Source organism: Sceloporus occidentalis, unplaced genomic scaffold (genome assembly GCF_023333645.1).
Source record: "Sceloporus occidentalis isolate IW3139 unplaced genomic scaffold, rSceOcc1.0.p SCAF_1, whole genome shotgun sequence".
Lineage (NCBI taxonomy): Eukaryota > Metazoa > Chordata > Lepidosauria > Squamata > Phrynosomatidae > Sceloporus > Sceloporus occidentalis.
In genome coordinates, this window is record NW_028316981.1 from 119107868 (window position 1) to 119169608 (window position 61741).

At 41.7% G+C, this 61741-nt stretch overlaps 2 protein-coding genes and 1 long non-coding RNA gene across 6 annotated transcripts; all 3 read right to left on the reverse strand.

Moving 5' to 3' along the window:
- Positions 1 to 297: 297 nt before the first annotated feature.
- On the reverse strand, positions 298 to 15705 carry LOC149322025 (C-type lectin domain family 4 member E-like). 4 transcript variants are annotated; one of them, XM_089533209.1, is made up of 7 exons: positions 15191 to 15705; positions 15012 to 15085; positions 8786 to 8899; positions 4112 to 4240; positions 3323 to 3468; positions 1901 to 2010; positions 298 to 522 (listed from the first exon to the last, which is right to left on the reverse strand). In XM_089533209.1, exons 3-7 carry the CDS (start codon positions 8820 to 8822, stop codon positions 342 to 344), a joined length of 603 nt encoding a protein of 200 aa, XP_089389335.1. In that variant the 5' UTR covers positions 8823 to 8899; positions 15012 to 15085; positions 15191 to 15705; the 3' UTR covers positions 298 to 341. The 4 variants fall into 4 exon arrangements, with proteins under 4 accessions (XP_089389335.1, XP_089389325.1, XP_089389316.1 ...); XM_089533199.1 differs by lacking the exon at positions 15012 to 15085; XM_089533190.1 differs by lacking the exons at positions 15012 to 15085; positions 15191 to 15705 and having other exon boundaries at positions 8786 to 9248.
- Positions 15706 to 16106: 401 nt separating this feature from the next.
- Positions 16107 to 23883, reverse strand: LOC149322026 (uncharacterized). Its single transcript, XR_016281949.1, has 3 exons — positions 23777 to 23883; positions 22423 to 22532; positions 16107 to 16311 (listed from the first exon to the last, which is right to left on the reverse strand). It is a non-coding gene; the product is annotated as an uncharacterized LOC149322026 (long non-coding RNA).
- Positions 23884 to 40272: 16389 nt separating this feature from the next.
- Positions 40273 to 47670, reverse strand: TRAPPC5 (trafficking protein particle complex subunit 5). The gene is made up of 2 exons (XM_089533239.1): positions 47596 to 47670; positions 40273 to 44656 (listed from the first exon to the last, which is right to left on the reverse strand). Exon 2 carries the CDS (start codon positions 44650 to 44652, stop codon positions 44086 to 44088), a length of 567 nt encoding a protein of 188 aa, XP_089389365.1. The 5' UTR covers positions 44653 to 44656; positions 47596 to 47670; the 3' UTR covers positions 40273 to 44085.
- Between the last annotated feature and the right edge of the window lie 14071 nt (positions 47671 to 61741).

A 61741-nucleotide genomic window follows, 5' to 3' on the forward strand; every position in this document is an offset into this window, starting at 1 on the left:
CATGCACTGACTTCACAACCAACACCTTCAGTGCAAGGAGATGGCTAATGTGGCCAATAATGTTCTGCAAATTAAGGGGCTGCCTGGAATTGGAGAAATACCAGAATATGAAGTGTCCTTCTTCCTCAGTGACTGTATCTGCCCCTGCCTACCAGAAATAAAATAGCCATTCTTCAGTTTCTTCCATCAAAACATATCTCTCCCACCTGCAAAAAATGTCTTTAATGTTGAAATGGTTGATTGAAGATCTAGAACACAAACAAGAATGACCTGTTCAGTGGAGGAATAATTAAATTCTACTGATTCTGTTTATTTTTATATACACACAAGGGAAAGTAATTTCAATAAGGCAACTGTGGGGACTTCAGGACACAGGTAACATGGCTGTCCTTTTCACAAATGTATGGATACACATACTTGCAGTGAATGTTTTTCCACCTGTTATTTCTGCTTGAAATAACACAATGTTTTTCTTTCATATTGCTGTATGTGGTCTCAGTTGGTTCTGATGTCTTCCAGTTTCTGAAACAGAGAATCCACATTTTGCTGTGAGTAACATGCTAACTGGGGATGAGCCATATGTTGGGAGTCCATTTTGCTGCAGATTTGGAGCAGCAGGGAAAACACTGTCAATGAAATCCAGTGAAAAAAGAACACAAACAAGAAACCAGTTTTGTGAATGTAGCTTTGGATATCTATGCGCTTCATTCTTTTTTTCTAGTGTGGCTGAGGCTATAACCAGGAAATATTACATTTTAGAATATAATGAGAAAATTATTTAAAAATTCCTTGGCTAAATGGAAACCATGTTTATATACAAATTATAAATTCATTCATGTGTACCATGCTCAAATATAGGCTACTAACAACCTGATAGTCAAAGGCATTAACTAAAAGTAAAGTCAAGAAAGTCAAGACTTGGCTTCATGTTGTCCTCCTGTCTCTGGTTCAGCTGGTGGATATAAGAGAGGTAAGGTTTTCCCAGTTCTGGTGTCCAAATGCATCTCCTTGATGGAAGTGTAACAATGCTTAGCAATGGAGAATCAAGAATGCCTCAGAGCAGGTAATAGAAATAAGGTTAGTCAGTCTGTGTGACTCAAAGTGTCCCCCCTTTTTTAATCTACTGTATATACTCATGTATAAGTCTAGAAATTTAGGTCAAATTTGACACCAAAAAAAGCCCTCTGAGTTGTCTTATCCACAGGTCAATGTAAATACTATAACTCTTATTTAAAAGAAGGGACCATCCCCTGGTGAAAAGCGTAATCTGTCCTTGAACCCTCTCTCATCCACCCAGTCTTAAGAGTAAGCACAAAGAGTTATGCCTACTGGAATTGTGTAAGTTCTTTGATATTGTTTTGCCTTGCTTCATCCTTTAGATCCTTTGCTATATGCCCCCCAACTTTTACCCTTAACTTTTCCACAGGTCATAGCAAAATCCATAATTTTGGCCTCAAAACTTGCCCTTGACTTATACATGGGGTCGATTTATAGTCGAGTATATATGGTACCTAACCTGAGCCCTCTGATATGTAAACTGATATTCTTAGGGATGTCTTCTCTCCTTGCTAGTCCTTTCTCAGCTCTTTCCTAGAATGAAGCTAGATTAGATTTGATGAAGATTAGATAGCTAGATTAGAATGAAACTAGATTAGATTAGCACCCTGAGTAACGTTACTATAATAAAGCATTTACTTTGTTTCCCTATGCCATTGGTATCTTGGCTTCTTAATCAGGATCTCTAACTGCTGCACACATTCTCTATGATTACTGAGTACTGGTCTTGTCAAGCCCTTTGCAGTTTACTATTTAAATAAAAACTGGTGTGCTTAAGCCTTTTTCTGTGGCTTTCATCCATGTAATGAGAGTAATGGAGGAACCAGTGAAGAATGCAACTTACCGGTAAGATCCATTTGTCCCATCCACCCACTTCCACTGGTTTTGCACAGTATAATGCAAGCCAATCCAGAAGACATCTTGTTTGGAATGCATTTTATAAATGAGAAAGTCCTAGGGAAAAATGAAAACACATGTGTAAACCAAGCACCAGAACCATTTTATACCTCATACAGAATAAAATGATAGTGTAACCTTGGGCAAAGCTCCTTATACTAGACTGGCTCCTCAACTGGGGATACAGATATGCTGGATCTTTCTATTGTAGTAAATATCAGATTGAAACACTACCTACTATAGAGGCGGCTGTGAAAGTATGGAAGTTATTGTCACCCACCCCTACATTCTTTGGGTACATGCACATGAACTTTTTCTCATACACAGAAAACAACTACATCAGGGAGAAGTTTAATATAGTCTTCTCTTCTTGCGCACTATTCATTAGACCAGTGGTACTCAAACTTTTTACCCTTGGGTCCTTCCTTTACATCTCTATGCAGAAGTCACAGCCCCCCCCCCCCCCAATGTAGTATATGAATAAAAATATTTTGTTTATTTAGTGTGTGTATTTTCATTTACACATTGGCATATATTCATATTTTAATATTTTATAAAGCAATAACATCATTCAAATTAGAACAGTTTTGTTTAAGTAGATTCAATATTCAACTCAATGCATGTGTAAATTTTACACATAAAAAGATTTGGGAAGAGGAGGAGGAGGAATCAGAGCCTCCAAGCCTTGTACTCCCCTTGAGCAACTTTTATGTGCCCTCTAGGGGTCCTGCCCCAGTCTTGAAAGCTACTTTACTAAATAATAAATAAATAAAACTTTTATTTCTACCCCACTTTTTGTAAAAACAATCAAAGCGGCTTACAATATTAAAAGAATAAACCATATATACAAAAATACCCCCCCTTAAAAAGATTTTTTAAAAAAAGAATCTAATCTTTATAGGCTGCAGTAAGATATATATATATATATATATATATAAAAATTCTTGCACACTAGTTCATTAGACCAGTGATATTCAGACTTTTTACCCTTGGGCCCTTCCTTTACATCTTTATGCAGATGTCACAGCCCCCCTCCCCCATGTAGTATATGAATAAAAAGTCTCCTTGCCCCATGTTCTCTGATGGTGTTTAGAAATAAGACTGCTATCTAGCAATCAGATATAATATAGCTATAGCAGAATTTTACTACTTTATCTTGCTATCTCATTCTGCATAACATGCAAAAAGGCACATCCTCAGAAGTTTTGGGATCAAATCATAAGACAGATTTTATGGAAAGATTGCTCAACATCTACACTGAACACTCATTCTTGAGTTTATCTGAAAGACCATCAGGTAGAGATGCCCTCATATGACCCACTCTCAGCATCTCCATTTCTTATGGACACTTGACTCTCAGAACACTCACCTGCTCCTTTTCATCTTCAATCACAATCAGATCTGCTCCAAAGCTCTGACAGATATGTCTCCCCTCCTTCCATTTCTTTTGTTCTGTGGAATTGAAGTAACAACTCTTTTGGACCTTCAGCCATCCAGATGGACACTGTGAAAAGCCTGTAATGCATGGAGCGTTGAAAGAATGCAGGCCAGAATGAGTGGGTTCCAAATATCCCATTGGACCCAGCATATTGTTTTTACCTGGAATTAGATGCTACCACTAAAGGACTCTTAGAAAATAAGGAATGTCACAGAGAAAATTTTCATACTTGCAATCAGTTAATTCCCACATCTGACCTCTCTCAGCACACAGACTGATGACAGGGGACATCTTATGGAGTGACAAGCATTGTTTGTCTCTCCGTGGAAAATGGAGCATGAGAAGCCACTGGGAAAATAGAAGACAGACAAAGTATTCACCTGCCCCTCTGCCTATCCCAAATCTGCTCTACCGTCTATCTTGCTTTCCTTAGGGTTCAAAGGAAAAGAGTTGTCTTTCTCTCATATTCTGTAAAGTGACTGAACTAAAGGCAGTTCAGTGACAAGCCATTATTCATTCATACAAGCGATGTCATTTTGTCTTCCAGTTTCTGCAAAATTTCCCTTTTATTATATTTCAGAACCCTCAGTGCAAAATAGACATTGCATCCATTGTGGAGGGGGGGGAGAGGGAGGGAAGAAGAGAGAGATGTACTTCATGTCTTTCAAACTCACAGAAACGGTGTCTAGGGAAAGGTTTGATCTTGAGAACTGGACTTACATCTTAGGCTTGCCATCACAAGGGCCACCATCACCATTATCAGGGAGCAGAAGATTACAACACAGAAAATGATGAAGTGTTTCTTGCCAAAAGCTTTCCCCTCCTTTTCATCCATTAATATAATTGGTGCTGCAAAGAACAATAATTCACAGGAAAGACTGAGGTTTTATGGAGTGGGTTTACTGAGAATTTTAGACAACTAACAAGTCAGCCATTTATCTGTATAAGAGACAGAGCGGTAACCTCCAACCTAGATAGGTTGGAAATAAGGCACTGAGAGGGAGAGGGACACAACAGCAAGCTCCCCCTCTGTTGAGGCTGATTAGCTCCACAGGAGTGCATCCAGACTGCAAAAATAATCCAGTTTGGCACCGCTTTAACTGCCTTGGCTCAATGCTATGGAATTCTGGGATTTATAGTTTGTTGTGGTACCACAGCAAAGCATGGATGGCTTTGCTAACAGAAAAACTAGCAGAGTTTAATTATGAGGACAAAAAGAGTGTAGGGGTGCAACCAGGGCTGGACCTCAGGACCAAAGTCCAGATCTCATTTTCCAGGAGGACTCCAAATCAGCCAGGCAGCAGAAGCATGCCCCCTTTTATGCCTTTTAGCAGTGGTGTCACTGGGGTCGGTGCCACCTGGTGTGGTAACTCACTGTGTCACACACACCCCCAATTGACCTCCTATACCACACCACATTGAATCCTTAGGTCCCATTCCCACTGGGTTATAAAGCGAATTAAGAATCGAATTATAGGGACATCGTTACCATTTGAATTCGCGTTTGAGCCTAGTTAAAGGGAAATCATTCACATTTGAATTCACATCCAATCCAAATTTGGTCGATTTCTCTAGCAAAAACCCAAATCAGCGGTAGATAACCCAGGTTATCCTGACACCACTTTTCCAGCAGTTCTTTTTGCAGCTGCTGTGTCGGATCCAGGGCAAACTAATGGGAACGACAGAGTGTCTGAATCGGTATTTTAGGATGAGAGGAGCAATGTTCAAGGGGCTGTCCTGGGGGTGTCACCCACTTTGTTCTCTTTCCTGCATTACCGGTGCCATTTCCCCCCGTTCACATAGCCTTTCCCCCGGTGGAGTGGGAAGCAAGGTAAGGCGATTGTGTGTGTAGACAAATTTATTATTTTTTCAAAAAAATTAAGCTTTCAATCCCTTAGGCGCTCTGTCAGGTGTCCGAACATAGCAAATTGCTACATTGACCTCCAAACACAGTAAACACATTACGCCCCCCTGCAAAAAAAACCCTGCTCCATATAGATTGACGTGTGAGGAGACCCATTGAATACCATTATTTATTTCCTTTTTGCTTTTTGCATTTTTCTTTTTCTTTCTTTCTTTCTTTCTTTCTTTCTTTTTTTTTGGTCTGAGTGCCTAAGTGCTTGAGCAATCGATTGACTGCTAAAAACAAACAAACAGAAAAACAGGTTTCAAAGACACAAATGGAAACGGGGAACAAAAACAGCCCACATCAAAATGCATTGAAGAAATTGGTGTCACTGTGACATCTAATTGCCTAGGTGCTTGATTGACAGCTTTAAAAAGAAACAGTTCCAGAAAGGCAATGGGAACGGGGAACAAAAAAGTCCGCGTCAAAATACAATGGAGAAACATCAATGGGAACGAGAACATGGGTCAAGAAAAATCGAGTCCGTTTGCTCCCTTTTGTAATGGGAATGATGGATGTGATGCAGATATGACTCGGATACTCGATCCTAGCCAGACTCGCAGCGAGATTCTTTGATTTATATGCCCTGTGGGAATGGGACATTAGTAATGTTTTTTGTATTGATGTTACTCACAAATCATAGCTCCCATATATCATATACAGTGGGCCCTCTCCTTACATGGGGGATAAGTTCCAGACCCCTCCACGTAAGGGAAAATGTGTGTAAGCTCTAGCACCATAGGAAACAAAGGGGCGTGTGCACACGGTGGCGGTGCAGCGTGTGCGCGCGCCATTATTTAGATTGTCACCCGGCTTCCGTGTAAGCAGGAAGCCACGTATAGGGTGCCCACATCTGGCGCAGCTGTACTGTATATACCTGAATGTAATGGTAACACAATTTGCCCTTGTCTTATGCAGGGGATCTGTTCCGGACCCCCCCACATAAGACAAATTCTGCATATACTTGAGCCCTATTAAAACTAACGGGGCTTGGGCGTAGCATGGCAGCGCGCACACAAGCCATGAGCATGCACCATTTCATCGCTGTCATATGGCTTTCAGCATTAGCTGAAAGCCGCGTATAGGGTGCTCGCGTATGATGTGGGCACTCTGTAGTTGTGACATAAACAATTGAAATTATAATTTTAAATTATGCACAGTCTCAATGTGTTTCATGTGCTTAAAATGAAAATTTGGTAAAAGGTGATGTTAAAGAACATTTTAAAATTATTTTTTAATAAAAATTATTTTTTTGAAATTTGAAATTTTATTTTTTTTAAAGAAAACCTGGGGCCTCTCCTTTCTACTCCCACTGTGGGTTCCCTCTCTTACACCATCTCTTCAGCATTTCAAAGGGACACAGACAAACACCACAGCCTGTTTCAGCCAAAAGGCAGATGTTTGAGGAGAAGCGGCATCACGCCCCTCTTAGGGTGTCACCTGGTGTGGTCCACACACCCCACACCCCCTATTGACACCACTGTTTTTACTTCTTCAGTCTTGTGAAATTTTATCTGCTCCTTGGCCTCCGAGTGGGCAAACTGTCTTCTGTTTGTTTTTTTGTTCTAACAGATCAGCAGAGTAATAGCAGTTTTAATGGATAGCAGTGGGGCAGTTTGTTGTGTTGTGTTGGTTTCACAATCACAACCCAAGGAGTATACAGAGTCATTAAAGTGTGGGGGGCATACATCTGGGGTCTGAAATTTCCTAAGTACAGCAGCACTGGTGGATTTCTAACAGATCTGCCAAAGCACAAATGTTCTGACCACTGCAACCATTGTACATGAGAGAAATGAATGTTTTGGATTTACCACACAAATAAATATATATTCATATATAGATATATATGTATATGTATATAAAGCTAATAAAAATAAACTTGAGTGTAGAATTTAGATAGACCTTATAGTATAACAGACAGGAATGGTTTTTAAGAGCTCCTCCACTGTGCAACAGTTAACTGTCTGCTAACCCACCAAATCAAAGAAAGAGGGCTAGGAGTATGCTTGTGGGAGGATTTGCTGTGCTAGGGATTATGCTCATCCAGCTTCCGAAAAAGAACCTGTACATGTGTTTTTAAAGGTAGCGTATGATCCCAGCCTGAAAATTTTCTTGTATTTTTTTAAATATACCTAGTGATTCATTAGCAAGTTTGAATGATATACATAATGGTTGATTTTAAGCATCACCACTTTCCGCTTATGAGAAGCGTTACCTGCCCACCATGCATTCTGGAGCACAGCTTGGACCTATTTATTTGGTTTTTAAAAGTAATCATTATTGAGTGATGACATACATTTATGACTATCACTCCCAACTTCAACTAAAATACAGGATTACTATATAATCTAAATTATTTTTTAATAAATTCAATTAATTTTTGTTGGCATATCTCAGTTAACAAAGCCTCTGAAAAGTAAATCGCTTTTTACAAAGTTTTTTTTATGGCTAGCCAGCAACCCTTTTTCTCCTCATCCTCTGTCCAGCTACAAGTTTTTTTTTAGCATCATCAACATTGGGAGGAGGAGGATTGAGGGATGTAGGAACACTAGATTTCAGTGTTGATTTGCAGCAGTGTTTCTGCATTAATACAAACAAGGTTCATCTGGGAAAGAGTGGGATTCTACTTCAACTGATCATACCACAGTGCAATGCACCTGCCTACAACAGGCAAGGTAAGACACAGCTGATGTTAGAATCAGTTGCTGAACAGATGTGAAGAGCAAGAAAAGAGGAGAGCAGATGAGTCTGCCTCACCAGTAAACTGCAGGATGTTTAAAAAGCAAAGATCTGTACATTTGGCCACCAAAACTGAAAATCATAAGAAAAGAGGAGGCTTGTGAAAGACAGGAGAAAAAAATAATCTCTGGTGACATTTTGGATGAATTTTTCAATTGGTCTTTAGATGCTTCAACATGTTTTTCTTTACTCATGAAAGGTTGACGTGGCCTGATTTCACATGTGCCTATTGTTAGTTTTGAATAAAAAGTTTGAAGAAACATGTTGAACTGCTTTTTTTTGTTGTGTAGGCACCTATTCCTATTCTTTCCATGTTATTTCTGCCTCAGGTATCAACATATCTGTTAATTTGTTTTATTTGTTTTATTTATATACCGCTATTCCAAAGATCATAGCGGTGAACAGCAAGTAAGCTAATTAGCAAGTAAGCTAATTTGCCCCCAACAGTCTGAGAACTCATTTTAGCGACCTCGGAAGGATGCAAACCTGAGTCGAGCTTGGGCCCTTTTGCTGGTCTTGAACTCGCAACCTTGTGGTTTTGAGTGAATGGCTGCAGTACAGGCATTTAACCACTGCGCCACCAGGGCTCCACTGTTAAAGAAGTCATACCCAGGAACAAACTGCTTCATTAACTGGGGTGCATCTGTATCTCTTCACCTGTTACATACTTTAAATATTACATTCACATGCTTTCCAAATCACTTTGAATCTTATGAAGATCATTTGTAGAGATGCATTGAATCTTTCACCTGGCTCAGTTTTCAATCCCTCTTCCCTCTTCCTCATCTGCACACCTGAATGTGGGACGGACTCATATTCCAGTTCAGTAGCATTTTCATAGTCCTGGTCCAAAATCACAGATTCTAGAGACAGAAAAGGCATTCCTATGAGATTGTCTGTTCACTTGGAATGCTTACGTGTAACCCTCAGGTTTCAGTGGTCCTTCTGTACATTGCCCCTTTACTCTCTTGGAATATGACAGTCCAAATGAAGATAGGTTATTCAAAGGGTAGAAAAAAGCAAAATAGACATGCATGTTAGAAAGAAGGAAATGGCATCTTGATGTGACAACACTGAAACTGTGTCCCCCCCCGCTTCCTTTTCTTGAAATATTACCAAACAGCCTTGAAATATTTCTTGCTTCACTGGAAAATTGTGACTAATTGACCTAGTGGATTGGGGTAGCCAACCTCAGCTAGGGATAGCCTTCTGGAGAACATTGGCGGGATACAAACGGCCCTCAAGGGGCCGTTTTCCCGCCGCCGCCATTCGCTGCGTAGGGAAGCCCCAGCTGCCAGACCGCGAGGCTTCCCTGCGCAGCAAAAAAGGAGCGGCGAAATGCCGCTCCTTTTTGGAACGCGGAAGTGGCGCTGCGAGGGGTGGAGTGCGTCCTCGCGACGTCACTTCCGCCGCGACACGTCTGGACGCACAGCGTCCAGTACGTCAACATGGCGGCGCCCATGTGGATGGGCACCGCAAAAAAGTACGCGCTCCGCGCGTACTGGGAGGAAGGGCTGTCAGGAAGGTAAGAACCTTCCTAACCCTAATACGGCCCTTCCTAACCCTAGTACGCGCGGAGCGCGTACTTTATGGCGGTTTGTATCCCGCCTATGTTTCCCAACTCTGTTGTGAACCTAATGTGTAGCACCAGAATTAGAACAGCTCTTTCGTACTTTCTCCTGATCCCCCCTCCCAGACCTCCCATTACCTATTTTCCAATGTTCCGATGTGAAGTCCATTACCCAGTTATGAGATGATTTCTCTGATACAGTGTCATTCTGGTACTCATCATGGTGGTAGCTTTTATTCTGGGAGTCCTCAATCTGGTAATTGTCATCCATGGCTGGGTGAGGCTAAGTGAATAATTGCCTTTGGGACAGCTGCTATACTGGGACCGGATGTTTGTGCTCTCCCTTTATCATGATAGCTTCCTTTCTATCTAACAAACCACAAAAGAACCAGGCACATACATAATTCTTGATGCCTAGCTGTCCAGAAGAGGAGGGGGGAAAGCCTCCTTCTGAGAGAAAACCTGATGGGAAACATGGCTCCCAATGGAACTGTTCCACTGGTGAAGCTCCTCAGAATATCAATTTCATCTTCTGATGAGGGATTTTTTTTAACAGGAGGAGGAAAGGGTGAAATATCTTCTCTGTGTCTTCTCTTATTGCAGTGATTATGAAGATGCCTTTCTGCTGATACTTGTTTTAAAAAATCCCCTACTTATTACATGGGGTGGGCAGCTTCCATGGATTATGAAGGTTAAATTAACCCCCACCCCCCAAGAGATGGAATTCAGTGGTATATCAATAATATCAATAATAACAAAAACCTCTTTAGAACATGCAGGTCCACTTTAAAAGAAATTGTATGGGAAGCATGTGTCTTGTTTAGAAGCCAGTTAGAGGCTTCTGGGCATAGTGGTTAAATGAAAAACTAGGTGAGAGCTCCTCACATACCTTCTTTTAAAGAAGATTTTAAAAATAGGATTTTGTCACTGAAGTGCTGACACTCGTTCGTAAAATTCAGCTAAACACAGACTTTTTCCTCCTTGTGCTGGCAAATTCTAGTGGTGTGACAAAGGTGCCTCAAAATGGCCAGGTTGTATATGCAACCAGTAGACTGCTAATTATCCTGATTTAATACTGCAGGTAGTTTGCCCAGAGAATTTGGAATGTAACTTGTTCTGTTGTATTAATCTTCCTTCTATATGGATTTCCATTTCCCCATGCTCATGTTTCCAGAATTGCACTGCATAATTTAATGGGAGGGGAAAAGGAATGAAGTGAATGAGCAGTAAGCCAGAGACTAAAATCTCATTTCTAGATAAGTCACACTGAAAAGCTATTTCAGAACCTCACCAGGGACAGAAGATAGACTTAGCAGTGAAGAAATCCAGGGGCTTAATATATCTGGGATTGAGCATCAGTTTTTCCTCCAGTTACATAGGCTGGGGGAGGGGGGGGGAGCAAACTGCAGTGGGGGGGGGTAATGGAGTGGGATGGGACTGTGAACAGAAGACTCCACACTTGTAACAATTTGCTGCAAATGTTGCTACAAATGGCCCACTTGTTGTCAGCTATGTGTCTTGCCTTCATTTCAAAGGGTTGATGTTTAACATTGCGGAGCATTAATTCACCCAGACACTAAGGGCACATCAGCTTAGGCCAAACTACTGGGACAAAGCCAGGCTTGATCTACTCTGCCCTTCTTTTAATTTTGACCCAAAGTCCCCTTTTCATAAAGGTCTTCAGCCAGAGGTTATGCTGGCTGGATTCCACTCCACTTCTTCCTGGCAGAAAGTCCAAGTAGAGCCTCTGATCCCTGGCTCATTTATCATTTTTAGTACTGCTGAGGTATTGATTTTCTGCCAACCAGGTTGGAGCAGAAGTGAAAAGATGATTCCCCTCAATATTTCTTATTGCATGAGATTATCTAGCAACCTTCACCCCAAAAATCAAAGCCTATAGAAAGGCTTCAGGAGAGTCAAAGAGAGGTCTGCTTCTTTAGACAGGGGCTTGACCTTTCCTGAGACTTAAGCTCGTCTCAGAATACAACTCTTGAGGGATGGTGATAGGATGCTGTGAAGGTGACAACATGACACTGCCAAAATCTCTCAAAATCTTTCACTCCTTTTTATTGAGTACCACCGCTGCCACCACTTATATGAAGGTGAGTCTCACTCTCCCAACTATTTTTCTCAGATGGCAGCATAATGGGCCTTTTTATTCCACTGCTGCCACCAATTTGTGATGGCCACCTCCCTAGCTGCCCCCAAATTGCAAAATGAGACCCTAGAACTCAGATCCCTCAAACCCCTTCCCACTGCCCCTTTCAGGAGTGTATCTCAGCCACTTTGGCTGTTAATGTTAGGAAATGACATGTATGTGACCATAAGATGGAGCTGTAGCGGAACCTATTACAGTTCCAGTGACAGTTGACACTTGACACTTGCATTATGGAATGCTGATGCAGTCAACTCTCCTTCTGAGAGAGTGTCAGTTATGACAGTTGATGTTAGATTAACTGCCTCTCTGTTTTTGTTGTTATGGTTATTTAGTTGGTAAAGTAACTTATTTATTAACGCCCTCATGTAGAGTGAAAGCTTAAAGTGCTCTTGTCATTATTTCTCAAGCTGGGAGCTCAAGGCCATTTGCAGTGGTGAGGAAATATTTTCCTTCTTGGCCTGAATACCTTTGCAGACATCTCTTCAGATTCCTTCTCCCTGGCGTCCTGTCAACGTGGTTCAACTCTGCAGGTGGTCGTGGTGGACACAGCATGTCTTTCCACGCCCCAACAGTTAAGACCTCTCAGGGTCTAATAGCCTATTTATACTTCCTCCTGGGAGTAGCCCTCTCCTTTTGTTGGCTAAGCTCCCATTGGCTGTTGCCAGGCTTATTCTGATTGGATGTTGCCAATATCCCAATCTGCCTTTACTCAACTGATGCCTTCATCAGCTCATATTCCCTTGTGACTAGCTGGAAGTGATACAGTGGGCCCTCCACATTTGCTGGGGTTCGGGGCACAGGACCTCCATCAAAGTGGAAAAAACACAAATAAAAAACCACTATATTTTTTAACCTGAGTGCACCTCTCTGGGAATCTCTAGGTCCTCCAACACAACACTATGGTCAACATCCAGTGGAAGGTAATCCTAGAATCACACTGGAGGGCCAACAAAAGCCTACAGAAGTGGTTTTTCCCCCTAGGAATCTCTGGGTCTTCCAGTGTGACTTTTATGATCAACTTCTGGCAGAGTCACAGTGGAGGTTCTTGAGATTTCTAGAGAAAACATATTAGTCAAATCATTGAATAATCAAATCTTCAAAATTCAAAGCTGCAAATGTGGATAGCAGACTGTATTGTGTATGGTGCAGTAGTATATAGAGAAGCAGGTAGGACAGGTGGCCCAATGGGCTTCCCTGTCGATTCGTCCCCTATCTGCCATCCTCTAGAATCATATGCAGCCCTTTGAGCTGTGTCTGGAAATGGGCAAGTAGATTGTAAAGGTGTGACTTACATTCACCTTATAACAATCATAGTCAACAGTTTGGCTGCAGTGCTCTGAACTAGCGCCAATTTCTAAACATTTGTCAGAGGGGGATGTTATGTATTACACTCCTCCAAACAAAATATAACTAATACCTTTAATAGAGTGTGTTACATTAGTTGAAGTGAAATCTTCCTAAGGCACAGAAATCAGATCTGACATCTCTTGCCACAGTATGTTGCCTTTGCCTTAGTTTTGCAAAGTGTTCATGACCACCACTGAAATGTGGACATTTAAATCCAAAACTAAATTCAGCAGTACAAACTGCAAACCAGTCTTCAAGGGTATTCAGTCCCAGCCAACATATCATGTCCCCTTATTTCCCCTTCTTTATCTATTTGTTGTTATTGCCTATCAAAGTGGCTTTGTACCCCAATAAATGATAGACCTCCAGGAGCATCTGTAATTAGGAGCCCTGCTCAAGTCTTGCAAACTCAAGAATTGTGTCTTCCTTGTTGTGTCTTTCTCTTTTCCTACTCCCTTCTACTTTATGAGTCATATCCCCTCATGCCAGCTAGCACATACATTTTATGAGACAATGGCCCGTTACAGACCGCCAAGAAGCAGCGGTCTGCCGCCTCTGGTTGCAGCGTCCAGGAACCGCAGCAGCCAAATGGCACAGTTCCTGGACACTGCAGAGAAGGAGCGTGAAAATCGTGCTCCTTCCTGGGCCCTGGAAGAGACGCCGCCAGGCGCTAGTCGCACACTCGCGGCGTCACTTCCGGGGCGCGATGTGCAGATGCACAACGTCCGCTACATCAAGATGGCGGCAGCCGTGTGGAACGGGCGCCGCCATTTGTTACAGACTCAGTCCGTGGTAGGGTTAGGGGCATCTGGAAGAGACGCCCCTTTCTAACCCTAGCACGGACTGAGTCCGTCCTAGGGTGCCCGTGTGTAATGGGCCAATGTAACTCATTGGAGACAGCATAATTTATTATAGAATCCTCCTTAATCCATACAACACAGAGGACTACCTCTCTGTTGTATGTGTCCAATTTATTTCAAGTTTATTCAATCTCATCTGATCAATTATTTATGTTGAATGGTGAAGTAGAGAGAAAATAAAGAAAAAGGTTAAATAACATCAGCGTATTGATGACAATGAACTATGAGACTCCAAAGAAAGTCTCCCAGAGGACTCATGCAAATGTTAAAGGATGCCACAGGAGACAAGACTGAATTCTGAGTGAAGCCAACAGCCATGGTATTAAAAACAAGCCCCTAAGCATTATCTCCTGGAATCGCCTATCCAAGAAGGATCAGGACCACCATAAAATGATGACATATTCAGTAAGATGGTGCAGAAAGATGTCATACAATACTAAAAACCATGGAGAGGACCAACAGAACCAACAGGCCGGCACTCCCTTTCTACACATCCTAGTATGGATCATCCACAAATATTTCTACACTCAGTAGCAATTATGTGTATCACCAAATGCATTTCCCTTCTTGAGATTAACCAAGGCTTAAACTGAGCTCCTACTGTGGCTGAAGGAAAATCCCAAGTAACTGCCAGGAAATCAGTTAAATCCACCAGCCTCCTCAAATAGACCACTTTAACTGGTCTCCAAATTCAGACTTTGATCTAAAGCTTATCAAACAACGCTCTGTCCATGAATACTGTTGATGGAATGCTTCTTCTCATCCACATCACCATGCCATTCAGGTCTTCCACATTGCTCCTAGAGAGAGAGAAAGACATGTACATGCATGCAGACACATGCACCTAACACCTAACCAACCAAGGACACAGTCCAGGCTGGTGTGTTCCTGCAAATTCTGATCCCGGGTGTTTGTTATTTTCTCCATGCACTATGTAAATTACATGTAACAGAAATACCTGGCTGAGGGAAATGGCTTAACAAGTTAACACTATAACCCAAGCTGTGTAAGTTGAGGGATTTCCCAAAAGGGTAAACTACCTGAATGGTTGTGGGCGGAGTCAGCATCCCCGGCATGGGTTGGCCTACCTTGGGGTCCATGGCGAAAGACGGTCCTAGTCAAAGAGCACACGTGGGCTTGCAATTTGATGCTCGCAACAATCTAAACTTTAATGAGGTTTAAACAGCACCCCGCCCTTTTTGCCCAAATGCCAACTCACAGTCACCAAAGTCCGCCAGTTACTTCACTGGTCATCCATTTAGGAAGTTCCAAAGTCCGATCATTACTTCACTGGTTGTCCACTTGGTCACTCTCCGGAGTCCGGCTGACTTTTCTTTCTACAGAGTCTGTGGGCAAGGAGGTCAGAAGGCCCACTCAGCGTGCTCCCTCTTGCCTCATTCTCTTCTGCCCGGTGGCGACTCCGGTCAACAGCATCTCTCTCGGGTGTCCCACCAGGCCTCCCCTGGGTCTCCAGCACCCCGTGCTGCTCCACCTATCTCTGGGTTAAATGACTCTCCCCAGGGCATCCCTTCCCAGCGTGGGCAGGCCGGGTGGGATACCTGATGCGGTCCTACTCACCCTCGTCCTCTGAAAGAGGGGAACCACTCAGGGTAGGCCCCTGCTCAGGCGGTTAGGGCCCCTTCCTCTCTCCCTGCCCCGAGTCCGTCACCGCAACCCCTTCTTCCATGATGTTTCCTCCCCCTGCTGCCTCTCCCTGGCCCCTTATAAACCCCCTTGACCCCTCCCCTTGGTCCTGGGGTGGAGCCCCTGATTCCCATCTTGCCTCCAGCTGTGTGGCTCCTTCCTCCTTCACTTCCTCGGCTTCCCCAGGGTCCTCTTGCCTCCCTTCCACCCGCTCAACCCGCACCTCCTTCTCTACCTCTTTACAACGGTCTTGCCATCCTTCCACCTATGATTACCCAGGTGGCCTGATCCCCACCACCATATCTCTCGCTGCCCTCTAGAGTTCAAATAGCCATTTCTTGAGTATTTTCATGCTATCCCAAAACCCATCTTTCCCACCTACAGGAAATTGCCCCAGAGCCAAAGTGGCTGATCAAAGATCTAAAATGCAAAAAAGAAAAAGAAAAAGCAATGTAATAGCCAAACTCTGTTAATTTGTTTTATTTTTACATATCCACACCTACCCAAGGAAAATAATTTCAATAGTATGAAAGTGGGAACTTCAGATCACAGGAAATATGCATGTCTTTTTCACAAATGTACGGATGCATCTTTGTGCAATCAATGCTGTTCCATTCATCACCTATAGGTCCGTCTTTGCTTGAAGTAGCACAATGCCTATCTATAACCTCAGTTAGGTCTTCTGCTTTCAGTTTTCTGAAAAAGAGAAGCAATACTCCCTTTGAGTTGTATACTAACTGGGATGAGACATGTGGGGCAAGTTTAGAAATTAAGGAAGAAGCTGGGAATCCAATTTGCTCCAGATCCAAAGCAGCAATTATTATTATTAACCTTTATTTATAAAGCGCTGTAAATTTACACAGCGCTGTACATAAATTTTTTAGTCAGACGGTTCCCTGCCCTCAGGCTTACAATCTAAAAGACACAACACAAAAAGAGAAGGGAGTGGTGGTGGGGAATAGGATCAGGTCCAGCAGATCTTCTCCACCTCCGAGGCCTGGACCAAGGCAGATGGACTGGAGGAAGGGCTTGGCTTCTTGATGGATGGTTAAAAGGAGGCTTCCTGGGTCAGAGAGGAGCTCACCTCTGGGAATGCTTCTCTAAACAATATAGTCTTTAATTCAGTTTTGAAACTGGGTAGAGAAGTGATGAGGTGTGCATGTGGGGGAAGAAGGTTCCAGGAGTAAGGGGCAGCAAGCGAGAAGGGACGAATTCGGGAGGGGGCAGTGGTAGTCCTACACTGTGACAGGAGACCTTGACTACAAGAGCGGAGGGTGCGAGTAGGAATGTAAGGAGAAAGAAGGTCAGATAAGTAAGGAGGGGCCAATCCATGGAGGGCTTTGAAAGTCAATAACAAAAGCTTGTACCGGATGTGGAAGGGGAAGGGGAGCCAATGAAGGGAGGAGAAAAGAGGAGAAACATGGTCAAAGCGGCGAGCAGATGTGACAATACGGGCAGCTGAATACTGGACAGAGATTAAAGGATGGAGGTGTGAAAGAGGAAACCCTGTTAGAAGGAGGTTGCAATAATCTAGTTGCGAAACCACTAGGGCATGGACCAGAGTCTTGGCAGTAGAGACTGAGAGGAATGGACGGATCTTGGCAATGTTGTGGAGAAAGAATCTACAGGTCTTGGCGGTGGCCTGGATCTGGGGAATAAATGACAGAGAAGAGTCAAAAATGAAGCCAAGACTGCAGGCTTGATGAACTGGTTGAATAGAAGTGTCGTCGACAGAAACAGAAAAGGAATAATGAAGGGTGGGTTTAGGTGGAAAGACGAGAAGCTCAGTCTTAGACATGTTGAGCTTCAAGCGCCGAAGCCGCATCCACTGAGAGATGGCAGTCAGACAAGAAGAAACTTGCTGTTCAAGCCCCGTCAAAAGGTCAGGGGTGGAGAGATACAGCTGAGTGTCGTCGGCATACAGATGATAGGAGAAACCAGAAGAACTGATGAATTTACCTAGAGACAGTGTATATATAGAGAACAGAAGGGGACCCAAGACAGAGCCCTGGGGAATTCCAACAGAGGAACAGAGGATGAAGTCTGACCACCCGTGACCACTGCAAAAGATCTATCTGACAAGTAAGATTTAAACCAGTCGAGAGCAGAGTCGGCGAACCCAAGGTCAGAAAGTAAATCAACCAGGAGACAGTGGTCAACAGTGTCAAAGGCTGCAGACAAATTAAGAAGAATGAGAATAGAGTAGAGGCCGTTTGCCTTGGCCCACAAGAGATCATTTGAGATATTGGTGAGGGCTGTCTCTGTAGAGTGCCGTGGGCGGAAGCCAGATTGGAAGGGGTCCAGGATGGAGTTGGCTTCAAGAAACTTAATACATCGAGAATAAACGACCTGTTCTAGGACCTTAGAAAGAAAAGGAAGAAGAGAAATTGAACGATAGCTAGACAAAGAAGAGGGGTCGAGAGAGGGTTTCTTCAGAATTGGGGAAACGAGAGCATGTTTGAAGTCAGAAGGGAAGGAACCCATAGAGAGAGAGAGATTAAAGATATAGAGGAGCGAGGGCAGAAGAGAAGGGGCTATAGAGATTAGGAGACGGGAGGGAATAGGATCAAGAGAACAGGTAGTAGGTTTGGAAGAATTTAGCAGCTTAGAGAGTTCATCCAGAGAAACAGGGGGAAACCCAGAGAGTTTATTAGTAGAAGGTACCAGGAGGTTAGTGGTAGGGGGCAAGTCGGGAGGAACTATTTCAGATTGAATAGTTGTGACTTTTGTGATGAAGTAGTTGGCGAAGTCAGTGGGGGAAAATGATGAGAAGACAGGGGGAGAGGAAGGTTTTAGTAGTGTATTTAAGCAGGAGAACAAATGCTGCGGACACCTCTCATTAGCGCAGATCAGCGATTTAAAATAGTTCTGTTTTGCCATAGACAGAGCATGTGAAAAAGAAAGAAGGATGAATTTATAATGAATGAAATCGGCCGGTTCTCTAGACTTTTTCCAAAGACGTTCGGCTGCTCGAGATCAGGACCGGAGGAATCTGATAGTGGGAGTGAGCCAGGGCTGAGGCCTAGTCATGGGGAAAGACACACGTACAGATACAGGAGCAAAGCTGTCAAGAGTTGAAGAAAGAGTGGAATTAAATAAAGACATTGCTGAATCAGCAGAGTCCCCAAGATCAAGAGAAGAGAGAGATGAATTCAAAGTCTGACTGAGATGGTCAGAGTTAACAGACTGAAGGTCACGGAAATGGCGCTGGACAGTATGATGAGGAGGTGGGATATAAATAAGAGTAAAAGAAATTAAATGATGGTCAGACAATGGAAAATCAGATGCCAGGTAGTCGAAAATGATGCACTTAGCAGCAAGAATTAGGTCGAGACAGTGACCAGAGGAATGGGTTGAGGAGTTAGAATGAGGCTGAAGGCCAAAAGAAGCAAACAGGGAGCTAAGGCGAGAGGAAGAAGGATTGTTGGGATTGTCAAGGTGAATATTAAAGTCACCTAGGATTAGAGAAGGGACTGTATCAGATAGAAAAAACATCAGCCAAGATTCAAAGTCAGATAGGAACTGGGTAGCAGAACCAGGAGGGCGATAGATGACAGCAACCAGGAGCTGTAAAGGAAAAAAGAGTCAAATACAGTGAGACTCGAATGAAGAGAAACAATAGCTGGGGGGGGGGGGGGGGAGGGGGAAGAAAGAACTTGAAACTGGCAGGAATTGGACAATAGTATACCGACCCCTTCTCCTCGACCCTCAGAGCAGCTCGTGTGAGTGAATGAGAGACCGCCAAAAGAAAGGGCAGCGGAGGTAGCAGTATCATGGGCAGGGAGCCAGGTTTCAGTAAGAGCGAGAAGGTTAAATGATCTAGAGAGAAAAAGATCATGGACAGCAGTTGCTTTCGGAGCAACAGAGCGACAGTTCCAGAGTGAACAGAGGAATGGAAGCTGGGAGATAGGAAGAGGTCGAATAGGGATCAGGTTAGGAGAGATGCATGGAGCCATGGGAAGAAAAGGATTCAGTAAGCGATAATCAAAAGAAGAGAAGATAATAATGACAAAAGCAGGAATATAATAGCCGACTATACTTGGTAATATTGCCTAAATACCACAAGACACAAGGGATTTAATAGAGAAGGAAGGGGTGGGATTGGAAGCCTTTGCTCAAGGTCCCAGCTGCTGAGAGTGGTGGAAGGAGAGGTGGCAGATGGATGCAGGGAAGGAAAGCTCTATCCCTTGAGGCAGGCCCGATAGATCCGAGTCAGATGGATGTAGGAATGGAAGGTCCTTTCCCTTGAGGCGGGCCTGGTGGATGAAAGTCACTCCTCAGAAGGATGAAGAAAAGAGAGGCCCTTTCCATTGAGGGAGACCTGGTGGATGAAAGTCACTCCTCAGATGGCTGCAGGGAGGACGGTGTAGAAATAGTTGAAGGTGTTAACTGGCTCTCTCTTCCTGTGGAAGGCTCCACTGCAGGCAGGGAGGGCGGTCTAGAGACAGTTAAAGGTGTTAATTGGTGCCATCCAGTGAAGAAGAGCACGAAAAAGAAATTAGTTCTCAAAACTGACACTGAAAATTTACAGCAAGTCATCATGTTATACTATCACTCTATCTGTTCAACCTGTGTGCGGAAAATATCATATAGAAAGCACACTTAGACTCAGAGGCAGGAAGAGTGATGATAGGAGGAAGGAACATCAAAAACCTAAGATATTTAGACAATATAATACTATTAGCTGAAATCAACAAAGACCTGGAGCAGTTACTGAAGAGGGTCAAGGAGGAAAGTGCCATGGTTGGCTTGATATTGAATATTAAGAAAACAAAAATAGTAACCATGGAAGATTTCAAAAATTCATCCTAGATAACAAGAAAATTGAAATAGTCAAGGAGTTCTCATACCTTGAATCAAACATTGACCAGAAGAGAGAGTGCAGTCAGGAAATTAGAAGAAGGCTAGGATTGAGAAGGGCAGCTCTGAAAGAACTGGATAAGATCTTAAAGTGTAAAGATATAACTATGAACACTAAAGTGAGGAATGTCCAAGCCATCATATTCCCCATCACCATTTATGGATGTGAGAGCTGGACAGTGAAGAAAACTGTCAGAATGAGAATAAAGTCATTTGAGATGTGGTGCTGGAGAAGAGTGGTGAGGTTACCATGGACAGCCAAGGAGACAAACTTCTGTTCTATCACAGTCTGTTGCTGTGCTATTCTGACAAGCAACTCTGGATATACATCTGGAGGGGAAATTGCTGTTTCCCCTCTGATAAGGAGTGCCTGCAACAGTTAGAAGTTATGACTAAGGAGTAAAGACACCAATGGTTTGGAGAAACAAACTAAAGGCTTTATTATAGGAACTAGAATGGAAAAATTACTCAGGTTGCTAATCCAATCTAGCTTCATTCTAGAGAAGAGCTAAGCGAAGACTGGCAGGGAGAGAAGAGATGCAAAAAATAATCTGAAAGAGTATCTGTTTCCATAACAGAGGGGTCAGAATAGGTAGACAAGGGGGGAGGACTATCTAAATCTATTATTACTGCCCACTCTGAGGCATTCTTGAGTCTTGACCCTTCAGTGCTTAGTGTTGTTGCACTTCTGACAACCCTCCCCCCCCCCATGCATTCAGATTCAAGCAAGAAGGTGTTGTTCAACTTGACCATGTTAAAATGAACTTGGTAGTTGCAAAAGTAAACAATAAAAATAAAAAGTAATAATTTAGAGAAAGCATTTGCTATTGGCCCCTGAACAATTTCTATCAGAAGAGTTAATGAAATTGCCCTTTGTGTGAATGTACCTTTGGAGACACATTCACTTTACTAAGTGACTTGCAGGACCCTTTCATCAGCATACAATCCCACCACCATGGAAAGGTAAGCATCATTGGTGGAGGAGGTTACTATTAAAGCACAAATGTGGTGAGGGTAGGATACACTGTCAGCATTCAGCTGCCTTCATAAGTAATGGGTAAAGCTGTTTTGAAAATAACAAGCTGGTATAACAACCTAGCAGTTTGAAAGCATGCAAATGCAAGTAGATAGATAGATACCATTTTTCAGTGAGAAGGTAACAGCATTCAGTGCAGTCATGCTGGCCTCATGACCACCAGAGCAGTCCTCGGACAATGCTGGCTCTTCGGCTTAGAAACGGAGATGAATACCGCCCCTACAGTCGGTTACAACTAGACATTCATATCAAGGGACTACCTTACCTTTTACCTTTATAACAACATCATGTGATAAGTTCCTAAGTCAACAGAAACTTTTGCACTAGTATCAGCAGGAACCAAATAAATCCATCTGCGTGATTTATTATTTATTATTGTGTTTAAATATAGGCTACTAATGTTTAACAGACAAATACAATCACTAAATATAAAAGCAAGAATTTAGGACTTGGTTTCATGTTGTCCTTTTGTCTCTGATTCAGCAAGTGGAGACAAGAGAGGTAACATATTCCCAGCTTTGGTGTCCAAATGCCATTACTGACATTTTCAAGCCAGGTGCACATTGATAGCTTCATGTCTAAAGAATGTCTACCTGCTCAGCCATTAAGATCTTCTTAGAAGCCGTACCAGTTCCCAATCCTATTTACAAATCCATTTAAAATTGGGTTTTAACCTACAAAGCTCTCCATGGTGAAATATCTGCAGTTTTTCCAGACAGACACGAGTCCTTTATCAATACTTCAGACACTAAGTTTGTCAAACAAGGACAGCATTTGTCAATTTTTCAAATTAATAATGTTACGTTTTTTTCCCTTATATATATTATGTGGGGTGCTCAAGCCCCTTCCTGAGGCTCCCTCTCACATACTAGAGTAAAGGTAATAAAAGGTCCATGAATAATGGAACTTACTGGTATGATACATCTGTCCCATCCACCCACTTCCATGGTTTTCCACCAACATTGTACAAGCCAATCCAGAAGCTATTTTGTTCAGCACGCATTTTGTAATTGAGAAAGTCCTAAGGAAAAATGGCGGGAGAGACAATGACAAATGTATAAACCAAGCATCAGAACCATTTTACACATTATGCAGAATAATTTGATAATGTTATCTTAGGTAAAGTTCCTTTTACTGGAAACAGATACATCAGGGAGAGGTTTGGCATTACACCTATGCACTAGTTGACTAGGCAGAAGGATTGCTCTCACATACACTTTCTATGAAGGGGTAATTAGAAATAAGATAGCTATCCAGCAGTTATCTTCCTACCTCATTCTGCTTAATATGGCATATAATATGGTACATAATATGGCAAAATGGCTTATTGTCAAAAGTCTTGGGATGAAATATTTAAAAAGAAGATCCAAAAGAAGATCCAATACAGACATCTTCTTGTTTGGAATGCGTTTTATAATTAAGAAAAATGAAAACAGGATGGTTTTCCCCTTACCTGTTGCCAGTGGTTTTAAATTTAAATCATATAGCAGCTGCTACAAGCTCTGCCACCCCACAGGTGCCACTGTTACCCACTACTGACTGTCTTAAGTACTACATCCCACCTTGGACCTTCAGTCTCCAACCTTTGATTTTGCTAGATGTGTAAACCAAACAGCAGAGCTATTCTGCCCATTATTTAGAATAACATAGCACTGCAGTCAAGAGCTCCAGATCTGTGAAGGGGCCTTGGGCAAAATGCCTTCTACTGGATCAGCTACTTTGCTGGAGATACCAGGTGAGGGTCCTGCCTATAACAGTAGAGAGTCAGGTTGTGCCACCTCATACCACAGATGGGGCTGTGAAAATGGGAAGACCGTCATCACTCAGTCCTTCGTTTCTTTGGGCACATGCACACAAAAGCCTCACTCCATATATAAAATTAATGCTTCAGGGAAATTTTTTAGCATAACTTGGCATCTCTTGTATGCATTCCCAAATTCTGCATGATGTTATCCCCAAAATTATGTGTTAACCCTTTGATAACCTGGAATATAGCTCACAAAGCTACAGCTGTTTGCCCCAGCTAATAGCAGAATGCCATCATCACAAACTCATTCTGCATAATATGCCAAATGGCACATTAGCAAAGCTAATGTGATCAGATCATAAAAAAACTATTATGGAAAGGTAGCTTGACATCTATTCAGATACTTTGAAACTCACTGTTGAGTTTGTCTGGAAGACCACAAGAAAAGGTGTCCTTCTATGCCCCACCCTCAGCATATCCATTTCTTATATAAAAGATTCAGGACACTAGAAATTCACCTGCTCCTTTTCTTCTTCAATGACTATCAGATCTGCTCCAAGGCTTCGGCACATATGTCTTCCTTCATCCCACTTGTTTGGTTTTGTGAAGTTGCGGTAGCAACTCCTTTTGGCTTCCAACCAACCAGATGGACATTTGTAAAAGCCTGCAATGAATGGAGCCTTGAAATAATGCACACTAGATTGAGTGCATCTTAAACATCTCATTGGTTCCAGGATGTTTTCTCCCTGGCAACAGATACCACAACTGAAGAACACTAAGCTAATGGTAAACACACATGACTCTGGGCTTACAAATACCTATTAAGCAGTACTCTCACACTGCATAATAAGATATTCATAATAAGATATTTCGTAGTAAGATATTTCTCATTGCTAGCCAGTTCTAGATAGGCATCCAAAGTCATTTGCATTGTTTGAATTTCAGAGCAGATTGAAACAATGGTTTCTGTATGGGACAAGTCTTGGATACCTTACTCCTTTTTTGGAGATCCAGAATGTGGATCACTGTGTTGAAATAATAATAATAATAATAATAATAATAATAATAATAATAATTTATTTTTATCCCGCTTTTCCAATGATCAAAGCGGTGCACAGATTAGACAAAAGTACATTGAAGTAAAAAATGATAAATACAGCATTTAAAAACAGTAACAATACAGTAACAGGGCCAGCTGAGTGGGGGATCCATAAACATTGCAAGGTCATTAACAGAAGGGGTGAACCATAGAGTAACATCTCATGGGGGGTAGGCTTGAGAAAAGAAGAAGGTCTTAAGATTCTTCTTAAACAGATCTAAAGATGTGGTGGAGCGGAGCTTGTCCAGATTGTTCCATGTTTTTGGGGCCGAGATAGAGAAGGCCCGTTGCGAGGTCCTAACATATCGTACTGTTGGGACCTCCAATAAATTCTTCCCTGCCGACCTGAGTGTGCAGGGCAGATTATATGGAGAGAGGCGGTCCTCCAAGTACCCTGGGCCCAAGCCATTTAGGGCTTTCTAGGTCATTGCCAACACCTTGTATTGAGCCTGGAAATAAATAGGCAGTCAGTGAAGATCTTTCAAGATAGGTGTTATGTGGTCTGACCTGGAGCATCCAGCGACCAATCTCGCTGCCATATTTTGCACTAACTGTAGCTTCCAGGTTTGGTACAAGGGTTGCCTCATGTAGAGCGCATTACAGAAATCCCATCGAGAGGTTACCAGAGCATGTACTACAGTTTCAAGGTTCCTCCGATCCAGGTAGGGACGCAGCTGGCGTATCAACCGAAGCTGATAACAAGCACTCCTGACCGCCACATCCACCTGAGAAGACAGCTGGAGCGACGAGTCCAGGAGCACTCCCAGACTGTGAACCGAGTCCTTCAAGGGGAGCGTGACCCCGTTCAGGACTGGATGGCAAATCTCACCACCCGGACCCGGGGAACCTATCACCAGTACTTCCCTTTTCTCTGGATTCAGACTGAGTTTGTTTTCCCTCATCCAGCCCATTACCGACTCCAAGCAGGCATTAAGAGGAGAGATGCCGTTCCGGTTGTGATGGCGCCTCGCTAAGACGGACTCCAAAGGTGCTGCGGAGACGTTTGACCAAAACAGAGCCTCGGCCTCAGAAAGGGATTTCTGGGTGACCGGGGAATCTCCTCGAGGTTGGGGAGATCGGAGGGGGCTCGACGGAAGACCCAACCCTTCACGGACTGTTTTTTACAGAGTAAGTATTTCCCGCTACATGGGTAAGACGGAAGATACCGGGAAAGGGGGTCTGCAGAGCAATCCACGCTCGTTTTGGGTAGAAGCAACTAGGTCGCACAGAGGTGCCACCAATTTATAAACACAAGGATAAGAAGTAAGAAAGTAAAGAAAAAAGCTACCAAAATCCTGTGAGTTAACAACTACAAACAACACAGTAGATCGGGAAGAGAAGAAGCAAGTAGTAATCCGGAGAATTTAAAGGCTATTATTTAACTGGTGGATTGGGGAAAAGACATTACCCTCATGGTCCCTCTCCCTTAGGGATAACGAACAATTTACATTGCATTTTGAATCTCGGATATTTAAGAAAGTAAGCGCATTAAAATCTTTGCTTCCCTATTTTATGTGACGGAGAGGAAACCAGGAGTTAAGGGGTTAAAAATGGCGTCTTGCAAAGAAGGACTCCAAAGGAGTTAAGAAATTAACCTTGAAAACCCACCTGTGCAGCCATAGTGTTTTCAGCGGGAGGAGTGGATCGAAGCGGAGGAGTGACTGAGGAGAGAAGGTCGGCGTTCAGGACGGGAGGGGCAAAAGAGGAAGAAGCCAGAAGTGTCGCAGAACGGAAGGCAAGGAGAGAGGAGAGGAGAGAGACAGAGCGGTGATGGAAGCTTGCCTGGAGGACTGAGTAATAGGAGGAGTCGACTTGGGGGATAGACTGACGACGGAAGAAGGTCGAAGGAAGATACAAGAGGGACAGAAACTTAACGGAAAGGAGACTGTCAACGGAAGAATAATAATAATATGTTTATAATAATAAAGAAGGTCTAAAGAGCAGTAGAGGTGTGGAACAACGCGGGCTAGAACGGACGGAGAAAGAAACGGAGAAGAAAGAAAACCATTTGGACTGAGAGACGTTGGAACTGGCTGGAATTGATACTTTTAAGAGAGACATTTGGGGGGGGGGAACGGGGTGTATAGTGGCAGAAAAGAGGAAAAGAAGGGTTTACAAAGAAAGAGACTAGAATTATAAGTAAGTTAAGTAAGCCAAGCAAGGAAACTTAAGTTAAGTAAGTTAAGTAAGCCAAGCAAGGAAACTTAAAGGATAATAGGAACCTTATAAACGAAAGAAAATAAAGAAGAAATCTTAAAATTGAATTATTGAAACAGTTCTCTGGGGAAGGGAAAATAAATATTAGTTAAAGTAATTAGGAATAGAGTAGGAAGAAGATAAGGGGGATCAAAGTAGAAACAAGAAGAGATAAGGAGGAAGTTAAGAGGATAGAGTATAAACAGAGAGTAGTTAAATTCTAGGAAAAGAAAGTATAGAGGGGAAAAGTTACTTAGAAGGAATACTTGAATAACTGTTTTGAATTTTGGTGTTTACTAGATAGATAGATAGATAGATAGATAGATAGATAGATAGATAGATAGATAGATAGATAGATAGAGATAGAAATTGGTAAACTAAACTAAAAGGGATTGAAGGGGAATTGATTGAATAGGTGGGTAATATTTCTATGGTAATTTGTAAATAATCGTCTCTTTTGTCTTTGCTGTTCTCACTCTATACTTTCTTCTCTAGGTGGTAGAGTGGGTGTGCCCTATTAGTGCTGTAGGAGAAGACCAAGAAAACTATTATGAATACTAGAAATCAAACACAAAAGGCATCTCAACAGGCGCAAAATCAAAGAAAACTCTCGATTGATAAACCAGGTCCAAATCCAGATATGAATCAACTTATACTTGATAAAATAGAAAATTTGTCGGTTAACTTAACGGCAAATCTCACTAAGGAAATGAGCAATTTTAAAAAGGAAATAAAGCAAGAGATACGGTCGGATCTAAGGGAAATAAATCAAAAAGTGGACACACTGATTAAGGACAATCAAAAAATTAAACAAAGAGTGGAGATAGTGGAATTCAGAACAGAAAAATTGGAAGCAGATTTTGCTAAACTGATGAGCAAGAAAGAAGAAGACCTTGATGAAAAAGCAGTTTGGGAGCAAAAATTAAGAGAAAAATGCGTGAAGATTAGAGGATTGGCTGAAGAACAAAATGAAGATTTAGCTGGTAAATTAATAGTGGAAATTGCCAATTTTATGAAAAAGGACCCGATATTTTTTGACGACAAGATCGATAAAATATACCGTATCAACTCTTTAATTGCTAGACAGAAGGGACTGCCGCGGGACGTGGCAGTATACTTCGTGAGAAAAAGGGTTAGGGACCTATTTTTGGCTACACACAACGAGACACCCTTCACCTATAAAAACCAAGAGCTAAAAATTTTGAAAGATGTCCCAGGCAGAATTTTGAAGAAGAGAAAAGATTATATTGCGTTGACTGCATTTCTAAGAAAGGAAAATATCTCCTATCGTTGGGACTTACCAGAAGGACTCACCTTTTGGTGGAATCATAAAAGGATTAAAATTTCCACTCCAGAACAATCTAAAGCTTTCTTAAGGAAAGCAACAGAGAAAAATAAAGAATATAATAAAGGAGAAGTGAAACAACTAGTAACCAACGGAGGTGGAAATAAACCAACAGGAGGAGAAGAATCGGGGAATTTTTTAGTTGTCCTAGACGAAAACGAAGAAGAGGAAGAATTGGAGGAAGAAAAAGACCCGAATCAGATACCTGCGGATACCTCCAACTTGGAATTAGATTTGCAAGAAATAATGCTGGAAGAAGAGAGAATTAGAAGGGAAGAGAGGATGAAAGAAGTTGAAGTGATGAACTCATAAAAAGAGGGACTGGATAACACTTTACGGAAGTGGAGTTTGATTTAACTATTCTTCATTTAATATTATCTCTAATAAATATTTGATAGAAATTATTTTGAAAATACTGGTCTCTCTGTTCTGTTTGAAAGATACAGCATAATTATGGCAGACTACTTAAAATGTTTATCATGGAACATACAGGGGTTAAACACGCCACAGAAGAGGAAAAAAATTTATCATTATCTTCAAAAACTTAAGCTAGATGTAATTTGTTTGCAAGAAACTAGAATTAAACAAAAGGACAAAAACATTTAAGATGCGTTAAATTAGGACAAGAGTTTATATCTGCCTCTAATTTCAAAAAAAGAGGAGTGGTATTATATGTTAATGCTAGGTATGAGGCGAAAGAGATATATAATGACCCAGAAGGGCATTTTATAATAGTAGAACTAACCTGTAAAAATCAAAAGATAATAATGGTAGGAGTTTATGGGCCATTACAAAACAAAAGTAAATTTTATAAAAACTTAAAGGATAAGATATTGAAATTAGAATTAGAGTCTATAATAATGTTAGGTGATTGGAACGGAGTGATAGATCCAAAAATAGATAGATTTTCTGAAAAAAAGAATAAAAATCAACAAGGAAAACTCCCTAAGGAATTTTTTGCAATGCTAAACGCTTTGGTGATAGAAGATTCATGTAGATGTAAGAATGGACTGAATAAAGATTTTACATTTTTTTTCCAATCCCCACAAATCTTGGTCGCGTATAGACATGATCTTAACCTCCACACATCTTATATCAAAGATTCAAAAGGCGTCGATTCTCCCAAGAATATGGTCTGATCATAACCCTGTTCAAGTTAATTTAGAAATAGGAAAGAGAGAATTCAATTGGAAGCTAAATAATATACTTTCAAAAGATGGAGAAGTGGTCAAACAATTAAATGAAAATATTCAAAACTACTTTAAAGATAATGTGGATAAAGGGGTAAACCTACAAACTGTCTGGGATGCTCATAAAGCTGTAATAAGGGGTTGGCTAATTAAAAAAGCCTCTGAAATCAAGAAAAGGAAAAATGAAAGGATAAATAGATTAAATGAAGAATTGAAAGATAAAGAAAAAAGGTTAAAAGTAAAGCCAAATAACTCATTAATTCGGCAGGAGATAAAAATTTTACAAGAGCAAATCTCGAATATTATGGTGGAACAAATGGAAAAGAAGTTAAAATACGCTAAACAAAAATTTTTTGAATCAGCAAATAAAACAGGGAAACTATTGGCCTATCAAATCAAAAAAGAAAGAGCCAAACGTACTATAAAAATGTTGAAAGAAGACGGAAAAATTAAGACAAATCAATCGCAGATTAAAAAAGGTTTTTTAAATTATTTTACAGAGCTCTTTAAGAAACCAATAATCAAGGAGGGGAAAATTACCAATTATTTGAGTTCAATAAATTTGCAAAAAATTTCGGAAGATCAAAGAAATTTGTTAAATGCCGAGATTTCAGTAACTGAGCTTTCCCAGGCAATACAGAAAAGCAAAACAGGGAAGACCCCAGGACCAGATGGTTTTAGCAATGAATACTATAAATTGTGTGAAGGGAATCTTAGAGAACACCTGGTACAACTAATGAATGAAGGCTTGAGAGGAAAAATACCCCAAACATGGTCCCAATCGACAACAATTTTAATACCAAAAGAAGGTAAAGATTTGGCTTACCCTAAAAATTATAGACCTATTGCCCTATTAAATTCTGATTATAAACTATTCGTATCTATATTGGCAGAAAGATTAAAAAAAGTATTAAGTAATTGGATTCACTCAGATCAAAGTGGTTTCCTTCCAGGTAGGATGATAAAGGATAATATTAGAGTCTTATTAAATTTGATAGAAATGACCGGCTATCCCACCTCGCACTTCTGAAGTGTTTGGGCAAAAATTCCAGCATGGTAAGTGCCTTGTGTGATAATCCCCATAAGCATTGCTTGTCTCCCCATGGAAAATGGAACATGAGAAGCCACTGGGAAAATAGAATGCAGACTGAATAGTCACCTTCCTCTCCACCTCTCCCAAGTCCACTCTACCCTCCATCTTGCTTTTGATAGAGTACAAAAGCAGAAAGCATGCCCATTTCTTTTTCTCTTATTTTTTGTGAAGTGACTGAACTGAGAGCAATGCATTGACAGCCAGTTCAATGGATACAGTTGATGTCATTTTGTTGTCGAGTTTCTGCACTATTTGTCCCTTTTACTTAGTTACAGAAACCTCATTGCAAAATAGATATTGCATCAAGTTTGGAGGGGTGAGGAAGAAAGGGGGAAGGGAAGGAAGGGGGAGGGAGTGAGTGGGAGGAAAGGAGGGAGGGAGAAGGAAAGAGAAAGAGCTCATGTCTTTTAAATACACAGAAATGGTGCCCAGGGAAAGGTCTGAGTTTGAGAACTGGACTTACATCTCAGGCTTGCCATCACAAGGGCTACTATCACCATCACCAGGCAGCAGAACAGCACAACACAGAAGATGATGAAGTGATTTTTGCCAAAGGCTCTCCCCTCCTGTTCATCCAGAAACATAACTGATGCTGCAGATAATAACAGTTATGGAAGTCATAGGAAGGCTAGAGATTTTACAGAGCAGATTTACTGAGAATTTTAGAAAGCATACCATTCCTATTGTATTGTATGGCCAAGATCATATACACTTTTAATGCAGTGTAACTATACACCAGCATAGTTGTGGCGGAACTCACAGGTACACAATGGATCGTGCAGTGGACGCCTCTACCTTGATCCCCTCCATTGTGCAACAGTTAGCTCTCTACCCACCAAGTCAAAGAGAGAGGTCTGTATGTGAGCTTGGTTTCACTGGGGACCATGTGTACACAATCTCTGAGAAAATATCCCTGCTTGAACAACTATTTTTAAGCTATTATAGTGCCCCACTATATTATTGTATTATTCTGGTCTTTATATTTTCATTTGTTTGTTTGTGTGAACTTTCCTAAAGAGTTATAAGAAATCTTGAATCTTATCAATGATGGTTGATTTTAAGCAACGTGCAGCATGTAGGGATGCCACGGCTCAAGTGGTTAAGACACTGACTCTGTTGATTGAAAGATTGGCAGCTTAAGGCCCGGGTGCTGCATGATGGGGTGAGCACCTGTCACTAGTTGCAGCTTCTGCCAACCTAGCAGTTTGAAAGCATGCAAATCCAAGTAGAAAGATAGGTACCACTTCTCAGTGGAAAGGTAACAGCATTTGGTGGAGTCATGCTGGCCACATGACCGCCTGAGCAGTCCTTGGACAATGCTGGTTCTTCAGTTTAGAAATGGAGCTGAGCAGTTGGTTACAACTAGACATTCATGTCAAGGGACTGCCTTTACTTTACTTTTACAGCATGTCACCATTTTGTACTGTGTGAGCCAAGATTCTACCTACGGTATTTAGTTTATAAAGTGGTGAATATTGACAAATGACTTACACTGAAGATTATAATTGTCTACAGGAAACCAAAATACCTGACTACCAAATAATCGATATGATTCCCTGAATAATTTTAATAATTTATTCTTAGAATGCCCCACAATGCCCGTTTCCTATAAAATATACTATTTTAGTTATATTCACATGCTTTCCAGAGAATTTTGTACACTACAAATGTCAGTTGCACAGATGCATTAAATATTTTACCTGGCTCCATTTTTACTCCTTCTTGCATGAGTTTCCTCGTCTGCAGGCCAGAAAATGGGTCAGACTCATATTCCAGTCCAGAGGCATTCTCATAGCTCTGGTCGGAAGTTACCGATTCTAGGGACAGAAAAAGCATTCTTAAGGGATTGTCTGTTTGCCTGGGATGCCAACTGGTGACCCTCCAGTTAGAGTGCCGTGATCATGATTATTCAGATAAAGATTAGTATATTCCTTAAAGAATCAGAGTTGGCTTCTCCCACCAGAGGCCAAAATATCACTTCACATATTACATTACTTCTACACCAAAGAAAGCATTTTTCACATGACAAAAATCAACACAGCTGTCCCCAGGAACCAGTTTTGATTGTACCATGTGTTTGTTTTCAAGAAGCTGAAAAACTAGTCATATAGTGGGCAGATATTGCTTTGCAGATTCCTGGGATAGATCCACCTGTCTGCTGATGTTTACTTGGCTATCTTTAGTGCGTTGCAGATATAGCTACAGGTATTTGGTACATTTTGTTGTGTTACAACCTGAAAGTAAAATGGAGTCAGGTGGTATACACAAGACACTCAACACTGAAAGCACATGTTATGTAAACAAAGACAAACTGGTACTTGCATACATTTTCATCCCATTTGCTCTAAAACGCCTAAGATAGAGATCCTTGGATCCCATCCTGGGGGAAAGATGGGATATAAATCAAAATAAATTAATAAATAAAATATTTTAATAGAAAAGCAACTAAAGTTAGTATCATTTAATGCTCCGTCTGTATTTAGCCAATTTAAGTTATGGACAATTTTCCTCTTATGTGTTAAATCTCACCCACAACCAGGACTTCCAGCGCCATTTTCATAATGATAAACATACTACGCAGATGTGAAGGCAGTCGAGCTGCTTTGTCCAGGTTGCCTTTCCCTGTCACACGTTCCCCATTATGGACCTTAAGCTCTCTGTTCTTCAGAGAATTTTTTGCACTTTTAGACACAACACTGTTTGCTAGCAATTAAAGTGTGCCTTTAAAGCATGCAATAACTATACTTTTGTTTTTAGAAGACATATTTTGAGAAAGCTTATATTTGCAAGAAGGCAGCTGACTTTTGCTAGGCTACACTGAGATTCTAAAAAAAACAAAACCAATACACTACTTTTTCATTAAAGTTTTCCATGCAGTAGGTTTGGGAAAACTTTGGTCTTTCAGAGGTTTTGGATTTCACCTCCCAGAAGCCCCAACCAGCATAGACAACAGAAAGGATTGTAAGCATTGTTATCTAAAACATCTAGAGAGTCAAAGGCTCTCCACTCTTGCCACACAAATTCAAAATAATTTTTGATTTCTGTCCCAAGATATTTGATTGCCCTTGGAGAACTGTGTCTGTATGATATAGCAGGCAAAGTTAGAAATTGGACATCTTGCCTGTCTACAATACTTACCGAAGGAAATTCTTTTTCTCTCTGTTGTGTCAACATGCCTAGAATGAGAGCAATCATTTGAGAATTTCTTGTCATTCTCTCTATTACCTGTTCTTGCATGTTCTGGTCCTGAATGCACCTCTTGAGTATGAGACAGTGTCTCTGAAACACTGTCATTCTGGTACTCTTCACTGCAATAGTCTTCATTCTGGTAGGCATCATCCATGGCAGTGCCAGGTTGTAGTAGTAGTAGCAGATGCAGTTCTTGGGAGGCATGTAACCGGATGCTCGTGTTCCCTATCATAATCAGTTTCCTTTCTATCTGATAAGCCACAAAAGGGCTGTTTTCTATGTAAAAGTCATTGGAGAATGCAGCTCCCAAGAATTAACATTTGGCTTGTTTGTTTATTTGTCTATGGGATTTATATCCTATCTTTCTCTCAAAATGGGGTTCAGTGTTCCTGTGATAAGTGGTAACCACTCAACTTGGATTGCAGGTGGGCAAAAAAAGGCACAAACAAGAGCTTCCGGTTGCTAGGTGGATTGAATGGACGTGCCTTGAGGTTGTGCTCAAGGACGCGATCCGCGGGACGCGGTGTTGGGGTCGACCCAGGGTTGGCTGAATCTTTCCCCGGCAAAGGAAAGTCAGACGGAGCTCTGCAAAGGCACCTCGGTGGCTTGGAAGGGACTGAGAGCTATTTTACATCAAGCCCCTCTCCCCAAGCCTGGTGGCTGAAGAGTTGCCACGGCCACGTCTCTGCTGCGTTTTTTTTTAACGCGAAGAGAAGCTTGCAATTTTTTTTCTTTGCTTTTGGAAATATAAAGCATGTGTTTGGCTCAACAATGAGTACGACTGAGGAGACTGAGGAGATACGGGACATGATTTGTGTATTTACCAGCCTGGCATTTCTACAGTTTGTTTTTGAATAATGTTTGAAACCTGGAGGAGTAAATCGTTGCGCTGAAACTCAGGAATTTATGTTAAACCTCTGCAGGCTATCTTTCCCAAACACAGAAAACTTATCTATCTTTAGGATTCCACAGTCCAGACTGAAATTTTATTTTGTTTCCTTTAATCTATGCTCAATTTATGCTTATAAAAGCTGGAATGTAAATGTGTTTACTCTAAAACAATTGGACTAGTTGGATTTTTTCTTCAATCGGAGACACAGCTGGTGCCCTTGGATAATTGGTTTGCTGGCTTTGACAGCTGATAGTCTTGATTAACGCTCCGTGTAATTTAGCTTCTAAGCAAAACCAGCTGGCCGAACACATCTTGGAATCACTGTGCTAGCTGAGAGTGTTGCAAGCATTATTTTTCTCATAATTTATTGTGGATAACCTAGGATTTCTGTGAATCCCTAGAACAGTGGATCTAGATGGACGCTAAAAAGAAATCTCAAGCCACCAAACCCCCCACTGCCCCCCCCAAGCTAGACGTCCTTCTTTTGAGCAATCTCAACTTGTTGGGGAGAGCAGTCTTTACAACCTGACTATGATGGATGAGCTTAAAAGAAAGATTATGGACTTGAGTGAAAAAGTATCCAATCTTTTGACAGAAATGACATCTTTTAAAGCAGAAATCAGGTCGGAGTTGAGAGCTGATTTTAAGGAGATGCAAAAATCCATGGATAAAACCATGGCAGAATTGACTAAAATTCAAGCTAAAATGGATTCTGTAGAACAGAATTATAATCTGCATGAGGAAAGAATAAACGAAATTGGTGCAATTCAAAGAGCCCAAATTGAAGACAACTTGAGATGGGAATGTAAAGCCAGGGAGAAATCAATTAAAATCAGAGGATTAAAGGAAAGGGAGGAAGAAAATTTGATGGATTCTCTGCTCCCAAAGATCGCAGATTTTTTGCAATGTGATGTTCAGCTTTTTTCCCTTGGGATTGATCGCATTTTCAGATTAAACTCCATCATAGCCAAGCAGAAAAAAATACCCAGGGACGTGGTGATTGTTTTTCTAAGAAAAGTCTCGAGGGACCTCTTTTTAAAAAAATGTAATAAAGAATCTTTGGTCATCGAGGACCAAACTTTGCAGGTATATAAAGATGTCCCTTCAAAAATTTTGAGAAAACGTAAGGACTACTTTTTTATGACATCACATCTTAGAAGAATCAATATACCATATCGTTGGTTGTTCCCTGAGGGTATATCGTTTTGGTTCAGGAAAAAAAGGTATGAAATAAGATCTATCGCAGACGCAAGAACCCTTATGCAGACAATTTTTAGAAGTTCAAAAAAAGATGATAATGAGGACACATCAGAGACCTCTTCTGCCGTTAAGGAATCGAGGATAGTCGGAGAGTATAATCTTAGATTCCCCAGACGAAAGTATAGGATTGAATTTGCTTCGAAGGATGCTCCACAAGGTAAATCTAAAGGTTTGACAAACAACAAGGAACAAATGGGACGTGAGGAAATGTCGGGCTCGGCCAGGATCCTAGATGATGTATTGGATCCTCAAGCGGAGGAAACAGCAACGACCCTGGAGGGCAATTACAGCTCTCTTGTGGGGGATCCTGCACCAAGCAGCCCTGTCTTAGATCCTCAGATTTCCGAACTCTCCCAGGTTTTCTCCCCACGTGGATCAGAATGTTAAATTCATATCGTGGAATGTGAAAGGTATAAATAGAAATGTGAAACGAAATAGAATTTTTCAGTATTTAACTGGTATGAAATGTGATATTGTTTGTTTGCAAGAGACACATGTCCGAAAACAAGACATACATTACCTTAAAAATCCCAAATTCGGCCAACAATATGTCTCTGCAAATGTAAAACGTAAAAAAGGTGTGGTTTTATATGTTAGTAACAAATATGAGGTTTCTGAGGTGATAAATGACGAAAATGGTCATTATGCTGGGGTTAATGTTAATTTAATGAATCAGAAGATATTGTTATTGGGAGTTTATGCCCCTACTGATAACAAGGATAATTTCTTTAAAAAACTATTTCTGTCACTTAGAGATATTCCCTTTGATGCGGCGGTGTTCATGGGGGATTGGAATGGGGTTTGGACACCCCTGATTGATAGGGCATCTAAACGTAAAATTAAACCTAAGCAGGGGAGGTTACCCAAAAGTTTCTTTGAGTTAATAGATATATATTCATTAAATGATATTTGGAGATTAAGAAATCCTAGTACCAAAGATTTTTCGTTTTACTCCCCTGCTCAAAAGTCCTGGGCCAGATTAGATATGTTCTTCATGTCATCCAATTTGTGTACTAATGTTACCGACATAGAAATGTTACCTAATTTCACCTCAGACCGCAAACCTATAGTCATGACTTTGAAAACTGGACTCTGCCGCTTTAACTGGAAACTTAATGATCTGCTCTTGAATGATGAGACCATTAGATTAGAAGCAAGAGAGGCTTTAAAAAATTATTTCAAAGAAAATTTGAATGGTGAGGCATTTTTAAATTCGGTTTGGGAAGCCTCAAAAGCGGTTATGCGTGGTTTCTTTATTAAAAAAGGTGCGGAATTAAAAAAGCAAAGAAATAAAAGCCTAGTGGACCTTCAAAAACAACTGAGGGAGAAAGATAGAGAATTGTTAGGAGATTGTGGTAATGTAAGGATTTTAAAAGAACTGCAATTTATACAGAAACAGATCTCCTTAATTCTAACGGACCAAGTAAATCGTAAGCTTAAGTTTGCAAAACAATTTTTTTTTTATGAAGCAAATAAACTGGGACGGTTTTTGGCTCATAAGCTAAAATCTGAACAAAGGAAAAGAATTATTACGAAAGTAAAGTATAATGATAAGATCTGCTTAGGACAAAAAGACATTGAGAATGCTTTCATTAAGTTTTATATTAATTTGTTTAAAGCTGACTCTATATCGATTGAGGAAATTAATAATTATTTGGGGAAAAAACATATACGGTCTATTACTCAACAACAAATGGAACTAATTAATCAAGACTTTACAATTCATGAGGTTTCCAATGTGATACGTGGGTTGAAATCCAGGAAAGCTGTGGGCCCCGACGGCTTTCCAGTGGAATACTGCAAGGCCCTCTCAGAAACATTGATTGAGCCGTTAGTAAGGGTTATGAACCAAGTGTCAGCAGCTAGTAGACCAAACTCATGGCGAGAATCAAATACCACTTTAATCCCTAAATCCGATGAAGAGATAATAGAACCCAAAAACTTTCGCCCTATAGCGTTGCTTAATGTTGATTACAAGATCTTTGCCGTGACTCTTGCTAATAGACTCAAAGCTATCCTAAATCTGTATATTAACCCTGATCAAGCCAGTTTTTTACCTGGTCGACATCTAAAAAATAACGTACGCCATATGTTAAACTTAATTGAATTTTGTGAGAAAAGATGCGATAAACCTTTGGCGTTATTATTTATCGACTTCGAGAAAGCTTTTGATCGGGTAAATTGGAAATTTTTGAATGTTGTTTGTCATAAAGTCGGCTTGGGAAGTAGGTTCACTTCATGGATTGATCATATTTATAAAAAAACAAACTGCATCCCTGATCATAAATGGCCAGAGGACTAAACATATTAATCTATATACACTCGTCCCCCGGGTTACGAAATTAATTCGTTCCGGCGCCATTTTCGTAACCCGGAAGTCTTTCGTTAGCCGAATCCCCATAGGCGCTAATGGGGAAAGCCGCGTTTTGGTGCGAAATAGCGCCGAAAAGCACCAAAACTTTTTTCGCAAGCCGGGGAAACGTTCGTAACCCGGAAATAATTAATTAATGTTTTTTTCTTCGTAACCCGAAAAATTCGCAACGCGGCGCGTTCGTATCCCGGGGGACGAGTGAGGGACTAGACAGGGGTGTCCCCTTTCCCCACTTTTGTTTATTTTGTTATTAGAGATCTTGAATGATGATATTAGACTCAATTAAAAAATTAGTGGTATTAAAGTAAAGGGTACTGAAATGAAATTGCGAGCATATGCGGATGACTTAGTTTTATCCTTAGCCAAGCCTGTTGATAAAATTAGTGAGGTTAATGCATGTCTCACTCGTTTTGGTAATGTATCAGGCTTAGTGATCAATAAAGAAAAAAACGCCATTATGACAGTGAATATAAACCCCAGTGAGAAGAAGAGTCTTCAAGATTTGTCAAAGTTTAACATTGTGGATAAAGTAAAATACTTGGGGATATGGCTATCTACAAAGAATACTGACCTGTTCAAAAATAATTATAGTAAGAGATGGCAAAAGATCAAAGAGGACTTATCACGTTGGGAGAAAGCAGGATTATCTTGGATGGGAAAAGTGGCCGTTGTGAAAACGATGGTTCTCCCAAAATTGATTTTTTTTGTTCCAAGCCATACCAATCTTGACTAATGAAACTCCTTTTAAGTTATGGAACAAAGATATAAGCAAGTTTTTATGGGGAGGGAAAAAACCATGGGTTCGCTTTCGTTATATGTATGATGAAACCAGACATGGCGGTCTGGGTCTCCCCAATTTAAAACTTTATTTTTACGCAAGTTGCTTTGACTGGTTAATCCCATGGTTTACATTAAATGATAGAAATTTGTTAAATTTGGAAATGGCAGGGAATATCTTTGGCATTCATGCCTATCTATTTTATGAGAAGACAAAAATTAATCACGCTTTCTTGTCACATTTTGTTAGAAAGGTCCTTTTGAGGGTATGGATGAAATTTAAACATTTGATTTACCCAAAAATCCCGCCGTGGACTTCTATAAACGAAGCTTTCCATAGGCGCAACGAAATAGCGTGTAACCGTTGGGTTACATATAAGGATATTCTAATTAAAGACCCAACAACGAATATATTAACAATGAAGTTCATGGATCAGCTAACAAAAGAAGGTTATTGTATAAACTGGTTTTTGTTCCGGCAATTAAAGAAAGATTTGTATCAGATGTTAAAGATATAGGTATATGTTTAGAACAATCAGATTTTGACAAAATTATTTTTGGAAAAAGTGCAGGTAGGATCTCAAAATTTTATAAATTTCTGTTGAACCTTGAGATGCATGAGGAGTTAATAAAACCGTCCATGGTAAAATGGGCCCAAGATCTAGGTGAAAGCCTACCGTTAGACCAATGGGGAAAAAACTGGTCCACTAGGATGAAATACACAGCTTGTGTCATTATTAGAGAAAATTATTTGAAAATGCAATACAGATGGCACATGACCCCCTTGAAGCTCTCTAAGATATATAAAAATCAAAATCCAATATGCTGGAATTGTAATAAGGCCATCGGTTCTTATGTGCATATGTGGTGGTTTTGTGACTTCGCAAAAGAATATTGGAAAATGATTCATCAAAAGGTGCAAATTATTTTACAACAGACTCTTCCTCTAGATCCTAAAATGTATTTGTTGAACATGATTATGAATGATAAGTTAGAAAGATCACATGGTAAACTGTTGTTTTATATAATTTCAGCAGCCAGAATCGTGTTAGCTTCTTATTGGAAAGCGACCCAACATCCCTCGTGGAATGATTGGGCCTTGAAGGTGTTGGATTACATGCAAATGGATAAACTAACATGTTATGTAAGGAACTTGGATTGGAAAAAAGAAAAAAGAGTTTGGGAACCTTTTGTATGTTTTTTGGAAAAAGAAGAATTGCCCTTTCGTAATAGTAATTGTATAAACTTACCTTTATAGTCCTATAGGTGGGCAAGATAATGAAGTACGGTCGCAAATACTTAAGAAAACAGCTTGATGTTTTGATGTAACAATAAACATGTGAGAAATGAGTTGTAATCATGACAGAAGTGTAATAGGTTGTCTAGTTTCACACTCACTTGTCCCGCCTCCTCAGAGGAAGTTTTGATATTAGCGTGGTAATGGAAAATTATGTGCGATTATATTTCTGTTTACTAATTTACTCTATTTGATAATTATCAGATGTAGTGAAAACTTTTACGTATATAATCGTAAATGTGTACTTTTTTAATGTTTAAAATACTCAGTAAAGATCATATACTAAAAAAAAAGGCACAAACATGTTCATCAACCTCATCTTTATTTTCTCTTGGATATTTGTCACATGCAGCTGGATCTTAAATGCATTTATCCAGAAATCCAGTGGAACTTGCTGTGGAAATGCCCAGTTGCGCTAAATGGAAGGCCAACCTGTACCACCCCAATTTCAGAGAATGCCACCATCTTGCAATTTATACTTTTCATCCTGGAACTCCAAAAGATGCAAGTTGGTTTTCAATTTGGTAGGAAGCAAATAGCAGCAGGTTCAGAGCCTAATCACCTTTGAGCAAGCTCAGCTGGTTTAATCTTTACCTACACCTGTCCTGTCAAAATGCTGTTGAGCATGCAGAAGAAATATGTAATGTGCTGGAATGTGCAGAGTTCTGGAATGCCAGACCTCTGTTATTTGGGGGTTTGTTTTTATACAAATGCAGACAGAGAAAAGTTGCAAGCAGAAAAGCATTTATTTTCCCAGTAATTATAAATATTTAATTACTTCATATATTTAAAGCTGTAATTGATGTACACCTGTATTTTTCATTTTAAAAGCCATGTGCATGAAGAAGAATGTGAATGGAAAACAGATGTTGAAGAAGAAACTCTGTACTCTGGTAACTGTTTTTAAGTATCAATCATCTTCTCAGAAGCAGCTCTTGGTCCATGGTGGGTGTTTAATTAAATAATGCCTAAAGCAAACATTTCTAAACAATTAAAGTCCTTTCTGTTTTTACACATTAGTTATTAGGATCCACCTCCAACTTTCTAGAGTCAAGGAGATGCATTTCCTTGTCAGTTACACCTACCTGGCAACTGTTATAATGTAACTGCAGGAAAAAATCAAGTTTATACTTTATACTTCTTTTGTAATAAGAAAACTTCCCACTCTTGTTGGTGGAGAAAAGCCATCATATACAACACAGTGTCAAGCAGTCCAAAGAAACAAAACAAACATAAGTAATAATTTGCAATTCTATGTACATTTTAGCTCCAAAATAACTGTGCACAGAAAAGGATAAATTTCATTACTTGTACTCCCTATTGTATTGCATGATAGCAAGGCTACCACTTCCACTGAGAGATAAATAATGCTTAGGACTGATTCACATGCATATACACAAGTCTGATATTTACTGAAAGAAACCATCTGGGAGGAAAGCTGTATTAGTTTCTCTCTAGAAATTTTAAGTGGGTCATTATCCAAACTTTTCTCACTTTTGCAAATCATCAGCTTACTTTTCTTCAATAAAAGTTATGTTGTGACATAATGCTAGCAGAGGCAAGATAAAACTTTTGTACTACCATTCCTTTCAACAATATCTTTTATGCTACTTGCAGAATTCTTCATAAAGTGAACCAAATTTGCCACAACCCCACTTGAATTCATTTCTACAACATGGCATAGCCACAGGAAGGAATTGCATAAGATCAAGACTCCAATTCAACTTTATCCAGTGGGTCCTCCAAACTTTCTGTTTCTAGATCCACAAATTCAACTGGCCATGGAATGTCACACCCCATATTATTAAATGGGAGTGGCATGAACACATGTTCACGTTATGAGGCATGATCACCTGCTCCCCCCCCCCCCCCCCCCGTATCCATGCAATTTCTCAGAACCAATCCCCTGTGGATTGGAAGGACTCACTGTAACTTCTTTAGGGATATGAAGGCCTGGAAAATAAATGTAAATGTTCGGGGGGGGGGGGGGGAATCCTCATTCCTGGAATTTGGGCTGGGGGCAAGAGAAGTGTCCCCTCTCAGTGTTTTCACATCTAACCTTTCCTGGCTGCTAGTATCTCATTTGGAAAGTCTGCTCACTTAGACAGAAAGTCCACAATGTAACTCACAAACTGTAAAAAAACCACAGAACCTCAATCAGATACAGCAGTTTAGTGGGACATTCTGCACTAAAGCATATAAAACCTAGAAATAACAATTTAACATTTTTGGATGAACTCTTTTTACATGAGGTGAATTAATATTAAACCTCTCTCAATCTATGAACTATACTCTGAGAACAGGAAAGGTTCATTTTCAAAGAACACACACACTACATTGCTAAACATATAACAAGGACATATTCTTCCCCTACAGTAAATTCACACATAAATCAAATGATTCACTCACATAGTGCCCATCAGAGTCACCTTACTGTGTTTGTTGTGTAAAGCACAAGGATTATTTTAATTTATCTCACTAAAGAAAAAGGAAGGTTCAGAGAGGAAGGCATTAAAAAGATCACTAAAGAGATATTTTTCAGCACTTTTACTTGGTAAACCAATTAATCAAAACATTTAGTGCCTTTAGTTAGCAGGATAATTTCAAACTAGATTTAAAAATGCTGCAAATAACTTTCAACAAAATAGGAATGTTTATACATCATACAAAACTACTGTTGAGCTCGGTGTTCCACCATCTATTTCCCATCAGATGCTTCATTCTGAAATACCCATCATCCCTGATCTATGCCTGTGTTGCCTGGGAACTGTGAGCCAGTCATCCAGAGTAACTCAGGTTGAGGAAGGCCAATTTGCTAGTCTTTGCATGAGCAGATTAAGAGCCTGAGCAAAACCTCAGGGACCTACCCACTCCTTCCTTCCACTTAGCTTGGGGAAGGAGTAAGTCCATTCATGCTATGTCTGATTCCTGGGCTGTTAATATGTGCAAACTGGACATCATTGTTTTAACAACCCCATAACCACTAAACAAACCAATTACAAAATCAGGATTGTTTAGCTGGCTAATTTAAGCCATGTTTCCAGGTCTGTACACAAGAGGATAGGAATCAGGTAAAGCAAAACTAAAATCTAGTTTATTCTTCCTTCTGGCCAATGTCCTCAGCTGCATTTGCAGGTTTTTCCTCTCATGTGCACCATGCTGAAGTATGGTTTAGCATTACTTATATATCTATATCTTCTCCCCTCACCCACCTGATATAAAAGGACAAGAATACTCAATGGTGAGAGAGACCGCACTTTCCCCTTTTTTTCAGAATATAGCAGAAAATGAGTCTGACTAGCCTAATGGGAAAGCCCTGTTAGTAAATGCTTTTGGAATAATTCTCAAAGAAGCCTTTACTTGACAGTTCCCAAGCCTAGCATTTGCAGGCAGGGAAGCAAAAACAGATTTAATTATCTGTTGCCTTTTGCTCTCTACAGCAGAAACTATATGAGTAGCAAAGTGTACTTTTCACAGAAGCAAACAGTCTTTTTGATGTTTTACTCTTGTTCTGAAATACTTTATTCAAAGTGGTTGGTCTCCAAACCAGTGCAACTCAAAAGGAAACTACTCATTTAATTTGTAAGTTGTCTGTTTTGCCACGCCATCTTCAGATCATTCTTGCAGGCAAGAGAGCAAGTAAGTGGTGAAGGTGAGTAACAACTGACAGGGACTAGCTAAGAAGCAGCAGAATAAGCGAGGCTTTACAGTTCATTCCAAACCAGATGGCCTAGCAAAATATACCCTTGGCTAATATTTTCTAGTGGTAAGTTCTATGGGGTAACAATAAAAATGTGCAAGGCAACAGCACTGAGGAAAGCCCTGCATCAAATTGCACATAATTTAGCTCTCCTTAGCAGATGGTATATCTCTTTGCAGGGGAAACAATTCCATCCCGTCTAACAAGAGTAAAGAAACATATCTGTAGATTTTTTGGAAACAAAAGTGGTCCTAGATAAACAGTATAAACATTCACTGTCAGCATCAGCATATGGGACACAATTCCTCACTCTGGAGCTTGCTGCCCCTTACTGTAAACCATCCGAACATAGTTAGGGAAATTATTTTAGAATACTAAGTACATATGTACAATGCAGATCACTTCGCAGTGAATGAAGTTAGCGGCCATCCAGAGCTTTGTCTCGGGCTATCACTGACTCATCAAACTTGATCATAAGAGTGGTGCCTTTGTGCCAGTGGGCCGTGACTTTGGCAGGAAAGCCACTGCAAGTCAGCATGGCCTCCACAATGCCAGCTGTGAAGGAGGCACAGTTTAGTGTGCTGTTCTCCTTGGGAACTGAAATGTAAGTATTGATGAGAGGCTCCTTCTCAATGATATAGTAGGTCTTGTCGTCGTCATTTGCTTGTTCCAGCTTGTCAGCTTCCTTCCCAAAGAGAGCCTTCCATACAGTCACTTTGATGAAAAGCAGTATGTTGATGACTTTAGTTTCTCGCTTACCATTCTTCTCCCGCATCACCAGCACATCCAAAATACGGGCTCCCACCTGCTGGCCTAGTTCAGAAAGTTTGTTCTGAAGCTCCGAAACTGAGTAGACCCTGTTCTGACAGTACTGCACAATCTCAGAAAACAGCAGTGAAAAGGCACTCAGACTGATGTCCGTCTTAGGCCGGGTTAGTGAGCGCTCAAGGATAGCAGACTTCCCACGAGTAAAACGTGCATCCATGGTGCTAATGAGAGGGGGGAAAGTTGTTGGTATGATTAGCACTTGGCTGAATCCAAGTAACTGTATTTTTAATGGGGCATCATCTTGCATAGAAATTTATAAATGCTATTTATACAATGTCAGAAACAAACTATGGTAATGTGAGCTAATGGATGACTGCTAAACTATGTAAGTCCAGCCTGGGTCCTGATACCCACTACTAATTTTGTGCTAATCATAAGCTCTCACCTTACTTCACCACACAAATTTGAGAAATTCTACCAATGTATATCATTCTGAGCCCCCTGGAGAAAGCACTAGGTGCATACAAAATAAGGTCTTGCAACATCTGAAGATTAACAAAAGAGAGGCAATTGAAATGTTCAAGTGGCCTTAGACATGAGAGGGGGTAGTTTAAAAATGAAGCAGGTGGTAATTATAAAAGTTTATGAAATTATATACTATGAGGACACAAATATACTAAAAAAAATCTCCCTCTTACATTACAGCACTCAGGTTTATCCCTAAAACTAAGTAGATTTTTATGCCTATTCATAGGCTTTTCAGATGCATCTAGCTGGATGCTGTGGAATCAGCTTGGCTATTTTCTTAAAGTTATTCTGACCTAAAGGTTGATGCTATTAACTTGACAGTAAGAAACTGGACATATTGGTTTGCAAAGATACCCAACTTTCTATTCTAAGTTCCTTTACACTGCAAAGATAAGTAAATCTCAGGTGTGTTTTATCCTCTGCTAGACAGTTTTGAGGAAGTGTTATGGAGATTACCAAGTATTTCCAGGCACTCCAGCAAGCTGAAAAGCACCAGGTCTCCTTAGGGAAAAACCATGTCAGCTACCAACCTTGGATGCACCTGCACTGCATAAATAATGCAGTTTGACAGTCTGTTGTCATGGCTCAATAGTACGGAATCCTGGGGTCTGTAGTTTGTTGTGGCACCAGGGCTCTTTGACAGGGAGGCTAAATATCTCACAAAACTGCAAACTCCAGAATTCCATATCATTGGGCCATGGCAGTTAAAGCGGTGTCAAACTGCATTAATTCTGTACTGCAGACACAGCCCTTGTTTGCTTTTATGTTGTGAATATACTAGATAACGGGTGGATCAACGCTGTAGAAATAATGCCGTTTTGACACCACTTTAACTGCCTTGGCGCCATCCTACAGAATCCTTGGAACTGTAGTTTTGTGAGGCACCAGCATTGCTTGGTAAAAGACCTTGTAAAACTAAAAATCCCAGGTTTCCACAGGAAATATTATTATTAATAATAATAATAAAAGTACAGCATTTATACCCCATTCTTAGAGCACCTTACAGATGGCCAATTTGACAGTTCCCTGCCCTCTGACATAACACAGATGGAGAAGGGAGTGGCAGTGGGGAAGGGGATCAAGTCCAGCAGATACTCCCAGTTCTTCTTTCCCTCCATGGTCAGAGGGGTGGCAGTTAAGATGGAGGGAGGGCCTTTCAACTTCTCCTGGGTCTAGTCTTAGAATCATAGGCCTGTTACAGACTGCCAAAATAAAGCTGCTTCGGGTCTCTTTGGAGGTATGCTATTTAAATGATGCATGCATCCTAAGAATCTGAAAGCTGCACCAAAGCTGCACTCCAGTGCTTAGGAAGGGAGTGTGGCTTTGGCGTGACCTCCGGACTCTTAGGACCCATGCATTATTTAAATAGCATACCTCCAAAGAGACCCGAAGCAGCTTTATTTTGGCAGTCTGTAACAGGCCATAGAGATGGAAGAGACCACAAGGGCCATCCAGTCCAACCCCCTTCTGCCATGCAAGAAATCCAATCAAAGCATCCCCGACAGATGGCCATCCAGCCTCTGCTTAAAGACCTCCAAGGAAGGAGACTCCACTACACTTTGAGGGAGTGTGTTCCACTGTCAAACAGCCCTTACTATCAGGAAGTTCCTCCTAATGTTGAGGTGGAATCCCATTTCCTGGAGCTTGCATCCATTGCTATATGTCCTGTTCTCTGGAGCAGCAGAAAACAAGCTTCCTCCCTCCTCAACATGACATCCCTTTAAGTATTTAAACAGGGCTACAATATCACCTCTTAACCATCTTTTCTCCAGGCTAAACATCCCCAGCTCCCTGAGTCTTTCCTCATAGGGGCATGGTTTCCAGAACCTTCACCATTTTGGTCACCCGCCTTTGGAATTTCTCCACATCCTTTTTGAATTGTGGTGCCCAGAACTGGACACAGTATTCCAGGTGAGGCTTGACCAAAGCAGAATAGAGTGGCACTGTTACCTCCCTTGAGTAGACACTATACAGTTACCCCTCTGTTTTCATGGACTTGGAGTCTGCGTCCCTTGGAAATACGCAAGGGGCAAATGGAGGGCAACACAATGGGGTGTGCACCTGAGGCGTGTATGCAGTGGGGCACACACAGGAACGCACCACCACTGGAGTCAATAGGGACTCCAATACTGATGGTTTTCTGTTTCTGCAGGGGGCGGCTGTAGTTCTATTGATGCAGCCTAAACTTGCATTGGCTTTTTACGCTGGCGGATCACACTGCTGGCTCATGTTCAGCTTGTGGTCTGCTAGGTCTTCTCTCCCTCCAAGGCCAGGGAGGTAGCAGTTAGGATGGAGGGGGGACTTCATCTCTCAGAATTCCTGTTCTCTTAGGCCTTCTGGGAGCTGAAAGTCCTAAACACCTGAAGGACCCAAGCCTGGGAGCCTCTGATTTGTTGGAGCTCTTATAGCGCTGCTATTCCTCTTTAACTGCTCTGGCTGCCTCCTGTTGCATTGTGGGATGTGGAGTTTACGGAGGGGCCTTTAGAATCCTCAGCCAGAGAGCTCTGAGGCCTCAATGAACTACAGCCCCAGAATGCAACAGGAGGCAGCAGGGCCACGGAAAGCGCTCCGTCGCCGAGGACGAGGAGAAGCCATAGCCACAGACACACGCACCCCAAGCCTCCTCTCTCACCCTCTCTGCCAGCGGCTGGCCTTGCTGTCCCTCCTCCTTCCGCCTCAGCCACGCGCTCTACGGCTGCCGTAAAAGGGGGCGGGGCCGAGTCAGGGTGGAAGGAACGCTTCCGGCGGGAGCCGTTGCTATGGCTCCCAGTGGGCTTCTTCTTCTTCTTCTGCCCAGGAGGAATTCCAAAATGGCGGCGTACTAAAACAAATGGCAGGACTTGCCCCGAGAGAGGAAAGCATACTTTGGATCATTAGGGAATACTTGCCCATAGGGGATCATTAGGGAATACTTGCCCATAGGGGATCATTAGGGAATACTTGCCCATAGGGGATCATTAGGGAATACTTGCCCATAGGGGATCATTAGGGAATACTTGACCATAGGGGATCATTGGAGCATACTTGCTATGGGCAAGTGTTTTCCAATGATTGTCTATGGGCAAAGTCTGGTTTCTCTCTCTGGGCAAGCCCTGTCCTTTGTTTTGAGTACGTCCTTCCAAAATGTCCTCCATTTGGATCAGGGCCAAGGATAACTAGGGTGACCGGACACGCCCTCCTTTCCCAGGACTACATTCCCTACTTGATTTCTGTCCAGGAGGAAGTCCTTAAAGCGTCCTCCTTTTTGAGCAGGACTAAGACGCCTGAATTTACATTTATATTAAGTGTTATTACTTTGTCATTCCTCATGTCCTCCATTTTTCCTGACGGTGGTACAAGGTCATGGTGACCTGAGGTCCTCCTTTTCTGGGACATGTCCTCCATTTCAGCCTTCTTGTCCAGGAGGAATTCCCAAAATGTCCTGCATTTGGAGCATCACCAAGAAGCATGAATTTACATTTCTAAGAGTGTTTTAAAGCTTTTATTTGGAAATGCCCTACATTTTCTTGAATGTCCTACATCGAAGGTGACCAGGCACCCTCCTTTTCCAAGATGTGTCTTACATTTCCGCCTTCTGTTCAGGAGGACTTTGAAAATGTCCTCCATTTGGAGCATGACATATATGTATATGTATATATAAGAGTTATGACGAACATGTTTGAATTTTCATTTATGTCACTATTTGTAGCATTTATTTGGTCATGTCCTATATTTTTTTCTTGAATGGCTTACATTTTGCGGTGCCTTGTCCTCCTTTGTTGTGAGGACATCTGGCCACCCTGAGTGGAACTCATGGGTTTAGGCTGCATCTACACTGCAGAAGTAATCCAATTTGACACCGCTTTAACGCCCAAGGCTCAATGTTGTGTAATTCTGGGAATTGTAGTTTTGTGAGACCTTTACTTTCTCTAACAGAGTGCTCTAGTGTCCCAACAAACTACAAGTCCCCAGATTCCATAGCATTAAGCTAAGGCAATTAAAGCAGTGTCAAACTGTATAATTTCTGCAGTGCAGATGCAGGCTTAGTTGGAAGTTGGAATGGTCTCTATAGGTACTCAAGCACCAGCTCTGTTGTTATCAAGTGGGGGGCCACTAGAGAGGACTTCCAGCTTCGTCTCTGTGTCAATAGACAGGGTACCCATGTGTACTGTGATGTACTCCCACACTAGATCCCAATACTCATTCATATGGGTAGAGTTCAAAGATATAGCCATCTTAATCTGTAGAACATAGTGGGGTTGGAGTGGATGGCCCTTGCGGTCTTTTCCAACTCTGATTCTATAATTCTAACCAAAAGAAAGAAGGTGGCAGCATGAGCTTTCCAAGAATAAAGTCTATTTCCTCAGATCTGAGAAAGTAGACTGTAAGTGCATGAAAGCTCATGCTGCCAACTTCTTTCTTTCAGTTAGTCTCAAAGGAACTATGTGATCTTTCTGCATACTCATTTGTATGATTATCAACTAACCTTGGCTTTAGGCAACATCCTTGCCTTGTCCCTCAACAAAGTTAAAACTGAACTTGTTACCTCGGCTTCACGCTCACAACGTTTTGCATTCCTATGGACATTCTCACACACAGAGGTTTATCACATGGGATGAATAAAGTGCAGAAACTAAATTTAAACTGAAAACATTTGTGGGTTGTTTTTCAGATGATGTTTGTGTGAAAGAGAAATAATGCAAAATAACCTGAACACAAAGTCTTCAAAAACCAACTCCTTTTTACTTCGCTAAATTGTGAAAGTACAAAGGAGCTTTCCATTCGGATTATTTTTGCATTATTTATCTTTCACGCCAACACATCTAACGAACAACACCAAGATTTTAAAATCTCATTTCTGCATTCCAATTCACCCTCCATGTGATAAACTCCACAGACTGCTACATAGGTTTGCCCCTGGGCTTTTCCACTCCACCAAACACATCTGAGGAAGTAGGTTCATGTCTAGGAAAGGTCCTGCTCCCAGCTTCTTTCTTTCAGTTAGGAGCTGTACACACAGCCCTAAAAAAGTGGCTTGGTGCAGCCCCTGTTCCAGCCGGATCGGGGCTGCAGCAACCGAACGCCGCCTGCACCCCCATCTGGCTTTTGCAGGGTGCAAATGTTGCATTGCTGCAGCTTGACACTGCATTGTATGTACACAATGCCGGAGAAGCACCGTGACGCCATGCAGTGTGGCACATGGTGTCATGCCACCCTGGGGGAGGAGCCAGGACATGCCCCCAAGCCAGGCCAAACTGCCGGTCTGTACAGCCCCTTAGTCTCAAAGCTGCTGCAAGATCCCTTTGCATACTGATTTTCCAGACTAACAGCTTTGTCTTTGAGTTCGTGGACACCATGCTTAGCTTCCCTCTGGTGTGTTAGGAATGGTTACATTGCTCAGATGCGATTTGTAAGTGGGGCAGGTAGACTTATTTACATACACCAGGCGAATACAATAGTCATTGCTCCCTTTGTACTTGGTCACTGTGGGAGCAGCAACCAAACAAACACTCAGGTGGTCTTCCTTTTGCTGTAAGGCCGGCATGGATGAGGAGGAGGACCAGGCCTGGGCACTGCTACTTCTGTTGCTGTATTCACACATGAGAGGTGGAGGCAGTGGTGACAAGCTGGGCATGGCTGAGGTAGATGCCACTGGCCAGGTGGCTGCTGCACAAAGTGGGGTGTGGTAGTGGCAGTGAAAGAGCTATGCTCCCCCCATCCTCTTTGTCCTGGGATTGTTACTGGAGGATTCTATGGCTGCTGCCCAAGAGGAAACTTTGGGGACCACCAGCCTATGAAATTAATGCCATAAAGTTGACAGGTGACTTGAAGTCACACACACAGCGGCTTAGTCACTGTGGACATTGGCTCCACCTAGTGTCCGATGTTTAATACAAAATATCATGCTGGCATTTCAACATGAAATTGTACAATACAGTGAGCAAACAATATTTAGGCATCTCCAGTCTACTGCACACATACATTCAGAGAGCTTTAAGTGGCCGAGACGTTCATGTGCATAGAGTGACCTGTGTCCAAATGAAGCACTGGGCATTGGTGTGATCCTATCCCATCTTTCAGATGACACTCTTCTGTTGTTGATGTATAATCATCTGGGATGGCCCAAAGCTGGGCACAGCTTGAGTTTCTTATAAATTAAGCCTGAACTGCCCCTAAAAGCCAAGATGATTAAACTGAGACTGTGATACTTTGGACATGTCATGAGAAGACAGGACTCATTAGAAAAGACAACCAAGTATGGAAAGCTAGAAGGTAGTAGGAAAAGAGGAATACTGCATTACAGGTGGATAGACATCGAGGAAGTCATGGTCCTAAATCTGCAAAGCCTGAGCAGGGCTGTTGATAACAGGGTGACCTAGAGATCTCACATTCATAGGGTCACTATGAATTGAAGTCAATTTGACTACAATTAACAAAAACAACATAAGAACTACTTTGATTGGAGAGATCATGGGGAGGTAAATCACCCAGTTATGGAGATACATAATCTGGGATAGACTCCAAAAATCTAGGGACACAGATGCATAATATCCAGTTACGTACTAAAGCTTTTTATTTGGCTCTGTTTCAAGCTATTGAAGTTTTTGTGGGAATAAGGAACTAATAACCAGTTTCTCTTTATCCACAAACAAGTATGTTTTTAAGGAGCATGGCAGCAGCTGCTACTTCTGTTTTCTAATCTAAAAGGCTGCTTTCTGTTGGAAGTCTCACGTTTTCTAATACATCCTAGTCAAAACATTTCCACGTATAATTCTGAATAAAAAATACATTTTATTTAGCTGTTAAGTACATTTGCAAATAAAAATACACACACACACATACCATTAGTTAAATTAATACAGTTACTATCACACCTTATACATCTTCCACTTAGCATATCAAGTCCAGACTCCTCAGTCTCCTTTTTAATTGTGACTCATTGTGTCAAAAAGTACTATTCCAGAATTGAAATTGATTCATTGGTGGCATATGTGTTGAAGTAATAGCCATAGTAGAGAGAAATGGTGACCTTTGGTTTCTATGATGTCATCTTCCTTTCTCTTTCCTCTGGCTAGTCATAAACATATTCTTATCCATATTTATATACAGCTGGCCCATGGATTTTTTTTTATCCACAGATTCAACCATCCACAGCTTGAAATTATTTTAAAAATATATAAATTCCAAAAAGGAAACCTAGATGTTGCCATTTTGTATAAGGGATGCCATTTTACTATGCCATTGTATATCATGGGACTTAAGCATCCACGGATTTTGGTATCCACGAGGCGGGAGGTGTCCTGGAACCAAACCCCAGTGGTGCTGAAGATACCACCTATTGTCTTTATTATTTGTTTATTTGACTTATAACTTACCTTTCTCCCAGCTGAAACACAATTAAACAATTTATATTATTAAAACAGTACTGAGTGTGTTTTTTTAAATGCATGGAGACATGAAAACCTCAGCACCAATGAATTAAAAGCCCCAGTTTCAACTACCAACAAATGACCAGAAGACTTCTTGAATAAAAATATCTTTTCCTGCCAATGAAAAGATGTGGGCGGAAGTGATGTAGCCTCCCTTAACACAGTTGTACAGCCTGGGAACAGACACTGTGGTGCCCCTTCTCAAGCACCCACCAAATTTGCTTGTAAGACCAGTGTGATCAAGAGGGACCTACCCTGTATACCTCAACCCAGGCGAAGTCATGGGAATCTGGTTGAGCAGGTAGACCATAGTTAAATATTGTGCAGTCTTCAGATAGTATTGGACCAGAATGGCAAGAGATCCTATAGGAGATGCAATTAAACAATTTCTGGACACAGCTCCCATTCCTGAGACATAAAGCCTTATCACACGGAGGTTTTTGCAGCTCTGATCCAAAGCCACTGAGGGTCCAACAACACAAATTCACATGATAATGTGATGTATTATCACACGTGATTGCTTTCTATGGGGGGTTGTTCTGGGGCACATCCACAGTGAATCTGAAGTGATTCCTCATTTTGCTGAATTTGATAACAAGCGAATTCACAAAAATTGCTTCTAAGCTCACTTCGATTTCACTCCAAATTGATCTGGTGTGGAATACAACTTTGCTTCCATCCCGGTACCCCAAACCTCCAAGGTCCCACATTTCCCATGATGCTGTGCTGCAATTTTGTTCCATTTGCTTCTGGGGCTCAGAAGGGTAGATTTAGATGTAGATGACAGGGATGCAGGGAATAAAACAGGAGGCTGGGGGGAGAGATGGGAGCAATGGAGGGACCCATCTGAGGCTGGGGGGAGCAACAAACTCCAACTCCCAGAATTCCATAGCCTTGAGCCAAGGACCCCACAACAGACTCCAACTCCCAGAATTCCATAGCACTGAGCCAGGACAGTTAAAGTGAAGTCAAACCGGATTATTTCCCCAGTGCAGATGCAACCTAAGAGAAGGCAACTGTTACAAAGGGAAGGAGAGTGGATTGGATTCAGGGAGGTGGTACTTTAGGGAGCATGGAGAATAAGGGAAACCGGATACATTCTTAGGAAGCAGGTAGGGAATGTAGGGAAATCTGACACTAAGGACCCAGGACACATTCGAAGGAAGCAAGGGGGCATGGAGGGAAATCTGACAGGGGAAATCAGGATACATTTGAAGGAAGCAGGTGGGGGGATGTAGGGAAATCTGACAGAGAGGACCCAGGACACATTCTAGAGTAAATCAAGTAAAAAATAGAATAAAATAGAAGGGAAGAAGAAATGTGAAGCTGTCATTCATGTGAGGCTAGTATTCAAGTGAAACTGGAATCAGGAAGTGGCTCCCTTCTTCACCCCAGAAGCGTAAAAGGTCTCAATGTGTTCAGAGCCCCACTGAGCATGCGCAAGGGTGCTAATTCAAATCGTTGACAAGATGGTTTTGAAATTCATTTGCTTGGGAAGATGATGCACTGTCTCATTTGGGTAGGACTGCCCTCTTCCTAAAATATACACATGAGCATATTTATTGGTGTTAAGGTGTTCCACTCTGCCTTAGTTATTTCTGAGCACAACTCAGAGTGTCAGTGCTCTACTGTAAGCCTAATACAATTTGGAACCCAGATAGCTAAAGGTACTCAGATTACACATCATTACCTTTATGGCCAAGGAATTCCTGGATGGAACCACTATATTTTAACTGCTGTTTTAACAGTCTTTTTATGACCTTGGTGTATTTTTTCGTGATTCAGTTATTTTATTTCTTAAGTATTTTATCATTCAATTAGAAACACATTTAAAAGATGGCAGAGAAATCTATTAAATACATCAAGTACAGTTGCCCCTCCTAACTCATGGATCTCGGATCCGCGACCTTGAAAATCCATGGACTGGCGACCTTTGCTATTTTTAATGGGGCGCCCCCCCCTGCACACACACCCCATTCAAGCCTATGAGGCTTGAATATGCGCGTGCCTCCGTGTGTGTGTGTGTGTGTGTCCGGAACAGATCTCCCACGAAAATGGAGGCCCAACTGTACTATTGTGTGCTGCTTTCGGAGTATAACCAGGACGTAGGATATCAAACTACCTGCAAGAAAGAATAAAATCCACGTAAAAAGTCTCTGCTTTACAACTACATGAGTAGATGTCAGGAAAGCAGAATATTACACTATATAAAGAGAGGAAATGAGGAAGTTTCTGTTTTCCGCTGTAGTCCACAGAACTAGTTGTGGGCACAAATGAAGGTGGGGTTTCCAAGAATCAAGATTGCAAACTGCTTTAGTCATTCAGTTTGTTCAAAAGAAGGAAAGCTTGGAGCTCTTTTCTCTATCCTTTAGTGCTGGAAACAGCATGAACAAACCTCATGAAGTTGAATTCTGGCAAGATGGAGGACCTACTGATATGGGCTCCCCATTTCTGTAAATCTGGATTCTCCAACACTAAACAATTTTACTGCCATGTGCAGTAAATGCTGCAAAAGCACTCCAAAGTAATATCCTACCTCTGGAGAGCCAATCCCTTGCCTAGTCACTGCTGACCTTTGGCAATAGCCTCACTAGGGTTGATGTCACCCCAGTGTGGTAGCTCATGGTTTCAACTCCAAGCAGGCAGCCACCCTGAGAGGGACAACATGGGGAGAGAGTTGGAGGGCAAGCAGGGGCAGAAAGAGAAGCAGTGCAGGCAGAGAGGGGAACTTGCCATCCACTCTGCCCCTCTTGACTGCCTTGCTACACTCCTCATCCTGCCCAAGCTGCCTGGCACCCCGTCCACCAGCCAGGGCACCTCTACTGTCCACCTGCTATGGCCACTACTGAGGGTGAGGTGCTCCTTCTACTTGGCAACCCCTTCCAGCTCTAGTAGGGATGCTGCCTGGGCAGGAAAGGGGGACAATGAGGTGATGAGGGAAAGAAAAGGGGAAGGGGAAAGAGAAGAATCTGTGGCTGCCACTGCACCCCACCCTCATCAGCCCACCCCACCCTGTTCTAACCACTGCTGACCCCCACTTTGTGCTGCAGCCGGCCAGCCGGCATCTTCTGTCTTGACTGCACCTGGCCTGTCACCTCCTCCTCCACCTAATCTACTTCCTCCAGTTCATGCTTCTCCACCATCTCCATCATTAAGGCAGTGGAGAAACATGAACTAAAGGAGGAAAAGGCAAACTACTGCCACTGCCCAGCAGACCCCACTGGGGCTAGTGGCCCATCTCTTTCCCAACCTGGCCAGCAGCCCTGCCACATCTTATGGGTGATGCTGGGAGGCAGTAGCACCCCAACCTTAGCATCAGTTGCAGCAGGCAGAAAGCAGAGGGGTCCTGGCTGGCAGACAGGAGCAGTTGGGGGGGCTCCTGGGACAGCCCCACCAGATGTTCACCTCCTCTGATGTGTCTCCTGGTGTGGTCCGCACCCCCTACACCTCTCCCTAGTGACATCCCTGGACCTTGGTGAGCTAAGCTGAGAAAAATGAAGTGGGGGGAGTAGTGACATGCCCCTTACATTTGTGGTATGGAGGCAGCTGTATCACACCCTCATTGTGTCTGTCCCAGAGCCACTGCGCAGACCTGGAGTGCTTCTTCACTATCCCTACTGATTTTTTTTATTATTATGAGTATTTACTTTATTTACAACCTGCCCTCTTGCTATAACCAGGATTCAAGGTAACTTAGAATTTAAAATGGGATATAGTTTAAAACATGCAAAGTGTCAACACTAAAATGAAATTAAACTATTAGCAATATTTAAAAACAACAGAGAGCATCCAGATAAAATGAGAAAAAGTTTTTAAAGTACTATTAAAAGAGTACAGCATCCTCTTAAATGTTCTTTCTTTTAAAATCTTCAGTTCTCAAAACCTTGTCAGAATAAAAATCTTTGCCTGCTGGTGGAAGGACTTCTTTAGAAGAATGGAGGCTTCTTTAGTCTGCTTAAGAAGGGAGTCCCAGGGTCTAGGACCAGCCACTGAGAAGGCCCTGTCATGTGTCCCTATCATCTGTACATAAACAAGTTTATAGCTGAAAAAAAGTAGACAATGGTCCAAAACACACTGCAGGAATAATGGAGTTTGAGACCGCTTTAACTATCCTAGCTCAATGATAGGGAATTCTGGGAACTATAGTTTTGTGAGAAATTTAGCCTCCTCTGTCAGAGAGCTCTGATCCCACAATAAACTACAGTTCCCAGGATTCCCATTGAGCCAGGGCAATTAAAGTGGTCTCAAACTGTATTATTTTTGCAGTGTGCTTTGGACCAATGTTGACCATTTTTACAATATATAGTCCAGGTTCATCAACTACATGACTTGTCCTCAATCCAGTGCACATCAAATGTGCTAGACTCCAATCTACGCACCTGACCAAGGACAGTGGGAGTCAAACATATCTTAAAGATGGAGTAAGGAGGAGAAAGACTTAAGTTGCAATATGTAAGGATTGAGAAGGGGAAGGCAGAAGAAGAAGAACAAGAAGAAGGAGGAGGAGGATGAAAGAAGAAGTTAGCAACTGTGTATGTCCAGAATATGAGGAAAAGAAGGAAAGCCCAAAATATGTGCAGCTTACTTTTTTGTTGGCTCAACCTTCAAAGACTGGCTTTGTATGTTTGTTTTATATGTTGAATGTGATGTGATGTGATGTTATTTTAACTAATAAAATTTATTTAAAAATAAAAAAAAAACATATCTTGAAGATGCAGGTTGGGGGAAGCCACAAGAAAGTTGAACTATGCCTACTACATATATTGAGTAATGGGACAAATGAAAGAATTTCAGAAGAAAATTAACTTCTGCATTAGAATCGTAGAATCATAGAATCGTAGAGTTGGAAGAGTCCACAAGGGCCATCCAGTCCAACCCCCTGCCATGCAGGAAATCACAATCAAAGCATCCCCGAGAGATGGCCATCCAGCCTCTGTTTGAAGACCTCCAAGGAAGAAGACTCCACTACACTTTGAGGGAGTTTGTTCCACTGTCCAACAGCCCTTACTGTCAGGAAGTTCCTCCTAATGTTCAGGTGGAATCTCTTTTCCTGCAGCTTGCATCCATTGCTCCGGGTCCTAGTCTCTGGAGCAGCAGCAAACAAGATTGCTCCCTCCTCAATATGACATCCCTTCAAATATTTAAACAGGGCTATCATATCACCTCTTAACCTCCTCTTCTCCAGGCTAAACATCCCCAGCTCCCTAAGTCGTTCCTCATAGGGCATGGTTTCCAGACCCTTTACCATTTTATTCGCCCTTCTTTGGACATGCTCCAGTTTCTCAATGTCCTTTTTGAATTGTGGTGCCCAGAACTGGACACAGTATTCCACAGTAGGGGCCTGACTAGAGGAGAATAGAGTGGCACTATTACTTCACTTGATCTAGACACTATACTTCTATTGATGCAGCCTAAAATCGCATTGGCCTTGTTAGCTGCTGCATCGCACTGTTGACTCATGTTCAACTTGTGGTCTACTTGGACTCCCAGATCCCTTTCACACATAGTTTCATTCAGCCAGGTGTCACCCATCCTATATCTGTGCATTTCATTTTTCTGCCCTAAGTACAGTACCTTACATTTCTCTGTGTTGAATTTCATTTTGTTAGCTTTGGCCCAGTTTTCTAGTCTGTTCAGGTCATTTTGAATCTTGATCCTGTCCTCTAGAGTAGTAGCTATTCCTCCTAATTTGGTGTCATCTGCAAATTTGATAAGTATGCTCCCAATTCTGTCATCCAAGTTATTGATAACTTGAATAGCACTGGACCCAGGACAGAGCCCTGTGAGACCCCACTGGTCACTTCTCTCCAGGATGAAAAGGAGCCATTGTTGAGCAACCTTTGGGTTCGGCTGGTCAACCAGTTACAAATCCATCTAACAGTTGCCTTGTCTAGCCCACATTCTACAAACTTGTTTGCAAGAATGTCATGGGGAACTTTGTCAAAGGCCTTACTGAAATCAAGGTATACTATATCCACATCATTCCCTTCATTAACAAGCTGGTAATTTTATCAAAAAAAAAGAGATCAGGTTTGTCTGGCATGACTTCTTTCTCTGAAACCCGTGTTGACTTTTTGTGATTATGGAATTGCCTTCTAGATATTCACAGACTCTCTATTTAATGATCTGCTCTAGAATCTTTCCTGGTATAGATGTCAGACTAACTGGACAATAATTGTTGGGATCCTTTTTTCTCTCTTTTTGAAGATGGGAACGTTTGCCCTCCTCCAGTCTGCTAGCACTTCTCCTGTTTTCCAGGAGTTCTCAAAGATTATTGCCAGTGGTTCTGTTACCCATGCTGGTTTATAGAAATTTTGGAATCAATGATAACCCTTGGATGACCCCTGGCCAGACTCCTAGGCTGTCCGCCATTACTGGCAAAGCGAGAGGACATGTGCACCTCCCCTGAGGGGAGCAGCCACATTAACATCTTAGAAGGTCTGGGAAGTCGCATGAAGGGATTATCTTAAGTCAGGAAGAGTAAAATGTTTGCCTTCCCTGAAGCTATCACCCCCTCCTCAAGTCTGTTGTCCGAACAACTTAAGTCCTAGATATTATCAGATCCAGACATCCAGGTGAAAGAAAGCAATTAAACGCCTTTGTTCCAATCACCAAAACTCTTTGCCCTCAGGCGAGATTTCGCCCTTAAAAGGTCCCAACTTTGGCTGCTCAGGGCGCCATCCCAAAGGTCTACTTACTCCACGTCAGTCGGACCTCTGTTCTGGTAGCCGGCATTTCTGCTCAAACCCAGGTTGCGGAGCAGACTTATCTCACTGTCCCACATCCCATTCGCTTCCCGGAGGAAGACTACATCTTGGTGAGTATACCATTAGCAAAGCCTAAACATCTTTTCCACAATTCCAACCTACCTTCCTGAGCCTTGAATGTGTGTGTGAGTGTGTGCATTGTGTGTGTTCCCCCTGTTTTCAATAAAGTAGACATTTAGTTATTGCAATCTGTCTCAGCTTCAGTTATTGGGAGGCCCTGGTCTACTCCGTATACATATCGGGAGACGATCTCGGTGGGCTCTGGTAGCCAGCCCCCTCTTGCAATATTTGGACTAATAACAACATAATAAAATTCCCCTACGGACCCTTGGCTACAGTTCCGATATTATATTTGCCAGTTCTTTTAATACCCTTGGATGTAGTTCATAAAATCATAGAATCATAGAATCGTAGAGTTGGAAGAGACCACTAGGGCCATCCAGTCCAACCCCCTGCCATGCAGGAAATCCAAATCAAAGCATCCCTGACAGATGGCCATCCAGCCTCTGTTTAAAGACCTCCAAGAAGGAGACTCTATCACCTTCCGAGGAAGTGCATTCCACTGTCGAACAGCCCTTACTGTCAGGAAGTTCCTCCTAATGTTCAGGTGGAATCTCTTTTCCTGTAGCTTGCATCCATTGTTCCGGGTCCTGTTCTCTGGAGCAGCAGAAAACAAGCTTGCTCCCTCCTCAATATGACATCCTTTCAAATATTTAAACAGGGCTATCATATCACCTCTTAACCTTCTTTTCTCCAGGCTAAACATCCCCAGCTCCCTAAGTCGTTCCTCATAGGGCATGGTTTCCAGACCCTTCACCATTTTTGTCGCCCTCCTTTGGACATGCTCCAGTTTCTCAATGTCCTTTCTGAATTGTGGCGCCCAGAACTGGACACAGTATTCTAGGTGGGGCCTGACCAGAGCAGAATACAGTGGTACTATTACTTCTCTTGATCTAGACACTATACTTCTATTGATGCAGCCTAAAATAGCATTGGCCTTTTTAGCTGCCGCATCACACTGTTCACTCATGTTCAATTTGTGATCTACTTGGACTCCTAGATCCCTTTCACACGTAGTTTCATTCAGCCAGGTGTCACCCATCCTATATCTGTGCATTTTATTTTTCCGCCCTAAGTGCAATACCTTACATTTCTCTGTGTTGAATTTCATTTTGTTAGCTTTGGCCCAGCTTTCTAGTCTATTCAGGTCATTTTGAATCTTGATCCTGTCCTCTGGGGTATTAGCTATTCCCCCTAATTTGGTGTCATCTGCAAATTTGATAAGTATGCTCCCAATTCTGTCCTCCAGGTCATTGATAAAGATGTTGAATAGCACTGGGCCCAGGACGGAGCCCTGTGGGACCCCACTGGTCACTTCTCTCCAGGATGAAAAGGAGCCATTGTTGAGCACCCTTTGGGTTCGGCCGGTCAACCAATTACAGATCCATTTAACAGTTCCTTTGTCTAGCCCACATTTTACAAGCTTGTTTGCAAGAATGTCATGGGAAACCTTGTCAAAGGCCTTAGTGAAATCAAGATATACTATATCCACAGCATTCCCTTCATCTACCAAGCTGGTAATTTTATCAAAGAAAGAGATTAGATTTGTCTGGCATGACTTGTTTCTCTGAAACCCATGTTGACTTTTTGTGATTATGGCATTGCCTTCTAGATGTTCACAGACTCTCTGTTTAATGATCTGCTCCAGAATCTTTCCTAGAACTGATGTCAGACTAACTGGATGATAATTGTTGGGATCCTCTTTTTTCCCCTTTTTGAAGATGGGGACAACGTTTGCCCTTCGCCAGTCTGCTGGGATCTCTCCTGTTCTCCAGGAGTTTTCAAATATGATTGCCAATGGCTCCGATATTACTTTTGCCAGTTCTTTTAATACCCTTGGATGGAGTTCATCTGGTCCAGGAGACTTAAATTCATTTAGATTAACAAGGTGTTCCTCTACTATATCTTTACTTATTCTGTGCTGAAATTCCCCTATTCTGTCCTCTGCCCCATTATCCTCAGGTTGAGCACCCTTTGCCTTTTCTGAGAAGACTGAGGCAAAGAAGGTGTTGAGTAATTCTGCCTTTTCTCTATCTCCTGTTAGCATTTTGCCATCTTCTCCACGCAGTGGCCCTACCGTTTCATTCTTCTTCCTCTTGCTGCGGACATATCCAAAAAAGCCCTTTTTATTGTTCTTAACCTCTCTAGCAAGCCTGAGTTCATTCTGCGCTTTAGCTTTTCTGACTTTACCCCTACACATGCCTGCTATTTCTTTGAATTCCTTTTTTCGTGATTTCCCCCTTTTTCCATTTCTTATACATGTTCCGTTTCAAACTTAGCTCGGTTGAAAGTTCCTTAGTCATCCATCCTGGTTTCTTGAGACACCTCCCGTTTTTCTTTCTCACTGGAACTGTTTGAAATTGTGCCTTCAGTATCTCCCTTTTGAGAAAGTCCCATCCGTCCTGAACTCCTTTATCTTTTAGTATTTCTGACCATGGAATCGCCCTCAATACTTCTCTAAGTTTACTGAAATCCGCTCTCCTAAAGTCTAGGATGCGTGTCTGACATGCCTGGCTTCTCCTTTCCACTGTATTACAAACTC

Coding starts and splice junctions, on each gene's coding strand:
- LOC149322025 (XM_089533190.1), bottom strand. CDS start 8,918: ATGCCTTTTCTGTCTCTAGAATCTGTGATTTTGGACCAGGACTATGAA. Junction 4,241..8,785: donor GGGATTGAAAACTGAGCCAG/GTGAAAGATTCA, acceptor TGTTCTTTGCAG/CACCAATTATATTAATGGAT. Junction 2,011..3,322: donor TTGAAGATGAAAAGGAGCAG/GTGAGTGTTCTG, acceptor ATTTTTCCCTAG/GACTTTCTCATTTATAAAAT.
- TRAPPC5 (XM_089533239.1), bottom strand. CDS start 44,652: ATGGATGCACGTTTTACTCGTGGGAAGTCTGCTATCCTTGAGCGCTCA.